Raw genomic sequence first — 71,530 nt, forward strand, 5'->3', positions numbered from 1 at the left:
CTCAAGCCTTTGCAGCGGGAACTCGCACTGCGCTCCAAAGGCTTTGGGTCAGCGAAAGGAACCCGAAGCCTTTGGAGCACAGTGCGGGGTCCCGCTGCGCTCCAAAGGCTTCAGGGATCTTTGAGGCTGGCGGTGGGGGAAAGCAGCGCTTCCCCCCACAGCCAGCCCCACAAGCTCAGGGGGCAGCGGCAAGGCTGCACGCAGCCTTTGCGCTGTTCCCCGACCTGCTCTTGAACGCACCTTGAATGCTCCTTGTTTTAGAGGAGGAGAACAAGAAAGAATTCTCCCCCCGTTCTCCCCCTCCTATGCATCCTATAGAGCGAAAAATACGGTAGTCTTCACAAGATATTCAAGGACATCTGATCATGAATCCATGCGGGCATTCCAACTTTACACAAATGGAAGAGTTCCGTGATCACTTGAGGAAGGCTCATACTTGCATACTTGCATTGTAAGCTAAAACTACACTATCACATGCCAACATGGGCTTAGCCAGATTTTTAGTTGGGGGAGTACTTTTGTTAGCGGGGCAGAACCTCAGTTTGCTGTGTATTTTTATTGAATTTTATTTATTTAGGGGCAGCAGCTGCCCCCCCTGCCTACGTCCATGCATGCCAACATATGCAACAAACACCAGCAACCACTTCTCTGCCAAACAGCCTTGAGTGCAGCATTGCAGTGCAGAAATGGTGGCAGGGAGTGGTTTCTTTTGCAAAAAAATCTCCAGAAACCTGTGAAAGGAGAGTTGTAGAGAGAAAGAGGTTATTAAGGAAAAGCTTAAATCCCCTGCCTGGTTACTAGAAAAGCTAACCAACAGACTAAAATTGACACGGGGAAAAATAGAAGAAGATGCCATCTCCCTGGTATTGCATACACAGCCCAGCAAGTCAATGACAAAAACCCACCCACAGCATGCGAAGCAAGATGGCTCACTTGAGCCAACAATCACCTCCCCATACAAACAAATCTCACTTCCGCCAACTAAAGATAACCAACCATGCACCCCCCTCACTACCAAGGAAATATAATAAACGAATAGAAAGAGAACCTACCCAAGTGACACTGAATTGTAGGACTGATTTCATTGCCTCTCGTTTACTGAATTGTAACCTCCCGTATTCTATTTTATCGAACACTGCTTCAGTGGCTTTTTGTTGCGAAGAGGTTTATAAATCTGCAAATGCGCCTTTCATGGGCTTATTTCAAAACGCTGTCAATGGTTTAGAATCGTAGTTCAGGAGTCCTCTTCTATGCTCATATGCTTGCCCAAGTACCAAACTCCAGAACGCTGCTTTAAAGAAACAAAATCCAATTTCTTCCTGTGTCACACACTGGCCTTTAGAATGCCACTGTGGTCCGCCTTCGAATACGAGGACTTTTGTGCCCCTGTGTGCATCTTCACAGAAAGGTAGTTTTCAAATCTCCATACCGCCATCGCACGGCACCAGTCAAAATCCTCCACTAGGAAATGTCCAGAAGCACAGAAGCCCTAATGAGGTGAAGCTGATCATCCTTGGTACATCTTGACAAGCCCTTTGAAAGCGACTAAGGTGTAGAACAGATCTAAAGGGACATTTCAAATAGGTGAAAGTCACGTGGTACGTTAAAATTGGTATTTGTCACGTGGTACGTTAAAATTGGTATTTATACTTGTAGAATGCTACACACTGTTGCAAGATCAACACACGGGGTAACACCACAGGTGCTTGAGGCATCATCACTCTTTAACCCCTGTGAATATCAAGCCATGTAACATGCTACACAGCTGGAGTTTTCCTTGTACAGTACTGCCATCTGCTGCATTTTGACATTATGACCAGCAGCAGTGGAGAACCCACCTTCCTTATGTGTGTGTGTGTGTACACACACACATGCACTAAAATTAGAAAATAAAAGATAAGTCCACTCAAAAGTATATGCCTTGTGCCATAACTTTCTGTTTCTTTAATTTTGCAAGCAGCACTCTGTGGCCATCATCTGCAGAAATATTTCAACAGATGCAAAAGGGCAGAAACTGCTGTTCAGTAATTTGCTTACATTTCCCATCATGCAAGCTTGTGCATTACAAATCTTTTTTAATTTCCTGATTTTGTGAACAAATGCAAACTAAAACAGTCAATCATTCTAGTTTGCGACACAGCATGAATCCCACTTTCTAGTTATTCTTTGGGCTCACTTGTTAAAAATTAATCATCCTAACGTTAGAAAACCTCCTCTTGAGAGCTATATATAAAAGCTGAGCAAACTCTTTTTCTGGCTGGTCCGAAAGTAGTGGAATACCAGACATTATTACAGTTAGTTTCACTAACCTAAGTTCCATCCCACTACTAACTTTGACTGGTCTTTTCCCCCATCCCTTTTTTGGTTTTTTAAATAACCAGTTTTATAAACAAGGATCATAGGAATAAATGATAAAAATAAATAGACCATGTCTTATGTCATTTGTTTGTCACAAAAATAGCACAATAAATTTACCATAATATCTACAACATATGGTTCAATGTGTAAGTTTTTGAATCATAAACTGGTTTTAATAAAAACAAAAACAAAGGGGAAACAGGATAGAACAGATTTAACAGGTAACATTCAACATTACATAGCTAAACCCTTTGTGGTTGGCTTAGAATAAGTATGAAAGATAGTTATTTTTCCTTTTATGTTACCAATGAAACAATATAAAGTTAGTCTATTGATGAACGTGGAGGGCGGGGCGGGGGGAGTTCAAAGTGAAGAGGTTTTGCGAGACTCTGGAGGTCACCTCCGGGGGTGAAGAAGTCAGCAAGAGAATCACAGCTCCTGCTGAGGCTGCAGAGATGGTAACTCAGAGCTGCTGCCTTCCCTGCTGTTTTGCTGCATAAGCAGCGCTGCCGAGTGACCTGGGCTGCGGGAGTTGCCAGGAGGAAGCCTAGGAGGCGCCGCCCAATAGCCTTCGGGACTCCACTCCACCCTGACTGACTCCTGAGCCTTTCCTTCTCCTGAAGATATCTGGCACGGCAGTGGATTTTTCCTTTCTCGCCAAGGAATCGAGCCACAAGGCAGCGGAGGTTTTCCTTCTCCTGGATGCAAGGCAGGGGTCCGCTAGAGTGCAGAGCAGATCTGGACCGCTGCCGCGGGACGGGGGCGCTGCGGGCAACGCGGCCTCCTGGCGAAGCCGACTTCCGCCCGATGGTGGGCGGGGCCGGGGGAGCCGCAGAGCTACGAAACAGGGAGAGGGGTCCCGGCCCGCCCTGCGCCGGGCACTTCCGGGCTCAGGCTGCCTTCCATCCACGCGGAGACGGGCGCGTCCGCGAGAACAACCGATGCTGCGCGGGGGGTGGGCGGGGGTGTTGAATATTGATGCCGGAGGAAGGGGGGCAGCTCGGAGGCCCGTCTCCCTCCTGGGGGAGGCGCCCCCGCTTGAAAGCAGGGCTGGTCCCGGAGCCCCCCAGGCAAGCCGGCTCGGAGCAGGGCTCTCTCCTGGCAGGGAGGACCACCAACACAACACGGGTGCTGACCCTCCACACGTGCCGAGGAGGAAGCGAGCAGGGGAGATGACAATGCTGTCCTCGTTGTGCGGAGCTGGAGTAGCCTTCACGTCTCGTGTGGACGGAAGGAGAGCCATTCTGAGTCTCCCTCTTCCCCGAGGCTCTTCGCATCCGTCTGTCTCAGGAGACAATGGAGTGCGCCTTCGGGGGTGACTCCGGGCTGTGTGCCTGGAGGTCCTGGGCTGCCCAGAGGACAAGATCTCTCTTGATCCTCTGACCTGGTCCAAAGGGAAGCAGATCAATACATTGGGCATGTTATGTATTGGGTGATCCGTTTTCCTGAGCTTGAGTCTGGACTAAGGATTCGGAGCTGCTGTCGTCTGATTCCATACAGGATGTTCAATCACAGAACTTTTCAGGATTTGGGCCTCTGCCATTGGCCCTTGAACTCTTGAGTTGTGATTCGCAGGTTGGAAGTTAAGGCAGCCAATCACGTTGGAGGTGGGAGTGGCCCAGGCTTTCAGAAATGTATATAAGCAGTTGCTTTGCCCGTTTCCCAGTTATGTAGTTCAATAAAGGTTCTTGCTGTTATCACTGTCTTGCCATGTGGGAACCCACCTACACTTCAGGGCACCAGCTAGGCTGCAGAAGTTGCCAGAAGGAGGCAAACAAGTGGCTTGAGAGACAGGTGGTAAAGTAGCAGATAAAAAGGCAAATGGCCTTGGAAAGGTGAAAACCCCCAGAACAGAGGCCTCATGGACCTTTTTTTCGTACTCTGCAATGGTGTTTTTTTACAGCAAAACCCAATCGTCAAGAGTAATCCAGCATTAAATCCAGAAATCTGAACATGGCCCAGCAGTTTTGCATCCTGGTCCACCAAATATTAAGAATCCCAAGCAAGCAAGGTTTATCCTATTTCTTGTAGTGGCCGGTGCTTCACATGGTGCCTTACAAATAGTGCAAGCTTACTTTATTACGCCATGTCTGCACATTATTTCAGCCTTGCAATAAAAAGCATAAAGCCTGTTAGTGACTGATCTGCCTGTTTGGAGAGTCCACCTTTTCTCTGATGTGCAAAGGTTGAGCACGGAGTCCTCCTCTCTGCTGGTACAACATCCTGTGCCTTGTTATAGGCAGCTTCCCGTCTCCCATATTGGATAAACCTTTCCAAAGTTTCAACAAAATTGTAAGGGACAAAGAGGCAAAATGTGGAAAACCACATAAACATAAGCACATGACTAGAGCACAAGAGCACCATTTCAAATGGCTAGTATGCCTTTATTCTGGTCATTTTTTATTTTTTACTGTTAATGATCCGTTACAGCCTCATAACAGGAACCTCTTTCGGCTGAAGAACAAGGTTTTTTTAAATTCCCTAAATGTAGACCTTTAAGGACTTTCAGACCCGATTCAATAGGCAGCTTCCATTTTAAAATTTCAGTCTGCTAAAAGCTTTCCTATTCGACAAAACTCATGCAGGCAATTGAGATATTTTAAGACCTCATCTCTGATTTTAAATTTTTTTCTTTTTACATGGCTTTTGTGTCACTGGTTTCAGCAGCTATTAATGAGGATATAACCAAAAGGCAAAGAGAAACATCTGCAGCCTGCTCCTGGATCTCTGCTCCTGTGTGGGGAGATATTCCAGGAAGGGCTAGAATCTGCACTCATAATTTATTCACTTATGAGTATATATACCCTGCCTACTAACTGAAAGATGTGAAAGGGTGTGTGTGATTATAGCAAAACCAAACAGGAAAAGAAAAGAGTGCTCTGCAGTTATAAATTGATTTTATTTTGAAAATAATGCTATTATTAATCCTAGAAGGATAGGAGGAAAGCTTCAGAATTAGGCATTCAAGAAGCGTTTGTTAAATCCAAAACTTTTGCTATATAAAAATGTGATAATGGAACTCCCTTGCATTGCTCCTTTAAAGCAAAAGGTTACCAACCTCTCTTCAAAGCCTGACACCTTCCCTGCATCTTCCATATAAATATATCTTTTAAAATTCTTCCAGGCCTTTTAAACCCCTGCAATTTTAACAGATTATGTGATTGTCATGTTTTGAGCTATTGCTTACAAGCTGTGTAACTTTATCTTTGCGTCTCTTTCTGCCAGGAAGGATTTTCTTTAAATGCTGCAAGCTGTAATTTTTATAATAGAGGAACCCCCCCCTCCATTTAAGTGTGTTCAATTCATGCACAACTGTGCATATGCGTAGCACCAAAAACCCAATGGGGGAGAGACCTGAAGAGCCTCTACAAAACCCCAATGCACCTCCAGCCGACAAAGACTCCCTGGAGCCCAGAGGGCATCCTCTTTAGGGTCTGGGAAAGAGCTCCTTGCAAGCTGAAGTCGCAGCACGGTGCCCCCCATTTTTGCACATTTCACTTATGCGCGCAGGGGACCAGAACGTTACCCCCGTGTAAACGGGGAGTCGCCTGTACAGAATTTCTAAAAGGTTTTAGTGTTTTCATGCTGGGTCTTTACCGAGCAGTCATCTCTAACTAGAAGCCAGAAACACATAAGGATGCATTCAGTGACAAAGGCAAGCAGACTGCAGTCACAAGAGAAGCCCACGGGGGGGGGGCAGGGGGGAGGCAAGAGCTGAAAAAGCAGATGCAAAGGTATGAGAGAGGAGCCAGGAGGTGCACCCAGTGAGGAACCGGAGAGTGATGGCAGAGACCAGTGAGGAAGAAGATGTGTCTCAGCATCAAAAACATCTGGAGGTGTTGGGCACAGGTGTGTAGACACACAGGTGGCTTTGCCCCCACCGATGATGATCCTTCACAAGGTCCTGTAGCCCCTGGGCAGGAAAAGGGCTTCCTCCACCCCCCTTTCAAACCCCAATTCCCAATTAAGCCTTTGCTTAAGTCCTGTGCCACAATGTTTAGGAAGACCCTTGTGGTATCTCGGAGATTTTGTCCAGTGACTTCAGCAGTTCAGCCACCACCTGCAGCTCTTTCGCGCCAGAGAGCAGCTGCCTGGAATGAAAGCAGGAGGTTGTTAGAAAGAAAGGGGGGGGGGGATGAATGTGAGAGTGACTGCTTAGGCCAGGAATTACTTATTTATAACAATATTTGTATGACCACTGTATCATAAAGATATATATCAAAGCAGTTTACAGCAATAAAAACATAAAACCATACAATAAAAACCACAAAAAAGTTAAAAACAAACATCCATTAACCATTGTAGAAGGATGCATTCTAAATTGTCCATGGAGGCCTACAGAACAAAAATGTTTTCAGCAGGCGTTTAAAAGTTGGCATTGAAAAAGTTGGCTTGCTGAATCTCCAGTGGCAGAGAGTACCACAGGACTGGACCAAAGACAGTAAAGGCTCAGTTTCTTGTTGCTGTCAAATGAACCTCACCAACTAAGGAACGCCCAACAGCCCTCCTGCAGATGATCTTGGTGATCAAGCTGGGGCATAAAGGTCTGGGATAGAAGAGTTCAGGGGCTCCCTGAGGCACCCTGGGCCTATTGAACCTGGCACAGCAATAAGTGGGCTTACTGGCAACTCCCTTATCCCCAACTGCACCCTTGGCAGGTTTTCAAGGAGGCCATGAAAGCATTTGGCTCAGAATAGAAGCTGGCCTACGCAGACATGGACATCTGAGTGAACTTTGGGGAACCTGGATAAAGTGGAGCAGAGACTGAGCTGCATTCCTAGCACACAATTCAAGAGAAGCCCAAGCTATTACTTCCATCTCTTTCGATTACAGATACAGGTAACTCCCATCCTGAATGGTAAGGGAAGTGCAGGGCTTGGGGGGGGGGGGGCTCTGCCAGGGTCCAAGCCCCCCCCCCCCCCGGCCTCCTCCTCAAAGCTGGGCAAGTACTTACAAGGCTTTGGCATGTCATACCGGTTGCAGACAGATCATTAAAAAAACACAATACTCACCTAGTGACACAAACGGGACTTAAAATGCTGGGCTCCCTGTTTCCACCCAACTCGGACTTGTCCACACTGAACATCCGTGGCTCTGTGGGATTTCACACAGGAGGCCGGAAAATGCCAGAGGCAGAACTTGGGAGAGTCTGCCTGCAAAACTAGCCCTCTGCCCAATGAGCTACAGCCCTTCCCAAGTTTGTCTTGATGGCAAGGGCTGAGGACTGAAACCATGCTTCGTTTTCAGGGGAAGGGTTGTAGCTCCACACGCAGAAGGTCCTGGGTTCCATTTCCAATGGAATCTGCGGGAGACCCCCTGCCTAAAACTCTGGAGAGCTGCTGCCAGTCAGTGTAGACAATACGAAGTTAGATGGACCAATGGTTCTGACTCTGTAGAAGGCAGCTTCCTAAGTTTCTACCCTGTTCACCTTTTTAACACATGGCTGCTGCTTTGAAGTTTCAGGGTCTTCAAGGATGCGGCTTGTTGGGGGCTTGTGGAAGTCGGCTGGAGTTCATCACATCTCTCGCTGTGTGCTGGAGGCCCAGCAGAGTCTTCAGAGATGCCTCGGCTATGGGGAAAACTCCTCTCCCACACAGTTCAGAGGAACCAAGTGTTTCTTGTCTCCACACGCAAGACGAATCTAAACACTACTGACTACTGTATTGGCCCGAATATAAGCCACACTTTTTTTTCCCAAATTCCGACTGTGAAAAGTTAAAGTGTGGCTGAAATTCGTTACCTTACAAAAATTGGCTTTTACAATATTGCTGCTGAAACAGACATACGGTAAAATGGAACAATATTTTTTTTATTGCCGATTTGCAAGCTTGAGACTGTTGTGCAATTAACCCACAGGATTTTATTCTACATTTGCCATTTACAGGTGTGAGTGCCTGCGGAATTGTAGCAACTGAATAGCGATTTCAGTGATTGTTTGGTAACTTTTGCTGGCTTGCAAGATCGAAGGCTTAAATTGGCTCAGAGTTACAATTCTACCAACCACAGCAATTTTCAGCCTGTAACCCAATTTTAAGGGAGCGGCTTATATTCGGGTATTGTCTTTTTTTCCTCCCCCCCCCCCCAAATTTTAAAGGTGCAGCTTATTTATGGGTATGGCTTATATTTGGGCCAGTATGGTACTGTATAGTTCTTTAGGTCTCTGAATTAAAGATACATGTGGACAGAGAGATCTGTTAACACATGGTCTGATAATGCCAAAGTTGCAGGTTCCCTCCCTGCATGGGACAGCTGCATACTCCTGCATTGCAGAGGGTTGGACTAGATGATCCTCAGGGTCCCTTCCAATTCTATGATTCTATGCTAGCTGTATTCTACTGAGAATTCTACTGAGTAAAACCCATCCTCACAGACTCAGTGAAACAGGACCGGACAAGGAGAAGACAGAAGCAATGCCCTAGAGACTGTTATCCTTGTCTTCTCATTCCTGAAACAATGAGGGCGAATGTCTCTGCAAGTCATACCACTGACCGCTGATGTTGTTATGTTGCCTGGCACCTTATCTCAGAGCATGTGTGTGTGTGTGTGTGTGTGTGTGTGTGTGTGTGTGTGATGTGCTAACTCAAGGCCTGGACTGCGTCATTTAACTCATTTGTTTACATCACACAAGATGGCTCATCTATCTCTCGTTGAGTTGCAAGTTGACTGGGGTTCATGTAGATTTTAATCTACAGATGCCGGATGTTGAAATGTACCTGATGGATGGTTGGGACTTTGTGATGACGGCGAGGAGATTCTGCAAGGCAGCACTGGCATTTTGCTGCACTATGGCCAGGTTAGCCGAGTGGCTAGATTTCAAGGCTTCATTTTCTAACCTGTAGTTCTCCACCTGAACCTTTAAGGTAAAAAACAGGAGGGGGGGATACATCAGTGGCTCACCACCCCCAGCTACAGAGACATGTGGATAAAAAGCACAGAGGAGCTAGCTCAAAGGATCCTGGAGATGCCAGCAAGCAAGATTAGTTGAGAACGTTATTGCAAACAATGCAAGTCTGCTAAGCAGGTTAATTATTTTTTTTAAAAAAGCATTTTTCACCCTGCTTTTTCTGCCAAAACGTGTATTTAAAGCCCTTGGCTTCCCCCAAAGCATCCTGGGAACTGTAGTTAACCCCAAAGAACTATAACCCCCAGCACCCTTAAACTACGTTTCCCAGGATTCTTTGGGAGAAGCCAGGTGCTTTGAATTTATGGCGTGTAGCTAGCCACACACACAACACGTGGTCTGGGCAAGTTTCCTGGCAAAGTTCAGCCGTGTCTCGCCTTCAACCTGCAACGTCTCCTCAGCCTCATAAACAGAACAGGAGAAGCGCCTGGGGGCTGGGTCAGGCCAGGGGCCCGTCTGGTTCCTCATCCTGTTCTCACAGGGGCCAGCCAAATGCTCATGATGGGAAACCCGCAAGCAAGAGCCAACTTTCCCCTCTCGCCCTTTCCAGCAACTGGGATTCAGAAGCTGCCTCTGCCATCCTGGCTAGGAGCCAGCTTAGTCCTCCCCTCCTCCCTGAATCGGTCTAATCCTCTTTTGGAGCCCTCCAGGTGGGTGACCCTCATGGCCTCTTGCGGGAGAGTCCCCCAGTTTAACTCTCCACCCTCCTCAGCTTTGCCTTAGCAGGTGCTCAGAAACACAAATGTTTGGCTTTTAAAAGGACTGAGAAGAAAAGGAGACCCAACGGAGGAGGCCCCCAGGCCGTACCTGGAGGAGGCTGTTGTGCTGCTTCAGCTTCACAGTGCTGGTTTCAGCCTTCATGGCCCGTTTCTGGAATAGGGAAGAGCAGGGCTGGTCACTGGAGCCAGAAGAATAAAAGGGGGGGGCGGGGAGATCCTGAGGTCCCGCTATCAGTCAGAGGCAGTAGGCCTCTCACGACCAGCCACCTGGAGCCACATGCCCTCCTTGTGGGCTTTCCACGGGGGGGGGGGGAGCAGCGTCCCACCAGAGTCTAGGAGCAGAATCCCCCCACCTGCTCGCTGTTATGAGTCAGCTTCCATTACACATGGATCACATTCCCGTTTCGCACAGCTTTCCAGGGGCCACACGCAGGACCAGAGGAAAGAGTGCAGAGCAGCTGAGATAAAGTTGACCTTTTGTGCAGTTGGCATCTTTCTCCAGGCCCTCAGAAGGCAGCCTTCTCTCAAGGACACCGTCCAGGCCGGCAGAAGCCCTCAAGGGGGCAGGAAGTAAGGCTGATTTGGGGATGGCCTGTGGAGGGTCTTTGGGGCTGGCAGCCTCTCCACGAGCTGCTGGGAGGAGCTGCCCATTGCCCCACCACCACCAAGAGATGGGTCAAGCGGAGGGGGCAGGTAGAGAGATCTGCTTCCATCTGAGATCTCAGAAACAAATTGAGGATAACAGAGATCACTGTCCCCTAGAAAGCAGGTATATTATTCAGCAGTTGAGACACAGGGAAGAGTGCCCATTACAGAGCCATCCCAGGGCTGGGAGGGCCACGGTCTTCCTCCCCTGGCAGGCCAGACTCACCGCCATCAGCTCAAGGTTCTCCTCCACCTGCTGCACCATCGCCTCCAAGTCCCGCGTCTCCTTCTCCTCTTTCCGCCGACTCTCCTCCAGGGTCCTTTCCAGCTGCTTGATTCTAGTTTACAAAAGGCAACAGCAGGGAATCAAGCATTGCCTTTGGGGGGGGGGTCCCTAGCTCAGCAATTCCCAAACTTTTGGGGGCCACCACCTCCTTGCTTCCATATATTCCTCCCCCCTCGGTGCCCCCTACCCTATAAACAGGATCATTCAGAATAGTGGTTTGCACAGCGCACTAAGGTAACAGCACAAAAAAAGTTCAAAACAGTAACAATTTATTGCACCTTCATTCAAAATCAAATTAAAGCTATTTAAAACAAATTAACAATTGAAGCTTTTAAACAAAACAGATTTGCTGCCTCCTCCTTGCCTCTTAGCGCCCCCCCCCCCCATCTCACTGCCTCCCAGTGGGATTGGCCATTTTAGTAATCACCTTAGCTGATAAAGGACCAATTCAATTAGTATAAATTTGCAAGAGCATAGCAATACTTTGCAAGTGTGAAAGCCATCATCTCAGAAGAGATGACTCTCCCCCCCCCCCCGCAGGCCCATTCAAGGCAAGAGAAAATGACTCTTCAAGAGATTCAAAAAAATTGAAGGTGCAAATATTAAGGACTTATATTAAAAATAATACTATATGTGCTGCTCAATTGATTGGGAACACGTTTTAAGATGACTTAAAGGCATTCTTAATCAATGAATCCAAGTGACTGATTCACTGTTGAAGTCATAACAAAAATACTTTTCGAGGTTTGGGTTTTTGGGGTTTTTTTAAGGGCTTGTTATTTAGCTATGTTGGAGGAATTTTTTTGCAAGAAACACAGTATGTGTACCTCTCTGCCTGACTCTCAGAAACTGCTTGAAGATGGCTGATCTTACTCCTAAACTTGGAATTTTCTTCTTTTAACTGCAAAAGGAAGAGCAAAAGAAATACCTAATTGAACAAATGTTTGCCTCGTATATCAGTAGCAAAGTTGTTTGGATGAAACTGGATTAAGACAATGTGTATTTTGGGATAAAGAAAAACATGAATATCCAAATTTTTGGTCAAGGACCCAGGTTTGACTCTGTTTGCTCTGTCTGCAAAATTAAAGGGATTTTGAATTATTAGGGGGGGAAAGGAACCGAGGAAGAATCCAGAGTTCATGGAGCCCAGAGGGCCAGTATGAAGTCAGGATGTTGAAGGTGCCTTTAGGGTAGCCATATTTCAAACAAACCAAGACATATCAGGAATTTTCCTGATGTATGGCAAGCCTACTTTAAGACACCAAAACCCCATCTCTCCACAACCAGGTTCCTGGCTGGGATACAGGGCCTCAAAGTAGCCTTTGAGCAGTCCCTGGGGCGAGTTTCAAAAGTGTGTGTGATTTGGGGGAAGTGGGGAGTGGAACAACTCTCACTGTTAATTATAATAACCTTCTGATGTTTTTAAATACTAGTCTTATTAATAATTTTAATGTTTATTGTAAGCTACTCATAAGATTTGTTACATTCAAGAGGCATATGAATAAAACAAAAAATTAATGGGAGGGAGATACTGCTCCTCCCGAAAAGCCTGAGGTGAACACAGGCCCCTGGGGGCCCATATGGTCCAGCCTACACAGAGGCCCCAGTGGAAAGCCCACAAGCAGGGCCGGAGTGCAACAGCAACTCTTCAGCTGTGCTCCCACCAGCTGGCATTCCGGGGTAGACTGCCCCTGGGCAGGGAGGCTCCTGCTATCCCACTAAACCAGGCATAGGCAAACTCAGCCCTCCAGATGTTTTGAGACTACAAGTCCCATCATCCCTGACCACTGGTCCTGTTAGCTAGGGGTGATGAGAGTTGTAGTCCCAAAACATCTGGAGGGTCGAGTTTGCCTATGCCTGCACTAAATGTTCATATGGAGAGCTAAGCTGGAATGGCCCAAAGGGAGCCCATCTGGTCCCGCCTCCTGTCCTCACAGTGGCCAACCAAGATGCCGCAACGAGAAGCCCCAAAACAGGACTGGAGCAAGAGCTCAGAAGCATTACTGCCTCCAACAGGGGCAGCGGCAAAAATAAATTGGGTGGCAGGAATTAAGATGGGCTACAGAACACTTCCTTCCTTTGCCCAGCCTGGGACTTGAGAACCTTGAAGCAGACCCATTTGCCAGGGAGCAATCCTGGCCTCCCAGCTCATTCAGGAGACGTGGAAGGAGGAGCATTAGGAAGAGACCCAAGCAGCCTACAATTCAGATTCCCATCTTCCTCACTTCTTCGTAAGTCGGCTGGCAAGGAGGCAGATAAAAGCTGTCCCCCCTGGCAGCTCCATCCACAGGCAAGCTCTGGTCCTCCTTGGCCCCCAGCTTCCACGGAGTAAACCTCTGGAGCTCAGACAGGTCAGAGGGATTGCAGCAGAGAGAGTCACGGGTGCTGTCCAGGGAGGTGCTGGGCATCCTGCCCAGGTGGGCCTCTTCAACGGCTGATGGCTGGTAGGTGCTGCTCCATTCGCTGTCCTCGTCTTCATCCTCCAGCGAGGAGTTAGTTGCCATTGGGTTCGGGGGAAACAGCTTGTGGAAGGCCACATCCAAAGACCCAGGGGACGAGGTGCTGTCGTCCAGGAGTGAGAACCTGGAGGAATCCTAAAATGTCAAAGGGGCGAAATCTGTTCTCAGCCTAAGGAAGAGCCTTGGGATACTTCAAAAATGCAGCCCATCACTCAGGAAAAGAAACCCATGGATACCTGACTGTAGTTGCTTAAGAGCAGCCCAGAGAGAAGCGGCTCCGCTGCAGCTCCCAAACACCGTGTGTGTGTGTGTGTGTGTGTGTGTGTGTCACTCCCCTCTCCCCTGCCTTTGACTCCCAGAGGGGGCTGTAAGGGCCTGCCTGAGCCTGAGGGGGTGCAGGCAGCACAGGCACAGCTTTCCCACCGCTGGAGGAGGAGGGGGAAAGGAGGAGCCATGCAGGACAGCAGCGCCCCCTCTCACCGCGCAGCCCCTTGGCACCTGGGGCAGGTCTCTCCTCCCGCCCCCCCTCTTTCCTCCGCCAGTAGCCTTCTCTCTGCAGAGCCACTACTCTTCCCACCTGTGGCGCAGGAAAGAGGGAGGCCCGTGAGTGCGGGGAGGTGGGGGAGGTTCCTCGGGGGGGGGGGACTCAGCCACTTGCCCCCTTGATTCCTAGTGCCCCCCATCGCCTGCTTTGCCCCCCAGGCCTTACCTTGGGGCTGCTGGTGCTTGACCCCGAGGAGGCCAGAGCAACGCCGCTCAGCCCCTTTGCTTCCTCCAGGACAGGGGCTGCCAAATACTGGTTCTTGCTCCGCACAAACTCCTTGAAGGAGAAGGGGTTGGCCTCTTCCTCCTCAGGTGCAATGGAAGATCCAACTGGAGGAGGAAGCCAAGGAAGGAAGGAAGCCTTACAAACAGGGGAAGGAATAAGAGGGAAGATCTGGGACTGGGGGGGGGGGAATGCCCAGCCCCACCCCAGGGATGCTCATTTTGCTTGCAGCTGCAAACACACACCTGCCTTGACTATGATAAGGGGCGACTTTTATGGCTCCCCCTGGAAAAAACAGGAGAGACGCCTAGCAGTTGGAGCAAGGGTCAGCAAACTTTTTGAGCAGGGGCCAGTCCACTGTCCCTCAGACCTTGTGGGGGACCGGACTATTTTTTGGGGGGAGGGGATGAACGAATAACCCAGAGATGCATTTTAAATAAAAGCACACATTCTACTCATGTAAAAACACACTGATTTCCGGACTGTCTGCGGGCGGATTTAGAAGGCGACTGGGCCGGATCTGGCCCCTGGGCCTTAGGTTGCCTACCCATGAGTCAGAGCTTCAGGCTCGGGCCTGGAGAGAGATTCTGGTGGAGTCCCCAAGGGGCATGGCCTGGGGAGCCTCACCCACCTCACAGGGCTGCTGTTGTGGGGATTCAGTGGGGAGAACCGCCCTGGGGTTTTGGAAGAAGGGTGCTGTACTAATTTAGTTAATAATGAAAATAACGCCCCTTTTAACTCCCTGGGAATACAAAAGCAGTCAAAAGCAAAGGACTAGTCCAGAGGGGACTTCCTCCTCCTCCTCTCTCTCGCAGGAGCCTCGGCTGCCTCTTTCCTTTCAAGCGCTTTTTACAACCAAGACCCTCCTTGGTCTTGCCGAGGCAGCGCTCCAGGCAGCTCCGGCTGAGCCGCTTCCAAGGGAGGCGCTCTGCCCGCGCTCAGGAGCACCGCCCTCCGAGCTCGGCTGCTGACCCTCTTCTCTCCCGGAGTCCCGCCCAAGGCGCTCTGCCCATGCTCAGAGTCCTACCGGCGGGGCCCGCCCGGGGCTGCTGGCGCCCGAAGGAGGCTTCGCCCGCGGCGGGAGGGCGGCCGGGCCCCGCCATGGAGCCGCGCCGAGGGAGCCCCGCCGAGGAGGCGCTTCCGGGCGGGAGGGAGAGCCAAGAAAGGGCAGAGTCGCACGCGCGGCCACAACTTCCGGCACTCCGTCGGCACTTTCTCTCGAGGACGCGCGTCAAGCACGACCCGCCCCCCCCCCCGCTGCTCCTGGGAACTGTAGTTTGTTCCGTGTCGCAGGAAGGACTGCGGAGGCAAGGGGCCCCGCCCGGCAAGCGAGGGGGAGAAGGTGCTGCATCCTCCGGGAAAGGCCAGGTGGAGCTGGAAGGGGCCCCGGGGCCCCTAGTCCGCCCCGGCAAGGAGCAGCGGAAACAGGATCAAATCTCTTTTCTGATGAGAGCAGCTTTTGCATCTCATTTGGAAACCAAGGACCCAGAGTCTGGAGGAAGAATGCTTGAAGTCCAGTGTGAAGTTTCCACAGTCTGTGTTGATCTGGGGAGCCCTGTCATCAGCTGGTGTTGGTCCACTGTGCTTCATTAAGTCCAGAGTCAACGCAGCCGTCTACCAAGAGATTTTGGAGCACTTCATGCTTCCTTCCGCAGACGAGCTTTATGGGGATGCTGACTTCATTTTCCAGCAGGACTTTGGCACCTGCCCACACTGCCATAAGTACCAAAACCTGGTTCAATGCCCATGGGATTACTGTGTTTGATCGGCCAGCAAACTCATCTGACCTGAACCCCGTAGAGAATCTATGGGGCACTGCCAAGAGAAAGATGAGAGACATGAGACCAAGCAATGCAGAAGAGCTGAAGGCTGCTATTGAAGCATCCTGGTGTTCCATAACACCACAGGCTGATAGCATCCATGCCACACTGCATTGAGGCAGTAAATGATGCAAAAGGGGCCCAAACCAAGTACTGAGTACATGTGCATGCTTCTACTTCTCAGAGGTCCAATATTTCTCTATTTGCAGTCCTTGTTTTGCTGATTTCAGTTAATATTCTAATTTTCTGAGATCGTTAATTTGGGGTTTTCATCAGCTGTACGCAATGATCATCACAATAACAAATAAAGATTTGACATATCTCGCTTTGCATGTCATGAGTCTATCTCATATAATAGTTTCACCTTTTAAGTTGAATTACTGAAATAAATGAACTTTTCCACGATATTCTAATTTTCTGAGTTTCACCTGTAACCTCCCGTATTCTATTTTATCGAACACTGCTTCAGTGACTTTTTGTTGCGAAGAGGTTTATAAATCTGCAAATGCGCCTTTACATGGGCTTATTTCAAAACGCTGTCAATGGTTTAGAATCATAGTTCCGGAGTCCTCTTCTATGCTCATATGCTTGCCCAAGTACCAAACTCCAGAACGCAGCTTTAAAGAAACAAAATCCAATTTCTTCCTGTGTCACACACTGGCCTTTAGAATGCCACTGTGGTCCGCCTTCGAATACGAGGACTTTTGTGCCCCTGTGTGCATCTTCACAGAAAGGTAGTTTTCAAATCTCCATACCGCCATCGCACGGCACCAGTCAAAATCCTCCACTAGGAAATGTCCAGAAGCACAGAAGCCCTAATGAGGTGAAGCTGATCATCCTTGGTACATCTTGACAAGCCCTTTGAAAGCGACTAAGGTGTAGAACAGATCTAAAGGGACATTTCAAATAGGTGAAAGTCACGTGGTACGTTAAAATTGGTATTTGTCACGTGGTACGTTAAAATTGGTATTTATACTTGTAGAATGCTACACACTGTTGCAAGATCAACACACGGGGTAACACCACAGGTGCTTGGGGCATCATCACTCTTTAACCCCTGTGAATATCAAGCCATGTAACATGCTACACAGCTGGAGTTTTCCTTGTACAGTACTGCCATCTGCTGCATTTTGACATTATGACCAGCAGCAGTGGAGAACCCACCTTCCTTATGTGTGTGTGTGTGTGTGTGTACACACACACATGCACTAAAATTAGAAGATAATAATTTATTATTTATACCCCACCTATCTGGCTGGGTTTCCCCAGCCACTCTGGGCGGCTTCCAGCAAAATATAAAAATATAATAATTCATCAAATATTAAAAGCTTCCATGTATCATTTTGCTTTGTGGTTTGTGTTATTACGATGGAAAACTTAATAAAATTTATTTTAAAAAAATATAAAATATATATTAAAAGCTTCCCTAAACAGGGCTGCCTTCAGATATTATATAATAATAAATTATTATTATTAAGATAAGTCCATTCAGTGTACAGTGGGATCTCAGGTTACATACGCTTCAGGTTACAGACTCTGCTAACGCAGAAATAGTACCTCGGGTTAAGAACTTTGCTTCAGGATGAGAACAGAAATCGTGCTCCGGCGGCGCAGTGGTAGCGGGAGGCCCCATTAGCTACAGTGGTACCTCAGGTTAAGAACAGTTTCAGGTTAAGAACAGACCTCCAGAATGAATTAATTTATTAACCTGAAGTACCACTTTACTGAAGGGAACCAGGCAGGGGGCCTTCTCGGTGGTGGCGCCCTCCCATCCGATGTCAAGGAGATAAAGAACCACGCGACTTTTAGGAGACATCTGAAGGCAGCCCTGTTCAGGGAAGTTTTTAATGCCTGACATTTTATTATTTTGCTGCAAGCCACCCTGAGTGGTGGTGGAAGCCCAGTCAGATGGGCGAGGTTTAAATAAAAACATTATTCTTATTTCTTATTCATTACTCTGTGCCTGCCTTTCCCCCTCACTGACTGGAAGCAGCTGCAGCGCCACCCTCAGGGAAACCCAAGGCCGCCCCGAGGCTGCAGGTTGGACCCCCGGCGCAGGGGGCGCCGCCTCTGCCGGCCTGGCAGGGGGGTTTGGGACCCTTCTAGGAGCTCCTCTCGCTGCACGAGGCCCCTAGGGAGCACTTCCGGGGCAATCGGGGCCATGACCCCCTCGCCTGGCCGCGCCCTTCCCGGCGACGCTCCGACTCGCCCCAGAGCCCGGGAAGGCGGCAGCCCCCACGCACGGAGGGACGCTGCCCGCGCAGCCACGTCGCGGAAGAGGGCCGCTCGGCTGCCCGGCAACGGATCGAGCGTGCCCCGCCTTCCTCCGCGCCAATGAGCGCCACGTGGCCGGTGCTGCCCAATGACGGCGCGGTCCGCGGAGCTTGAGGTTGGCCGGCGCCGCCGAGGCCCCAAGGTGGCCCCGACCAGGGAAAGAGGGACTCGCAGAGAGAGGGCGGGACTCTCTCAGGAAGGCAGTTCAAAAAGCAGCCGCGCCGGGGTCTGCTTTGTGGTTTCATTCCGTATTTTTATGCTGGGAACCGGCCTGAGATCTTCAGATGAAGCGCAGTATACAAATGCAATAAATAATATAAAATAAATAAATAAACAGGTTAGTAGTGGGCGCACAGATGAGTATCATCCTCATTGGTTATTGCCTTCTCCCTACTTCCGTACAAAAAGAAAAATACAAGTTTTATCTGGCCAATGATTCTGTCCTCAAAGACCTCCAGCCTGGGACAGTCTGCAAAATAACCACGTAGACCAGGGATGGACAGCCATCGCCTCCAACCCACATGGCCAATGGCAAAGGATGAGGACCAGAGTCCAGCAGCATCAGGTTTTTCCCATCCCAGATGTAGACAGAGGTTGCATATGCACCATTTATTTAAAGCACATGGCTGCCAAAGACTCCCTGCAACTGTAGTTTGCTCAAGGGAACTGTAGTTAGCTCTAATAGTCAAACTACAGTTCCCAGGAGTCTTTCACAGAAGCCAGAAGCTTTAAATTTATGCTTTGTCCATGAGCATAAGCGGTCATTCTTCTATAATCAGGATTAAGGACAAATAATTTTGTGGCATAGAAAAGAATATCCGTTTCACAAGCGAAGGAAGATGTCTAGGGTTGCCATATTTTGAAGAGCAAAGAAGAGGATGCTATGACAGCCATTCAAAGCAAATAAGTGCAATTTGTATCAAATTTTACCCCTGAAAAAGAGGGTGTGTCCTGGAAAAAGAGGGCACTCCTAGTTTGGGAGGTGAGCGTGGAAGCCTGACGATAATGTTGCCCTGACTGATGTGGATGCGAGCAGAGCAAACTTGCCCACTTCTCACTAGGGAAGAGTATCCAAATGGGCCCCAGCATGAAAGGCAGCAATGACGCTAGAAGAGGCCATTTTTCCTAGATGGCATTCATGTTTCTTGCATTGGGCACCTGAGAAGGTAGCTGGCTGAGCCTCTCTTTACTGAAGTTACAATCCAAGCAGGAAAGCTTGCACAGCCCCCCCCCCCCCCCCGGGGAGGCCAGGCTTGCATCTCTCAGGGTGTTGTATGAAGACTTGCTGGACACAGAGGAATGGTGGGAGGCACCCTTTGGGGAATTCCCAAGGGAAGAAGGCTTAGAGCTTGCACATTGGTGGTGGGACCATGATGGGCGAAAAGAGGGAGAAGACTGAGAAGAGGAGTTGGCAGAAGCTGAAGAGGTAACAGGTCTTAGTGATCAGGAAGTGTCTGTTGCAGAGAGAAGTCCAGAGTCAGTATCAGAAACTGAAGCAAGAGAGGAGAGAGGCCAAGAGGCAGAGATGAGTAGATGAGTCAGACGGGTGAAGAAGCCAGGGTGTCTCCTGTGACCAGTTCCCCTCCCTGCTGGTCTCCCAAGATGAGAAGAGGGATGAAGAGGGAGGAGCAGAGACAGGTGTGCTGGCGTATTTTCAGATTGCTTGGAAAGGACCTGGTGGCAGAGGGAATTTTGGCAGCTGTGGAAGGTGGGGACCTTCAGCCTCCACAACTGCCTAATAGAGGCAAGACCTATGAGAAGGGTTGCTGTGCTCATTAGGCCTGGCTCCCCTGAGCTGGCCTGGTTTCTGTTAATAAAGAGTTAACTTCACATACTCTGTGGATTTCTGGCTGACTGGCTCCCTGACAGGTAGGACCCATACCAATGGATTCCAGTTACAAGAAAGGAAATTCCAACTCAACATCAGGAAGAACGTTCTGAGGGTAAGAGCTGTTTGACAGTGGGAGGGACTCCCTGGAAGGGTGGTGGACTCTGCTTCTCTGGAAGTTTATAAACAGAACTTGGATGGCCATCTGCTAGGGATTCTTTAGTTGTTATTCCTGCATTACAGATTATTTCAGGGTTGCAAAGATCTGTTAAATATCACTTTTTTGAAAAGCAATTTTGCTTGAGAGGAACAGGCAAAAAACCTAGCAGAGGAGCAGAGGATCTCCCTGCTTAGGCAAATTCTTTGCAGGAAAGCCTGTATTATAGGACTTTTCATTCTGTTTAAGCACACAGTAGAGATGGAATTTAGCCTTGCCATTTCTAAAGAATAAGGCATTACATCCTATCGGCTTTAGCCAACCTTGCAAGAATTCTTATGCCAAGAATTTGTTTGCAGTAACAAGTTCCAAAGGCATCCCTTTTCCTTTGTTATGCATTAGTTACAAGCAACCCTAAGCAGAAATATTTGAGGCCTCCTACAGCACCAAGCTCTTGATCCGACCGTGTCTCCATGCAGCTTTCAAAGTTACAGTGGTGCCTCGCAAGACGAAATTAATCCGTTCCGCGAGTCTCTTCCTTTTGCGTTTTTTTCGTCTTGCGAAGCACGGCTATTAGCGGCTTAGCGGCTATTAACGGCATAGGGGCTTAGCGGCTATTAGCGGCTTTAAGAAAAAGGAAACAAACTCGCAAGAACTCGCAAGACGTTTCGTCTTGCGAAGCAAGCCGATAGGGAAATTCGTCTTGCGGAACGACTCAAAAAACAGAAAACTCTTTCGTCTAGCGAGTTTTTCGTCTTGCGAGGCATTCGTCTTGCGGGGCACCACTGTAGTGCACATTTATGCTCCAGAAGAAGGACATGGCAGTCAGGAACAGGATAAACAGAAGCCACAGGGGTACTGACTGCAAAGGATCCAAGCATTTGGTTTGCCCCTCAGATTTGAGCCTGAGCTGACTCTCATGTATGTGTGGTTGTCCATCCACTCCTTTGGGGTCCAGTCCAAGGAGGACTTACTGCAGCTCTTCCTAGACAAGACCAGAAAGAGAGGAAGCTGCCATATGCACAAAGGTATTTTTGTCAGCCGTGTCAGTGAACAGGACCCTGCTGTCAAGTTAAAATTCAGAGGCCTGTCTTGGTTTGCCTCAGTGTCACGGTGAAATAGGTGGTGAACAATCAATAGGTGAGCGTGGAAGCCTGACGTGAACCAATCTACAGAAACTGGGCTATATCCCTTGAATTGCTGGGGTCCTAAATCAAAATACTGTCAGCTAAATTCAGACATTCCACATACCAATCATACTGTGCATGAACTAGGCCTCCGCAACCAAAATAAAATAGACAAACTAAAGACGACAGCAATGAACCTCAAGCTTAGGATTGAGGAACCAGCTGGTGGAGGTAGAACTTCCACATCTGTGGCCTGGAGGAAAAACAGGAAGGGTCAGAGCTCAAATCTTATCTCATAATGTGGCTTAATAACCTACCCATAGGCATAACGCCAAACCTGTCACACATCAAGAGATCCTACAGGATCCCCACACGGCACTCTTACTCCACACGGTGTCTCACCCAGAGACACCATCGCAAGTTTCAAGAGAACTTACACATTACGTTACGTTATGTTACATTTATATCCCACCTTTCCTTCAAAGAGCTCAAGGTGGGAGACATGGTTCTCCACTGCCCATTTTTTATCCTCACAACAACCTTGGGTGTGGTGGTAGGTCAGGTGGTGAGGCAGTGACTGGCCCAAGGCCACCCAGTGAGCTCTGTGGCCAGTTGAGGATTTGAACCCTAGTCCAACACACTAACCACTGCAACACCCTGGCTCCCATGAGAGACACCATATATAAAGCTCTGCAAAATATCAAAGACCTAACTAGTGGAAATAATATCATCTCAGTCTTCCAAGACATCAGCATGGACCTGCTTCAGAGACATTCCTTGCTTCATCCCTTCACTCCAGTACAGGCGACTCTCAGTGCGCACAGGGGCTACGTTTTGGGGATCGTGTCTGAAGCCAAAATCGTGTGTAGTCAAAACACATTAGGATTGCTAATGTCCCCTCCCCCTTAATTCCCCAACTGCATAAAGCTGAATGCACACAAATTAAAGTTGTGAGTTACTGTACTTCATGACAAAGGCATATCCTACCGCTGGGGATTCCCTTTCAAATTGATTGCTCAGCATAGTAGAAGGACACTGGCTGCAAATAATACCACACAGGCAGAACACCTATTAATAAGATAGCATTTCCCTTACCATCCCTTGCAGCTACAAACTCTGACTCTCAACAAAATGGTGGCACTCATTCCTGGAAAACAAGAAGGAGAAAACAAGCTTGTTTGCTCTTCCATGTGACAGCCCTATCTGAAAATGGCTATCATATCCAGAGCCATAGCTAGGTGATCTTGCACCCCGGCAGAATTGTCCAGATTGTGCCCGCTAGCCACTTACAAATTAGCTCTTCTTTCTGCCTCTTCTCCAAACCCCCCCCCCTTTCAATTCACGCTCTATTAGAAACCTTTTCTTATGAGGCAATCAATATTTTTATTTATGGACATATTTTAAAGCTGATTTTGCACCCACCCTCGCCTGCACCCTTGGCAGGGGCCCACCTCACCACCCCCTAGCTACAGCCCTGATCATATCTCCTCTCAGTCTCCGCTTTTCCAGGCTAAACATACCCATCTCCTTCAACTGTTCCTCATAAGGCTTGGTTTGCTTGATCATCTTGGTTGCCCTCCTCTGCAAACGTTCCACCTTGTCAACACCCTTCTTAAATTGTGGTGCCCAGAATCGGACACAGGACTCCAGGTGTGGTCTGACCAATGCAGAATAGAGTGGAACTATGACTTCCCTTGACTTCTGTTGATGCAGCCTAGAAGAGCATTAGCCTTTTTTGCTGCTGCTTCACATTGTGGACTCATGTTCAGCTTGTGGTCCACTAAGACTCCTAGATCTTTTTCACATGTACTGCTAGTGAGCCCTGTGTCCCCCATCTGGGTCTTAGCTTCCAGAATTCCAGCATTATGTCCATGTCTGGCCATGGTACCAGCAGCAAATGTGGAAAACATGAAGAGTGGTGTGATGGGACGATGAGCTGCTTGTGTGTAAAATCCAAGTCCCTCAGAGTTTGGTCAAGTTTGCAAACCTCTGTCTGTAACGGAGCCCCTTAAACATGGCTCCATCAGTCGCTGGCAGATTCCGACAGTGGTTGCTTTCGGAATCGCTTCCAACATAAAAGCTCCTTAACGGAAACACGTCTTCTGGACTCTCTGCGTGACAGTTTCCGGCGAGGAGTGGGTGTCCCTACAGGAGGTCCTGAAACCTCCCCACTGTTTTCGCTGGAAGTGTCTCTGAGCCATCCCTCCAGCTCACTTTCCCTCAGCTCACCTCCTCTCCCCCTACTGGTTCCCTCTTCAGCTGCTGAGTCTCTCCCAACCTGTGTGAGCCCTTTCACCTCCCTTCCTTCCGATGGCAGTTCCCTGACATCCACCTCCCCTCCAGGGCCCCCTTCACCCCCTCCCGCCCCCTCCTCTACGGGCGGTGAGGAGGCAAAACCCCGGAATGAACTTCCTTCATCTTCCGATGTCTCGAACACTTCTCTCCACCTGTTGCGGTTCCTGGTCTCGAAGTACTCCTCCTCCTCAGAGTCCATCTCCCCTTCCCCTTCCGAGTCCGGGAATCCTTCCAACTCCTCCTCCTCATCGGTGGTCCCAAAGTATTCCCTCCGGAACCTCTCCACAGGCTGAGGTTTCCTTGGGAACCTTTGATGGAACGTTTCTATCAATACCTCGTCATTGATATCTTCTGCCATTACCCAAGTGTTTTCTGACTCCGGTTCTCCTTCCCACGCTACCAAATACTCCACCTGATCCCCCTTCCACCTGGCGTCGAGGATTTCTGCCACATGGCTGCTGCATTCCCTTTCTTCTATGACCGGTCACCGAGTGGCCATCCCTTCTCGTCCCCCCTCATACGGTGACAGTGACGACCTGTGAAATACTGGGTGCAGTTTCATGTGGTTGGGTAACCGGAGCCTGAAAGCCACTGGGTTGACCTGTTGAATGACCTCAAAGGGACCCAATCTCCTGGGTCTTAATTTCTTACAACCTCCTTTGAACGGCAACCCTTGGGTTGACAGCCACACCCTATCTCCCACCCTTATGGTTTCACCTTCCCTTCGGTTCTTGTCTGCCTGCCTCTTGTATTCTTCCTTCGCCCTTTCTAAGTTGAGTTGGAGCTGACGATGGATTGCTTCCATTTCTTCTACAAAATGCTCGGCTGCCGGGACGCTCCATCTCTCCCCTTCTCCCCCTGGGAAAGCCCTGGGATGACACCCATAATTAGCCAAGAAGGGGCTCATCCCTGTGGACACATTCTCGGCATTGTTGTAGGCAAATTCCGCCAGCGCCAACTTTTCTACCCAGTCATTCTCTCTGTCATTGACATAACACCTCAGGTATTGCTGGAGGACACCGTTTGCTCTTTCCGCCTGCCCGTTGGTTTCAGGGTGCCGGGCAGTCGAAAAGTTGACCTCCACCTGCAGTAAGCTCATGAGCTTCCTCCAGAACCTGGAAGTAAATTGTTTTCCTCGGTCTGAGACCACCCTCAATGGCACTCTGTGCAACCTAAAAATGTGTTCTACAAATAACTTCGCTGTCTCTTCTGCCGTGACTGCATGCGAGCAGGCTACAAAGTGGCACATCTTTGTTAGTAGGTCTACCACCACCATGATGGCTGTTTTCCCCTTGGACTTCGGCAGATCAGTCATAAAATCTATCGACACTGCCTCCCAAGGTCGTTCTGGGGTTGGTAAGGGTTCTAATAGCCCCGCCGGCGCCCGCCTCTCCCCTTTGGCTCGCTGGCATTGCTCGCACCCTCTTACATACTCCCGTACATCTTCCCTCACCTTAGGCCACCAAAATTCCCTGGTGACCAACCACATGGTTTTGTGTTGTCCAAAATGCCCCGCCGTGGGGCTGTCGTGCAACTGCTTGAGTACCCTCCCCCTTAAGTCTCCTTCAGGGATATACAGTGCCCCTTTGTAATACAAAGCTCCATTTCTTTCCTCGAAACCCCCTGGTTCCTCTCCCTCACCCCTAAGACCTCTGAGCTTATTCTGGGCGTATTCATCATTCTCTGTTTCCTCTACCAGTTCTCTTTGCCCCACCAATGCCGCCCCACACACCCAGCGGTCCTCTGGGATGACATGTCTCTCTTCGGGTGCCCCCTCCCCTTCCAAATATTCAGGTTTGCGTGAGAGAGCGTCCGCCCTAACATTTTCTGGACCTGGCACATAACAAATTTCAAAGTGGAATTTGGAGAACTCCTGGGCCCATCTCACTTGCCGTTGGTTGAGCACTCGTGCCGTTCTCCAATACTCTAAGTTTTTGTGGTCCGTGCACACTTGCACCTTATGTTGTGCCCCAATTAATAAATGCCTCCATCTCCTGAACGCTTCATGAATGGCTAGTAGTTCTCGGTCATACACCGTGTAGTTCCTCTCAGATTTGTTCAGCTTTCGCGAAAAAAAGGCACACGGTCTCCACTCCGACTCCTCCTTGCCAGGCTGCAGAAGCACCGCCCCCACAGCCCGGTCTGATGCGTCCGTTTCCACTCGCATCGGTTTTTGTAAATCCACATGCAGGAGCTGTTCTTCCGAAGCGAACGCCCTTTTCAGCTCCTCAAAAGCTCGCTCCGCCTCCGCCGTCCAAACGAATTTCCTCTTACTGCTGAGACAGTCCGTAATGGGCGCCGTCAAGTGGGCAAAATTTCTGATGAACTTCCGATAGAAGTTTCCAAATCCAAGGAATCTTTGCACATCCTTCCTTGTTTTCGGTGTTTTCCATTCCAGTACCGCTTGGACCTTGCCAGGATCCATGGCCAATCCCTTGTCCGACAAGCGGTACCCCAGGAATTCCACCTCCTTGGCATAAAACTGACACTTCTCTAGCTTCACCCACAGCTGATTGGCTTGCAGTCTGCCCAACACTTCCCTGACGTCTTTTACATGCTGCTCCTCATTCTCTGAATATACTAACACGTCATCTAAGAAGGCCACACAATTCTTGTAAAGCAAAGGCCCCAGGACGTGGTTCATAAACGATTGAAAGCACGCGGAGCCTGCTTGTAAGCCGAAGGGCATAACTAAATATTCAAATGCCCCCAAAGGGGTGAACATGGTGGTTTTCCATTCATCCCCCTTCCTTATTCGTATCAGGTTGTACGCCCCCCTCAGGTCCAGTTTAGTAAAAATCTTTCCCTTCCTGACCCTTGTCAAAATGTCATCAATTCTGGGCATCGGGAAAGTCACTGGTTCTGACACTGCATTTAAGGCCCTGAAGTCCACTACAAGTCTAGGTTTGTCTGTGTTTTTTTTATCCACAAAAAACACTGGGCTGCCCCCCACCGCCCTGGACTCTCTGATGAACCCTCTCTTCAGGTTCTTGTCAATGAACTCCCTTAGCTCCTGCATCTCTCTGTCTGACATGGCGTACAGCTTGCCTACAGGGAGCTGTGCCCCAGGGAGTAAATTGATTTGACAGTCAAAGGGTCTATGTGGGGGTAGTTTGTCTGCCTCCCTCTCGCTGAAGACGTTGCTCAGGTCGGCGTATTGTTGGGGAACCTTCCCCTTCTCCGTTACTTCCGTCCCTGCTAGAGTGGCTCTGGCCCCTCCTTGAGCCTCCCGCTCTTTGCAGTGTTCTAGACAATGTGCTGACCCAAAGGAGACCACTCTCTGATGCCAGCCCACTAGCGGATCATGTAACGCTAGCCAGCTCATCCCCAAAATAATGGGAGCTCCTCCCAAGGTAGCCACATTAAACGCTATTAGCTCAGTGTGTCTTGCTACCCTCATTATCATTGGGACGGTCTGCTGGCTGACTTCTCCTCCCAGCAGCTCCCTTCCATCGATCGTGGTCACCTGCAAAGGGTTACTTAAAGGGATAGTCTGTATCTGGTGCTCAGCAGCAAACTCCTTACTCATGAAATTGCAGGACCTGCCTGAGTCCAATAGCGCCTTTATCTTTAGTGGGTGTCCGTTAGGCAGCTCTAGTAACACCTCTATCACTAGGGCGGGTTTAGGAGGTTCCGGCGTGGGCACTTTCACTGCTCTTTGGCCTGGCTGCTGTGCCCTGACGGTGGCAGCCAGGCGTTGGCTTTTACTTGCTCCGGTACCTTTTCCTCCCTCTCCCCAACAGCTCCCGCCATTCCTTGCCATTCCTTTCTTTGGGGGCAGACTCTGGCAAAATGACCTGGCTGTTGGCAGAGATAACATTTCTTGGCGCCCTTCCCCTCCTTCTTCCGCTCTTCACTGGGCTTTGAAACTGCGCGCGCGCTATTCCAATTTCCATCGGCTCTCCCGGCGGGAACGGTGGCTCTGGAATCTCTGGAATGCGAAGCTCCCTCCAACGTTCCCCCTTCCCTTCCCGCCTCTCCAAGGCTCTCGCCTCTTGGCGCGCTCCTATGGTCAGCGCTGATTTGGTCAGCTGGTCCATAGACTCCGCCCTGGGCGCCCGGGAAAGTTCGTCTTTCACAGCCGAAGAAAGCCCTTCTTCAAAGAGCATTTGAATGGGTTCCGCCGATAGATCCCACCCCAATTTATGGATCAACATGGTAAACTCAGTCCAGTACTCACGAACAGATCGGCTCCCCTGTTTGCACGCCATTAACTGTCTGCGTACCACTCCCTGCTCAATATCGCTGGAAAACATCAGATCCATGGCACGAAAAAACTTCCTCGTGTCCTTCAGGGTCATTATTCGTTGCCATCAGGGGCCTCACCCAGTCTTTCGCCCCCTTTTCGAGATGCCCAATCACAAAAGCCACCCGCGATTCCTCGTCGGGAAAGTCATCAAACTGCAGATTAAGGGCATATTGCATCTCTGTCCTAAAGGTATGATAGTCCTTGGGCTCCCCCCCAAACTTCTGTACCAATCCTGGCAACTTTCTGGCGAGCGGGGTGGTTTTCCCCTTCTCTGCATCTTGAGCCCTCCTCTCCTCGAGCTCAATAGATTTTATTGCATTAGCCGTGTGGCCATAGCATGATATACATTGAAATAACAACATGAAATGGGGGTGGGGAGGTAAAGGTAGATATCTTCCTGGGCGAATACTTAAAGAAAGAGGGGGGGGAAAGGGGGGGTTACTAAAGCCACAGGGGATTTAAAACATTGAGCGACAGATAGTACAGAAACAAAACAAAACAAAAAAAAACAAAACTGCTGAAGCTGGAGGAGGACCGTTAAAGGGTCCTTCAGCTCCTCAGATTTATCCTAACTCCATTGTCCTTGTACAATAAGACTACTTGGAACTTCGTTCGATTGTGCGGCGTATCGACTGCAGCTGTGGTGTTAAGGAAGAAGTTAGTGCCGCTTTCCTCTTCATCACACTAAGCAGGAAGTTAGCTGTCATCTCGGTAATCCAACAATCAGAATCCTGCAAAAGGAGGGACACTATCCAAGGCTGGATTGGGAGATGAAGCTTATTCACGAGGGGAGTTAAAAACCGAGATCTTTCATCTGTCCAGTTAGGACAGAAGAGCATTACATGTTCCATAGTCTCCAGGGCCGTGTCGTTACAGGTGCATGTTCTATTTGCGATGGGAACTCTGGAATAACGACCCGACAGAACTGCTGTAGGAAAACAGTTGAGACGGGCACAGGTAAAGGCCCTTCGCTTAGCCTCCGAAGAAATTGTGAAGCAGTATAGAGGGATCCCTTCAGGGGGTGGAATAGCTAGGGCTAGGCCTGAACACGGCCCTCTTGCATAGGAAGCTGTGTTAGAGAAGTCAAGTTGCTGTAGTTTCTTTTTAATTGGAGGTAGGGCCGCCGGGCTGATACACTCTAAGTTAAGAACAGTTTTACAATTCAAATTGAGAAGAGAGCGGAATTTGAGGTTAATTGTAGTTTTCCAAGGGGAATTATGAATATCTCTTAGGATCAGATTGGAAAAACCACCTCTAATTCGAGCATCCGATGCTAATAGGTGGAAGCTGTACGAAATGGCTCGACTCCATGCTCGTTTAACAATTGAGGGCTGGGCGAACTCGAGTCGTAGGGCTGCACCTGAGACACATCTTGGGACGCCGGAAAGAGATCTCAGAAACATATGAAGTGGGCGGTCCAAGTTACCTGATATTGCTGTAGTCCATACTTCGCATCCATATAATAATTTAGGGACAACTTTGGCATTAAATATTTGAATTGCTGCTGGAAGGTGTTTGCCGCCCTTCTGGTGGTAAAATCGGACAATGGCGTTAGAGGTCGTGGTTGCAGCGAGAAAGGCAGATTGTAGATGGGTGGTCCAGGAGAGATTATAAGTGAAAATTAAGCCTAGATATTTAAAGGCTTTTACCTTTTCTAAGTAGCCACCTGTGATCTTAAGCGGCTCCAACTTGAGTTTGCGGGAACGAGTGAAGTGGAGGACTTTCGATTTTTTATAATTAATATTAAGAGCTTCCACCTTACAATAGGCGATAAATGCATTAACTGCATTTGCTAGGTCCGCAGCTGTTCTGGATAAGATGACGGCATCATCAGCATAGAAAAGGGAAGCAACGGGGTGGCCTGCTAAGTGAGGAGGATACTTAGATGCTAGCTTCAAAGTGGAAATTGCATCATGAAGATAGAGATTAAACAGTAGAGGGGCCAAGAGACAACCTTGTCGGACGCCCTTGGCCGTTGAAAATGGAGTAGTGAGGGAGCCGTTGGGACCACTTCGGACGCGAGCTGTGGTGTTTGAATAAAGGGAAATAATTAGGGAGAGGAGGTGCGGATCAATTCCCAGATGGGCAAGTTTGGACCATAATCTCTGCCTAGGAATGGAATCAAAGGCGGCCTCCAGGTCCATGAAAGCGGCAAATAGGTGGCCTTGCCTTGGTGCAGTGTATTTACTGGCAAGGTGATAGAGAGTTAGACAGTGGTCCATGGTTGATGCTGACTTTCGGAAACCAATCTGTTCTAGCGGTAGAATGTTCCTCTCCTGGACCCATGAGAGAAGTTCCTCCAGTAAAACAGCGGCAAATATTTTCCCCGGGATGGATAATAAACTGATGGGGCGATAGTTCCTAGGGATGTTTGGCTGGCCGCCTTTGAAGATCGGAACTATTATAGCTTCTCTCCAGGAGTCGGGGATGTCTAGGGCGGAGGAGATGGCGGTGAATACAGGAGTCAGGTGTTCGCTCCACCAAAGAGGATCAGACAGGAAAAGGTCCAACGGGACCATGTCTGGGCCGGGGGCCTTATTCCTTCGCATTGACATTATGATGTTGAAAATGCGAGTTGAAGTAAAGTTTATTGATGAAGTGGGACTAAGAGAGCAGGAACAGAGGTCCGACGGGGATTGAAGGAGATCTGTAAGATGATTTGGAGAAGCGAAACTGGTTGAATAGTAGGCAATCCATTCATCAGCGGAAATCTGGGTAGCTGGATTGAATGGTGCCGAAGGTCTAACTAAGCGCCAGAAGGAGCGGGAGTCATGCCTCTCTACAGCCGAACGAAGAGTGGACCAAGCCTCAAGGATGTGCTGCTGTTTCTTGCAATGAATCATGTTTCTGTATGTCCTTTTAATATCTATGAGCTTTGCACGGGTTTGGGGGTCGTTGGAAAATTTGATGATTCTGACCATTTTCCTAATTCGCCTTCTTAGGGCTTTACATTCCTTGTCAAACCAAGGCGATTCAGAGAAGAGGCGTTGGTGAGTAGGCGAGGCGGTGGTTATGTAAGTTGTTGAGAAAGCATCAAGTAATTTCCGGTATTGATCAGCGGGCAGGATTGGGTCAGAGGGAACTGCAGACATATCAAATGATTTTTGTATGTCCAGGGCAAGAGAGGAGCTGAGGCTTGTCCATTTCTTTGTTTTGTATACAGGGTGGCTTTGTACCGTGGTTCTATAGTTTGAGGGGACTGAAATTGGCTCTATTAGGTTTAACAATAGAGTCAGTGGAAGGTGGTCACCACCAAAATATTCAGCCACTTCCATTTTTGTAGAAATTGAGAATAGCTCCGGCGTCAGTAAAATGTAGTCGACAACACTGGTTCCCCGGGAAGTGATGCACGTTAATTGCTGCGAGGACAAGGGAGTAATGTTACCATTCGCGATGCAGAGATCGTTTTCCATGGCCAATTGGGCCATCAGCCTCCCCGACGCATTTGTTATAGGATCAAGAGAGCATCTGTTTCCCCAGGGGGGCTGCAGGGGATTGTCCAGGAGTGCTGCGGGAGATACTATATCATCGTCGTTGGGACCTATTCTTGCATTAAAGTCGCCTAAGAGGATTTGAGGAAGTCCTGGGTTAGTTGTTTGAAGATCATGGAGCCAAGACGAAAGTTCAGACCACCTTTCATTGCGGTCAAAATCATTAATTGCTGGGGGCAGATATACTGTAGTTATCAACCATGGGCTTTTGGTCTTTGGGAGATGGATCTTTATAGTGAGAAAGTAAGGGGAAGATTTAATTTCCTCGCAAACAGTGAGGGATAAGCTGGTTGAAATAAGACAGGCGAGGCCAACTTGGGGGCGACCCCTGTTGGTTAGTTTACGAGCACAGGAGCTAAAGGAGCAATAGTTTGGGAGAGCGATACTTTGTTGGGACCAGGTCTCTTGGAGGCACACAATGTCGAAAGAAGAGATGAAATTCATTGCTTCAGGATCCATTTGCTTTGTCGCCCAGCCGTTAACATTCCAGGAGACAATTTTAAGGCTCTGGGATGGGTTGGGTGCATCTTTCAAGGAAAGAACTGCTTTTGCTTGATTTGTGAGTGAGGGTTGAGTCTGTTCATATCTAATGATGTCGGATTTCCGCGGAGATAGGGAGCCGGCTGGTGTTTGTCTCTGGTCTAATCTTTGTCAATTATTTCCCAAGGTGCTTTTAGGGATTACTCTTTTATGAGCCGGCCCATTGCTCTCCATACATGGCAGACTAGCCAAGTGTTCTATAGTTTCGGCTGTTAACTGTTTAATACTGACATTAGTGGTCACCGGGCCTTTGAAGTGTGTTATCTCTTTCCGTAGGTATTTTTCCGGTACCTGATTGTGGCCTAACTCTGCCTCATCCAGGTACCTCAGCTTGTCCCAAGAGCCTGGTGAGTTCACCTTAGGGATGGTTCTCCTTATTGGAGGTGGTGTAGTGTTCTCTTCAGTGTGCTGGGCTTCCTTAATTGGGGGTAGGTTAATCTCAGCCATTGTCTGAAGGTAACATGGCCGACAGGCCGCTGGGTTTTGTTCTTGTATAGGGTTCAAATTAAAGGAAGTCTGGTCCTTTTTATGGGCGTCCACATTGATCTCCCCATTTATATCTCTCCCAGCCAGCTTAACTCTTAGCATATCCAATCTTTCTAATATTTCAGTCCGTATTGGGGATGGAAAATGGCAAAATTGCCTAATTAAGGTATTTTCCTCCACGGAGAAAAGATCCTCATCTTCATTCTCTTGAAGTTGCAGGTCTTGCAGGTGGGCATCTTTCCTTTTTAGTTTTTGAAGCTCTTGTTTCTGGAGACCAGGTCGGGTTTTGGGAGGTTGTTTCTCCTTACTAGGGTTTGCGTGCTTAGCTTCCAGAAGGGGATTCAGTGGTGCCTTGTTTTCAAAAAATCTGAGAATTTTTATCTGGGCCTTTAGGAATATATATCTTGATCTGTAGATAAACTTGGCCAGGTTCTGGTCTCTAAATGTGATCATTGCTCTCACTGAACAACCATCATGATGCAAATAATCTACAGAAATAATGTCATATGGCTTTACTGCTCCTGGCAATATATCATTCAGAATGTTCAAAGAGCTCATTCTTCGATCTTTCCCTGTAAGGAAGCCCTTTGATTTTGGGAAGTTTGTAAATACCAATTTTTGGGGATTTAAAATCAGGTTCCAACATCTTGCCTGAGTAAAGGTTTGCCCATCTTGTATAGTGTTGTCATCGCGATTGGGCGTTGCATCGTCCCCCTTTCCCGATTTGCTAAGCGGTTTGCTGCCTTCATTATTAGGGACCACTTCTCCCCCAGAATCTGGCTCACTGAGTGAACTGTTACCAGAGCTCTGGGATGTTGCTTCCATCCTCCCATTTAGTTCTAAACTCTGGTTCAGAGATGCCACCTTAGCCATTAGCTTTGGCGTTGCCTTCTTTTTCCCCTTCCTGCCTTTCTCTTTTTTATCTCGTGCAGCAGATTTATTTGAGTCCAATGGGAGTAGATTAAATAATTTCTGCCATTGTTTATGTCGGCTTATCTTTATTTTCCTTGTTGTTTTAATGTTCTTAGTTTTCTTTTCCCGGGCTTTTGGTCTATTTTTTTGCAGTTTCTTGGTTGTTACTGCTTGTCTCATCTTCACTGGTTCATCTGGGTTATGCACAAGTTCATCTGGTTTATGTACTTGGGGTGCATCAGTTGCTGTTGTCTCTTTTGGTTGGGGAATAAAATTTTCCACAAGGGTCAGCAATAACCCATTTGTTATTGTCAAGTAATTTTTTATGTTGGAGAGGTCTGTATTTATATCTTGGAAGTGGGCCTGAAAATGGCCATCACTCAGTTCGAGTATATTTGGAAGTGGGCGCCTGGTCTTGGTGGCATGTTGTTAATTCTGCCGGGGGCCGCTGATTATAGGTGACAGAAATATTTTCCTCAAGTTTCTCAGCTAGAATTAGCTCTTGCGCCAGGCTTCTTGGGGGATTTATGTTTCCAGAGTTTTGTTGAAGCTCTTTGAAGTAATGTGACCGGTCAAGATAGGTAAGGGGGGGGAGGAGTGACTTCATCAATAATTGGTTCAATTTGTTCACTCATGCATTCCTCCCTCTTGGGGAAGTAATTTATAATTTTACTTTGTCTCTTTCCAGGTCCCGGGGGGCTAAGTGGCGTATCTGGCAAAATACCCAACTCCTTACATATCTTTCTGGTGAGGACCATGTTGGGTAGTTGTCTTCCTATTAGAAAGCCAGTTGTCCCCCAGTGTTTCTGCCTAATTAGCAGGGCCAATGGATGAATAGAGGTGTATCTGCAGCTTTCTCCTGCTTAGCTCATCAGCGAGCACTGATTCTCATTATGTTTCTTTGGTGGAGCTGGAAGAGGGAGGAAGGGAGGAAGGTTTGAGAGCTCTTCCGTCAGCTCCCAGTGTCCTTTTACTGATAAAAGCTGATAGAAGCTGGGGGTTAATTGATATAAGGTGAAGGATGGTAATTATTTTCCAAGCCGAGCCTCTTTATCAGCCTGATTTGCTGAAGACGGTCTTACTCACTCAGATGGAACTCAGACGGGACTCGAAGAGGACTTGCTTCAACCCTTTTTTCGGTGTTTCCGATCACCCACCTTGAGTTTTTCCCTTTCCAGTGACGGGGGTCCCTTCACGGCAGGGGAGTCAGGCCAGACCTCTTCCCTTCCCCACTCACTCGTTTCAGAAGATTACTCAGCTCCACAGCAGTAAATGCACAGCGGGGGTGCGGCAAGGCAGCAAGGCTGAAGCTCGAAGCAGGTGATAAAACAATAAGGCAATAAAAGCCCAGAGGGGTTAAAAAAAAAACTACTTAGAACTACTTAAAACTTAGTCTAAAACAATAAAACAATAAAAGCCCAGCGGGGGTTAAAATAACTACTTAAAACTACTTAAGACTTAATCTAAAAGCAGACGAAGTTAACTAGGCTGCTGCCTTCGCCGCCATCTTGACTTACTTAGGTGAGTAGAAACTCTCCTCGAGCCTCGCCGTCTGCAGCGCTAGCTGGACCTCCAACGCCCGGTACCTTTCTTCCAGGCTTGGACCCGCTCCAGCTCCTGCTTCTCCGGTTCCGGCTGGGTTGCTCATGATGCCTTCTCCTGCACAAGCTGCTCACGGAGACTGTCGGAATGCTGTGATGGGACGATGAGCTGCTTGTGTGTAAAATCCAAGTCCCTCAGAGTTTGGTCAGGTTTGCAAACCTCTGTCTGTAACGGAGCCCCTTAAACATGGCTCCATCAGTCGCTGGCAGATTCCGACAGTGGTTGCTTTCGGAATCGCTTCCAACATAAAAGCTCCTTAACGGAAACACGTCTTCTGGACTCTCTGCGTGACAGTTTCCGGCGAGGAGTGGGTGTCCCTACAGGAGGTCCTGAAACCTCCCCACTGTTTTCGCTGGAAGTGTCTCTGAGCCATCCCTCCAGCTCACTTTCCCTCAGCTCACCTCCTCTCCCCCTACTGGTTCCCTCTTCAGCTGCTGAGTCTCTCCCAACCTGTGTGAGCCCTTTCACCTCCCTTCCTTCCGATGGCAGTTCCCTGACAAGTGGGCACAGTCTTCAAACATGCAGCAGACATTGGAAGTGGCTGATTGAGAGCCCCAGTGTGTGCTCCACATTTTTCAGGGATACAGGTTGTGCTGTGGTCTAAACCACTGAGCCTCTTGCTGATCAGAAGGTCGGTGGTTTGAATCCGTGTGACAGGGTGAGCTCCAGTTGCTCTGCCCCAGCTCCTGTCAACCTAGCAGTTCGAAAGCACACCAGTGCAAGTAGATAAATAGGTACGGCTGCAGCGGGAAGGTCAACGGCATTTCTATGTGCTCTGGTTTCCATCACATCCGTCTGTGTTCCTGTAGCAGTCTAGTCCTGCTGGCCACATGACCTGGAAAGCTGTCTGTGAATGACGCCGGCTCCCTCGACATGAAGGGAGATGAGTGCCACACCACATAGTGAAATTCGACTTTTTACCTTTACCCACATTTTGCCTTCACACTTTGTTTTTATTGAATGAAGCACCAAGTGTAAAACAGCTCTATGCTTCCAATTTAAAATCAATATTTGCCGTCCTTTGATTTTTGTACCTTTGATTTTCTGCAGAGTCTTCAACTTAAGCACTTTACAGTGGAACCTCAGTTGTCAAATGCTTCGGAAGTTGAACACTTCAGCTTTCAAATGCCGACAACCCGTGAGTGAATGCTTCCATTTTCGAACGTGCCTCAGAAGTTGAATGGCTTCCATGTAAGGAAACTGAAGGTACATTCTTTCACCTTTGGTGGACATGCCCAAGGATTAAGGCTTTCTGGGAGATGATCTATAACGAAATGAAAAAGGTATATAAATATACCTTCCTGAAGAAACCAGAGGCCTTTCTCCTGGGCATGGTCGGCCAAATGGTGACAAAGAAGGACAGAACTTTCTTTATGTATGCCACAACAGCAGCAAGAATACTTATTGCAAAGTATTGGAAGACACAAGATTTACCCACTCTGGAAGAATGGCAGATGAAGGTGATGGACTATATGGAACTGGCGGAAATGACTGGCAGAATCCGAGACCAGGGAGAAGAGTTGGTGGAAGAAGATTGGAAGAAATTTAAAGACTATTTACAGAAATATTGCAAAATTAATGAATGTTAGAATGATGTCAGAATGAAGTTAAGTGGTTTTAGCAGCAATGATATAAAGGTGTATGTAAAAATGGATTGTTAACAGGTGAGAATCTAAAGTTATAATATATTAAGTTAAAGGATTAAGACAAAAACAAAGAGGGAAATGAATTGCTGAATTAACCAATTGAACTGGAATACAAAAAAGGGAGGTGTGAGGAGGTCAGGGAAGCAAGGAAATGAAATGTAAGGCATGGAAGATGGATTTGTTTTTAAGTGTTTTTTACCTTTTTTTGTATTTTGTATTTTGTATTTTTTTTATCTCTTTCTTTTCCCCCCTTTTCTTCTTATCTATGTAATCTTTTTTGTTTCGAAACCTTAATAAATATCATTTTTAAAAAAACCCAGAAGTTGAATGGCTTCCGAGGCGCATTTCTCCATTTTTTCAATGGATTTTGCCGACCAGCAATAGCGCCTCGGTTGTCATACGTTTTGGAAGTCAAACAGTCTTTCGGAATGGATTATGTTCGACAACCGAGGTATTCTTTAGGAAGTTAAGCTAGTGACTGGCTTCCCCCTTCCCTCTTCTAACCATTTTCCCAAAGTGGTACTACTATTTTTATCCTCCTTTAGCTGCGTCTTGCATGGCGGAGTTTAGCTGACCGAAGGGCAGATGTCTGGCCTGCCAGGAAGTGCTGAATGAACATGATGATTAGGGGAGGACCATTAGTAAACACTCGTAGCATATTTGTCAATCAACAGGAAATTAATGGCATGATATATAGCAGGAATGAGGCACAAGCTTTCTGGCTTTTGAACTGTAACAGGTTAAGAAAGCAGGGCAAGAGTAATATAAAAAGGACATTGATTTGCAGCCCCGTGTTCTAACAGAGGCTTACCTACTTGCAGCAAAAAAGGGCTCATGCACAACGAATCATAGGAATGCAGCCTCAAGCCTCAAGGCCTGGAGAAGAGCCAGCTATAAAGGTTCCTTCCTTAAGTTGAGCCTATTCACTCAAACACAGAGGCCATTTAATGGATGTTAAATTTCGCAGAGTGACCATGTTGCAAAAGACCCAAAATAAATGTGACTTGCTATTTAAACTCCACAAATGTAGTTCATGTTTGTTTAAAGTGACAGTTCCCAGGCCTCTGAGGCAGGAATGGTTGGGAAATGGATTAATTGCCCTTGCAGGCTTGTGTGTATAATGCATCTGTTGACACATGCAAATAATGGAAACTATAGTATATTTTGGTGTATAAAGCCTATATTAACATTCTCTAAGTGATAAAGGGGTCAACTTTTTTTGAAATGCAGAAAAAGGCTCCAGGTTCATGAACACAGCATTGTTGGCCGCCACCCCAATCTCTGAGTGGTGGGAGATTCCAGAGGTTCCAGGCGTGTCCCCAGGGTTCGTATTTCCTTTCGGGAATGAGGCACAGCCGAGACTGTGATGTCTTTAAACTATATGGCTTATTTACACATATATACAACCTGAGCCTACAATGAAGGGGTTCACAGCATGAACACCCCGAGATGGTCTCGTTTTCCCCATAGCTGTAGCCTTGGATTCAAACACAAATCAAACGTTGGGCTATCTCTCTGCCTTTTCCAGCTTGCAACCTTCTCCCCAGGTCACATCACAGCCAACTCTCTACTCTGGCTTTTGCCTTCTCACTATCTAAGAGATGGAGGAGGTGCCCCTACCATCTGTTGTCTGGAGCTCCCTCACCTTAGCTTCTTAGTGGGCCACCCCCTTTCTTTTGTTTTCTTAGCGGCTCATCACCGTGGGTGATTCCCTCACCAGAAGGTTGGTCCGCCTTAGAGTTTAACACTTACTGGACCCAGGAATTGTAGGTGTCTGGTACCATAGAACTCATGACACTATATTATTTAGGACAGTTTGCTATGACAGATTATGTTTTAGTAACCCAATTACGGGGTTTGCAGGGAGGGTGAGTCAATGAAATAGTATAGTAATAATTAGGTTCAAGAGTGGAAGTTCCTATCCAAGACTTACAAGAGGGTGTAAGTATTCAGACAGCATGTACATAACCTATGGAGATCACTATCACCCAAGATGTGTTAGTAGATGCTAGGAGAGATAGCACTGAAATGGTTTAGATAAGATTTATAGAGGATAGGTCTATGTACAGATATTAAGCACAACACATTCTAGCATTGAATGACAGGTGCTGTAGTGCCAAATAATTAGGGGGAACTATTGCGTCATATTCTGCTGACGAGCTTCTGAGAGGCACCTGGGTTGTCATTCTTCTGTCATTATTTCCCTATTTACTTTATACAATTTCTTACCTGCCCTTCACCATAAGGTCCCAGGGTGGGTTACAGCAATAGAATAAACAATTATAAAAACAGCCCAAACTATTACAATTATAAATCAAGTAATAACGTTCAAACATATTATGAATAATAAGAATCAGCGAAAGAGCTGGTCCGAAAACTATCCCATGACAATGCCTAGTGCACTTCTGAGGGTAGGGAAGCCAACCATTTAGGGCTGCCACTGTGGGTGGGCTATTTCAGAGATTTGTGGCCTAAGTGGTTTAAACATCCCTAGTCTCTGAGGGGTAAAAGACTCCAGGGGTGCCTGCACTAACCCAGGTTTTGGTTTCTCCCCCCCCCCAATTTTTTTATTGATTCTCCAAATTTATAACAATCATGACAACAAACAAGAAAAACATTACAATATCAAAAAGCAAGCAAACAAACATTTATCCTAACTGTTATAGTCCCACTTTTATTATCATTTCTGGGTGACTTCCTCAGATCCCCCTAGCTGAGTTTCCATATAGCTCATTGTAGCAGTTTTCCAACATTATTTTCATATAAGATTTACTTGTTCAATTAACATCTTTCTTTTCATTTTGACTTCTATCCAGAGTAATATGCAATTTCACATATTTAAATCCTAGGCCAATCTGTTACTCACAAGTAATTCTGTTTAAATAATCTTAACATATTTAACTAAATAATCTTTAAATTTCTTCCATTCCTCTTGATACTCCTCGTCCTTCTGGTTGCAGACTCTTCCGATCAGGTCAGCTAGCTCCCAAAAGTTCATCATCTTCATCTGTCATTCCTCCACTGTTGGTACTTCTTGCAGTTTCCAATTTCTGGCCAGCAAAATTCTAGCTGCAGTTGTGGCATACAAAAACAATCTAACATCTTTCTTGGGCAATTTCAAACCTATTATTCCAAGTAGAAAGGCTTCTGGTTTTTTAATAAATGTATATTTCAACAGTTTTACAATTCATTAGAAATCTTTTCCCAGAAGTCTTTCACCTTGGGACATGTCCACCACATATGGTAAAAGGTACCTTCTTTTTCTTTACATTTCCAACATAGATTATCACTCTTGTGGTAGATCTTTGCTAGTTTTACAGGGGTTAAGTACCATCTATACATCATTTTCATAACGTTTTCCTTTAACACCGTACATGCAGTAAACTTAACCCCTTTCTTCCATAACCTTTCCCAATCTTCAGGTTTTGGTTTCTTGGAAAGAAGGTCAATTGATACGGTGATGTTCTTAGGATATATGGCTTTATTTACACATATATACAACCTGAACAGGCTGGAGGGACCCACAGCATAAACACTCTGGCAGTTCCCACTTCCCCATTAGGTTTACTGGGAAGCCCCAAGTCACATCTTTCAGCTTCCAGCGCCAGCCAACTCTCAAACTCCCCTTCCCTCTTTGCCCTCTTGTTCCCTGGCAGCCAGCCAGGTGAGGTGGGAAAAGGCCCACCCATTTGTCTCGAGGGCAACCTCTTTGGATTTGTCAATGGCCAGTCTTACTTAACAAGCCTTCCTGAAGGAACTGGCTTGGCCGGTTCACCAGTCTTTTCTGGAGATGAGTGTATAATCCCTATCCAAGATCGGATATTAGTCTTACAAGAAACATTTTGGTTTCTCTCACTTTCATTTCACTTCTCTTGCTTTCATGCTAAAAATCTGTATTGGATTTAAACCAATGACTTTAGTAATGTCTCACAATGAATCCTGGGAATGGCAGTTTGGTGAGAGTGTTGAGAATTTTGTGAAGGGTTTCCTTGCTCCCAGGCACAGAACTGCATTTGTCCATGTTATTTGAGGAGAAACAATGGCCATGAAACCATTTACAAATGCACCAGAATATACTCTGTGATTAATATTGTGGGTGATTTCTATATACTGCCTCCCTCCCCACCAAGTTTCCCATTTTAAGCAGGGCATCCCGGATCACAGAGGCCAATCCTGGCTTCTGTTTGGATCCCAGAATGTCCCATATTTTTGTCCAGCGCTTTGATGCAAGTCCTTGTTGCAAAGCATCAGACCAAAAGGCGCTCCTTCTGGCAGAAGTCAGCAGGGACCAGAAGGCTCTCTGGCCCAACCCTGTGGATAATTGCCTGGACCAGAAGGCACGCCCTTCCTGACGTCCCAATTTTGGGGACAAAAATGTTGGAGGGTATGCCATAAATATTTCTCCACAAAGTTGAATTCTACTTGTTGATCCCTTTGAGTGAATCCATTTATGAGCCACTTTCCCAATCCAGGCGTGCTCTATGTTATATCTACCCATTGCTAATTATTCCACTTGAAAATTTGCAGGAGACACAAAATTGTTCAGATCCCATTCGCTGTACAATGCCATGTGTTAAATCCCATATCGTCTATAGAATTTCTGAGAACAGAAAAAAGGAATTCAGTTACACCCATGTCATGAGATGGAAACAAGGCAGCTGGAGGGTGTTAAGAAGAAGAAGATTGTCCCATGATCTCTCCTTTCCAGAATGTTCTAGTCTGAAGCTTTAGTGGTGCATTTTCCCTTTCCATGCTGTACAGAAGAATAAAATATACTTCTTCATCAATAGATACTTATATTCCTTGTCAGTGTCAAGTCCTGCCCAGAATAAGAAACAGAACTGGATAGATTGACTAGAATCAGAGTGCATGAACCAGGAGTTAAGATGGGATCTGTTCTGATGTCAGGCTGTGAGCACGTCATGCAGAGGTAGCGAAGTAAAGTTGTGCATTCCCGGGAGATAATCAGAAGCCGCTCCAAACCAAAGCTTTAGAGAAAATGTACTTGCCAGTTATAGCATATGCCTTCAAAGCATTCAGAAGAAAATTCAATGTTTTCAGGGAATTAATGCTGCTGGAATTTAGTAGGATAAATGTGATAAATGTGTATTGTTTGGGGCATATGAGAAAACACTGCAGTAGCTTATTCACTTATAAATGTGGAGAAAATGAATAGGGAGCACTATAAATTTTGGTCATCCATTGAAATTAGTTGTTAGCATATTGAAGACAGACTAAATTCTTTGTCACAGAGTCTGCAATTAACACCTGGAATTTACCATCCACAAAATGCAGGAATCAAACCAAGTGAGGGAGAATAGTTGTTATGTATTTGGTCAAAAGCATCCAGGACTGGACTGTTTTAGATGCAATTTGCTAGTTTTGTTGAACAGCTGCCCTGAGCCAAAATAGCTATTCATTTATTGTTTTGAGGTAAATTTCTAACTATAGCTATAATCAGTGACACAAACATTGCTTTGCCTATTTGCTTCTTTATTGCAATTATTTATATACATCCCTCCAAGTAACATAAGCCACCCTAGGATAGACCTTATAATTTAATAGTTTCACTCAACTACGTGTTAATACTCTTAATGACTCTTCTATCTACTCTAGCATTCAGTACTGTATTAATAGGTACGCAAGGGTGGCATTGTGGTCTAAACCACTGAGCCTCCTGGACTTGCCAATCAGAAGGTCAGTGGTTCGAATCCGTGCAATGGGGTGAGCTCCCGTTGCTCTGTCCCAGATTCCGCCAACCTAGCAGTTCAAAAGCACACTAGTGCAAGTGATAAATAGGTACGGCTGCGGCAGGAAGGTAAATACAGATTTTGGGACAAAGAAGCAATGGCTACTCCCCAGTTTGGAAAACATAAAGCACAACCATTACCCAGATCTAATCCACAACTTAAGTGAAACATAACAGAGAGCAGAAGTAGAAAGTACCATGACAGTATTAATAATACAAGTAAAGACAGATATTAATACAGTAAGGTAAAGGTAAAGGTAAAGGACCCCTGGACGATTAAGTCAGTCAAAGGTGACTATGGGTCTGTGGCGCTCATCTCACTTTCAGGCTGAGGGAGCTGGTGTTTGTCCGCAGACAGCTTTCCTGGTCATGTGGCCAGCATGACTAAACTGCTTCCTGTGCAACGGGACACCGTGATGGAAATCAGAGTGCACAGAAATGCCTTTTGTAGCACCTAGCAGATACTTAGTGAATTGACAGTGTCCATCTTTTAGGTTTGCAGCTGGTTTTGTTCCCATTTCATTTGTGTAATCAACCCTAACAAATACAAATCTTGCTGCTTTCTCTCTGTAAATTCAGGTTTAACTGATACAAAGAGAATCTGATTAGGGGAAATCATGCTCCAAACAACAGCACTTGGTGTCACACACAATATTGTGATGAGTTTGGGGGATTCCTTTATTTGAAGGAGCCAGGGAGGTTTCTTGGTAAGTTAATAGACTTTAGTAGAAGGAAGTTGTTCTGTGCTGGAGGGCAAATGGGTGGGATCTCTACTGTCTGAAAGTGAGAAGGACAATAGCCAGTAGTGTGTGTGTGTGTGTGTGTGTGTGTGTGTGAGAGAGAGAGAGAGAGAGAGAGAGAGAGAGAGAGAGAGAGAGTGCTGGGCTAGAAGCAGGCAGAAACCAGAGAGGGAGAGCTATGCCTGATTTCTGCTGGAATCCAAGGCTATGGCTAGGAGAGAAGCAAGTCCCTCTTGGGGTGTGAATGCTGTGAACCCCTCTATCGTAGGCTCAGGTTGTAGATTTGTGTAAATAAACCATATAGACTAAAGACACCACAGTCTCCACTGTTAATAATAATAATAATAATAATAATAATAATAATATATTATTTATATGCTGCCCATCTGACTGGGTTGCCCTAGCCATGGAAACCAAACTCTGGTTAAACACATGGAACCCCTGAAATCTCACACTATTCAGAGATTGGGGTGGTGTGTAACAATATGTTTCTGTGTTTTGGGGTGCATGAATCAGTTGTCACTTTCTGCTGCTGCCCTTTCTGTGTCCACAATTTCCTCAGTGCTTTCATTTCTTTCCTGGCTGTGCTCATAACTATTGTTGGTGTGCTCCTGAATGAATATATATTTCTCTCTCTTTTGAATTTTAAGACCAAGCCTGTCAGTTAGCTTATTCAGTTAAAGTCAGTTCAACTAGTAATCTGGAACTTCATGCTGGAGGCAACCACATGGCGAGAGGAGTCAAATGCATTGTGTGAAGAAAATATGGGAGGTATTATGGGATATTTGAGGGCTCCATGTCCTTCACTGGTCTCACTTGAGGCAGCTGAGGAATGGAAGAGGGAGTGGGGAGATATACTGAAAGGAAAAAGGTGTCTGTTTTAAACCATGGCTGAAGTTTGTGTAAAGCAGGGAGAGGCCAAAGTCGCTACTCCTGCGGATTCAATGTGCAGGGTTCGACTACGCCAGTCATAGGAGCCAACTCCTAGGGGCTGAGGGGGCTTCGCCCCCCCATAAAATATTGGGGGGGGGGGATTGCCATTCAAATGGTGTGCGCACACCATGGCATGTGATCAATTGTGAAGGGTGGGGCTTACCTGCCCCTCCCATATTTTTTTCAAGTTTGCACCCCTGACTCCAATTTTCATTTGAATGGGGAAAACATGGATTAACAGCTAACTGATGCTCAAATGTGGGCAGCCAGCCCTGGATGTCAACACTGACCTTATCACTACAATATCCACCCTAATTTTTGTATTCTTTTTGTGCTTTATTTTCCTTCAACCCCATGGCTTAGAATCATAGAATCATAGAATCATAGAGTTGGAAGAGACCACAAGGGCCATCGAGTCCAACCCCCTGCCAAGCAGGAAACACCATCAGAGCACTCCTGACATATGGTTGTCAAGCCTCTGCTTAAAGACCTCCAAAGAAGGAGACTCCACCACACTCCTTGGCAGCAAATTCCACTGTCGAACAGCTCTTACTGTCAGGAAGTTCTTCCTAATGTTTAGGTGGCATCTTCTTTCTTGTAGTTTGGATCCATTGCTCCGTGTCCGCTTCTCTGGAGCAGCAGAAAACAACCTTTCTCCCTCCTCTATGTGACATCCTTTTATATATTTGAACATGGCTATCATATCACCCCTTAACCTCCTCTTCTCCAGGCTAAACATGCCCAGCTCCCTTAGCCATTCCTCATAAGGCATCGTTTCCAGGCCTTTGACCATTTTGGTTGCCCTCCTCTGGACACGTTCCAGTTTGTCAGTGTCCTTCTTGAACTGTGGTGCCCAGAACTGGACACAGTACTCCAGGTGAGGTCTGACCAGAGCAGAATACAGTGGCACTATTACTTCCCTTGATCTAGATGCTATACTCCTATTGATGCAGCCCAGAATTGCATTGGCTTTTTTAGCTGCCGCGTGACACTGTTGGCTCATGTCAAGTTTGTGGTCAACCAAGACTCCTAGATCCTTTTCACATGTACTGCTCTCAAGCCAGGTGTCACCCATCTTGTATTTGTGCCTCTCATTTTTTTTTGCCCAAGTGCAATACTTTACATTTCTCCCTGTTAAAATTCATCTTGTTTGTTTTGACCCAGTTCTCTAATCTGTCAAGGTTGTTTTGAAGTGTGATCCTGTCCTCTGGGGTGTTAGCCACCCCTCCCAGTTTGGTGTCATCTGCAAATTTGATCAGGATGCCCTTGAGTCCATCATCCAAGTCGTTGATAAAGATGATAAAGATGTTGAATGTTGAATGTTGATAAAGATAAAGATGATAAAGATGTTGAATGTTAATAAAGATGTTGATAAAGCTTCTTGCTTTGTGTAACACCTTGGCCAATGAAAAATTCTGAAGACCTCAAAAGCTTACAACAGTTTTGTGATGTCTTGGTTGGTCTTAATAAAGTCCATACAGAGATCAAGTTCTGTCCCAGCTAACACACCATGACTCTGTAGTAAAAAAATTTGCCCAACTGTGGCTTTTGGAATAATAACAATAGTCTCACATATGAGATATTGCACAAATCACTATATGCCACTCTCACCCTCTTCACCTTGTTCCCTTAATTCCAGACAAAACCCCAATAGATTACAACCAAAGAAATTTAAATCAGGCTCCATGCAGTGGACTTTTAAACCTGCTTTGAAAATTAGGTTTGCAAATACCTAAAAAGGAAGAAAAATGGTCCAAGTGAAGCTTAACAGGTCTGATTTCAATAATGTCAAACCCTGAATTTTATGTAGCATGTGTGTGGGGGGGATTAAGAAGAAAACAGAACAGAATGAAATGAAATTGAGATGAAGGGAAAGCGAGACTATGAATTCATGACTTTTAAAAATTGTGTCTCTCTTTCCCATCCCCCAGTGCAGGATACTCTATAGCAAAATATAATGAATCAGCATTTGTTCCCCATTCATTTCTCAGGCAAGGGAAAGCAGTGGAGGGCAACATTCAGAATGAGGTCTGGTTAAGTTTCATGTAAGGGAATTCCTGTGTGAATGGCCTTTGTGTTGGCTTCACACCTGCTGAGCTAGGAGAAGCATAAGAGCTCCTTTCATTGCTCCAGTTAAAGCCTGTCACAAGGATGACATCATTGCTCCCACAGACATTTTAATGTGGGACTCTGGAGCCAGCCTTTCAAAATGCTTGACAGATCAGAACCTGAACATCTTCAAAACAAAAAAGCAAACCCAATTGTGTTTGGCTAGCGTGCAAGAGCCAGCACAGTTAAGTTACAGGGCTGGTTCGGGGAATTGTGCTTCGAGAGGGCAGGGGCTAAACAAACTTTCCCATGTTGTTTTTAGACAGCGATGGGGTCCGTGGTGAAAAGTGGCTTTTATGCTCGCCTGAGTCTTGGTTAAATATCTCAGATACCACAAGAGCTTGAGTCTCAATGACAGGGAATGCCTGACTTTGGCTTGTTCTCAAATCCTCAGACAAAGGACACCACAGATGGCCATAGTGGGTGTGAGTAGATAGATAGATTAAGCAAAGAAAGAAAAAAAAATCATTAAGTGAGACTTATGAATACAGCAGAGGGTTTTATTACCGCGTGCCTTGAGAGGTCTTTGTTCACTGTTGTGTCTGCAAATATGAAAATCAGGAGGAAGATTTAGAGGAGGGCACCAAAATATTCACACATTTCTCTTGAATTTCAGGTGAGGCTTCAGCCATGGATTCAATTTTATGCATGCTGGCAATATGAGGTTTTGAAAAAACTAGCACCTTTAAAGTCAATTTGGAAGTGATTTAAGCAACAGCCAGAATGACATGTGGAGAAAGATGAAATTTAGGGGTGGGGGGGGGGTATATGAAACATTTGACCCTACTATCCTTGTAGAGTGGCAAGTTGTGCTACAAATGAAAATCTGCTGTCCCAAATTTGAAAATTATCAAGAGGAGAGAAAATTTCAGAGGAATTCTCATGGTTTTTGTTGCGTTTAACTTTTTGTGAGCATCCTTCCTTTCATCCTCTGAGTCATCTCTCTTGTAGTCTGCATTCTACAGCCTCACCATCTGCTCACAAATCCTGAAAACTCCATGACGTTGGAAGGTAGGAATACTGCCTGCAATGTGCTTGCCAGCTGTTCATTGTTGGTTTTTAAAGTGAAGTATTCTTAGTTTGAAATAAATCAGTGTAGAAAAGTTTTTTTTGTTTGATTTTTTAAAATTCCCTTCAAAACAAAATTGGTGACTGCACGGGTGTCAAGCACTTGATTCCAGCCTCCTTCACTTCCTGAACTTCCACTAAAGTCCAGGCGATGGCATCATGGAAGCATGCACAGCCTGCAGAGCATTGGCAAAAAGTTTAATGGAAAGAAAAATATGCAGTCCACTCTTGGTCATCTCATAACTTTAAGGTGAGCTTATCCCTGGACCCACTGAATTTCTGAATAAATGATAGAGCACCCTACAAGGAAGGCAGAAAAATGGAAGCTTTCTTCATGGGTGAAGACCACTCTCAAGAAATCAGAGGACAGGTTTCAGCACAGCACTATAACATGCAGGAAAAAACCATTGCAGAGTAAGAGTAATGCACACCAATTGTGATTATTAATATCACAGAATTGTAGAGTTGGAAGGGAACCCAAGGGCCCAACCCCCTGCAATGCAGGAATCACAGCTAGATCATCTGTGAGATTCCTTACTGGTCTACAGGGCTTTGCAATCCCATGGTACAGAAATTCAATTCAGAGGCATATATGCATTGGCGAGCCAACTTTTGCCATCTTTCCGTCTCTTCTGAAGGACAAGATTTGCACAAAACAACAACATCATATTTTTTTATATATGCTGCCCATCTGACTAGTTGCCCCAGCTACTCTGGGTGGCTCCCAACAAAATATTAAAAATAATAAAACATCAACCATTAAAAACTTCCCTGTACATGTCTTCTAAAGGTTGTATGGTTAATTATCTCCTTGACATCTGATGAGAGGGTCTTTCACAGGGTGGGCCCACTGCCGAGAAGGCTCCTGCCTGGTTCCCTATAGCTTCACTTCTTGCAATGGGGAAATCACCAGAAGGCCCTCGGAGCTGGACCGCAGTGTCCGGGCTGAACGATGGAGGTGGAGATGCTCCTTCAGGTACACAGGGCATAGGCCATTTGGGGCTTTAAAGGTCACCACCAACACTTTGAATTGCGCTCAGAAACATACTGGAAGCCAATGTAGACCATAGATCCTTTAGGACTAGTGTTATATGGTCCTGGTGGCTGCTCCCAGTCACCAGTCTAGCTTCCACATTGTGGATTAGTTGTAGTTTCCAAGTCACCTTCAAAGGTAGCCCCACGTAGAGCGCACTGCAGTAGTCCAAGTGGGGGATAACTAGAGCATGCACTACTCTGGCGAGACAGTCTGTGGGCAGGTAGAGTCTCAGCCATTATACCCAGTGGAGCTGGTAGACAGCTGCCCTGGACACAGAATTGGCCTGCGCCTCCATTGACAGCTGTGAGTCCAAAATGACGCCCAGGTAGTACACCTGCTCCTTCAGGGGCATGGTTACCCCATTCAGGAACAGAGAGCCCACCCCATACCCTGTCCCCCAGAAACTTCTGTCTTTAGGGATTCAATTCAACCTCAATCCGTTAACCACCCTCCACCCACCTCCAGACACTCACATAGGACACTCACTGTCTTCATTGGTTCTGATTTAAAGGAGAGGTAGAGCTGGGTATCATCCACATACGGGTGAACACATAGCCGAATCCCCCTGATGATCTCTTCTAGTGATTTCACTAGGAGAAACAGCTTAATAACCACTAGCTCAAGGGGGTCTGGGAAGACTCCCTCATAGAGGGAAGCAATCACCACCCCAGAGCCCATTGCCCAGCCTGGCTCACTTTTATGAGCCAGGATGGGCAAGGATAAAGCATCCTTTGTCCAAGCATCCTGTCCATATTCTCGGAGGTAACAGGTTTAAATTGAACCCATGCAACTTGACTAGCAGAGCTCTGGCACTCACCCGCCCAGGCCTTGCTACCTCTTTCTGAATCTGAGCGAAAAAACTTTGTTACAGGAGATCTTGGAGTCTTCTTGGACCCTGATGGCAACAGTGGTTCTGTTAGACTACAAACCACCTGAAATAGTCTCCTGATGCTGTTTTCCTCAGATGCAACAGAGGCAGTGAGGAAGGTCCTCTTCACTTTTGCTATCACCACTTGGTAGGCTTGACACTGAGCTCTAACCCCAATTTGGTCTGATTCAGAATGAGTTTTTCATCACCAGCGCTCTAGCTTTCTCAGTGATTGTTTCATTGCCCTCAGCTCTGGAGAAAATCATAGCACCGTCCAGGTTCCATGCAATTGGAGAGGGCGCTTTGGAGCCAGACAGTTGTTAGCCTTGATTAACTCAGCATTCTAGCGGGCCACCAGTGAATCAGCTGAGAGGCCATCAACATGGGATAAGACATCCCCTATAGAAGCTATTGTGGATCCATTAAGTGGCAAGGGCACACCATTCAAATCAGTCCCACCTCCCCACAGAGGGGAAGGGTTACAGAGAAGTCTGGTTGCACCAGGAAATGATCTCACCATGGCAATTATTTTGTTCCACTGGAACTTAGGGTTAAATCACCCATGTCAACAGAGGTAAACACCAGATCTAAGGCATGTTCATGAATAATGTCAGATTTATTCAGGGACAGCCCCACGGACGCAATGCTTTCCACAAAGTCTTGAGCAGGCCCTTTTAAGGTAATGTTGCCATGTGGAAACAAGAAGAAATACCAACTAAAGAAGAGTGGCAAGAGAAACTGATGAACTATGCTGAGATGGTGAGACTAACAGGGAAAATTTGGAACCAGCAGGACCAGACTTTCCTAAAGGAATGGAATAAGTTTTTGATATATTTGGAAAGCAATTGTAATCAATTGAAATTGTTTGTAGGGTTAAAAGTAGTTTTGTAAGGAGTAATTAATAAATTATTGTGAAAAGAATTAAGAATAGATGTATTGGAAATTTGAGTTTATAACAATAATTATAGTAACAAAATGCATAATTAGAAAGACTTTAGAAAACCACCAGTTGAGGTTGAAGGAAGGCTGTGATAGCCAAAAATTTCAAAATTATGTTTAAAAGGATGTTATGCTGGAAAATATGTGTAAAAATTAATAAAAATTGTTGTTTTTTTAAAAAAGGTAATGTTGCCATGGATGCTAAAATCCTAGATTTCTAGGATGTTGATACGTTCATTCACTATGCTGAGTTTAGATTTCCCTTCCTAAAGTGGTGCCTCCCTTCTACAGATATCTTCTCAAGCGCAAAGAAAGGTTGTCTCCCTTGTCCAGTCTCTGCAGGGTCTGTCTTGTACAACTCTTGTCTTGAAGATCAGGGAGGGACCAGCTGCAGTGGTAATTCTCAAGCTGACCATATATTCATATATTCAATGGATACTTGGCTTGGTGACTTGTCTCCCCGCCCCTCCCGATGGATTCTTAATCTTGTTTGAGTTAATGAGTAGAGTGGGTATGTAAAAAAAAGTTGAGAATCCCACAGAAATCAATGAGCCCGGCAGCACTTCTTACTGAGAAGTGTCTCCAGAAGAACATCTGACATGACCTAAAGTAACTCAGGCAGGGTATCCTTGATGCAGTGGGGAAGTTGGAACACAAGTAGGAATCCTGTACTGCCCCTATTGCCCAACTTCCAGAACATGCACTCAGAAAACTGCGTCTCCCTAATAAGACACCTGGTGAAAACTAAGGACTTTCTAAAAATCACTGCAACCCCCCTCCCCACCCACATGACCTGGATTGCTGTGCACAAAAGAAACCTGGTGGGCAAGCAGCGGCAAGAACAGGCCCATCTGTCTCATCCAACCAAGTCTCTGTTACACATGCCAGGTCAAGTTCTCAATCCATGATCAAGTCATGGATGGCAGCGGTCGTATGAATAATTGACCTGGCATTGCACAGCAGCACCTTCAGGTCATGTGGGTCACTCTTGTTGATTCCAGCATCCTTCTGGTCAGGACCAGCCCCAGAGGCAGGGATAGCCTTCAAACAATGACTAAACCTTCCTCCTTGGTAATGATGTGGGCTGGTCCTAGCATATAAATTTTCATATGGAATGACAGTTTCATAGAAAGACAAACTGAGGACGATTGCAGAAGGTCCAGTAATCTGAAGGATAGTTACATGACTACATGGGGAGCCTATGCACATGCTCAGGAACACCATTTTTGGCCACCTACTATACAGGCGAACTAATATCAGTGGAAGAAGCAAAGATCACCAGTGTTGAAGCAATGATTCTTCGACATCAACTTCGTTGGACTGGTCATGTTGTGCAGATACCTGATCATCATCTTCCAAAGCAACTACTCTATTCCGAACTTAAAAATGGAAAGCGTAATGCTGGTGGTCAACAAAAGAGGTTTAAAGACTCTGTCAAGGCAAATCTTAAAAAATGTAGTATAATCACTGATAACTGGGCAACACTGGGGGGGCCACCGGGGGCGCATTGGAAGATGGCCGACAATAACATCTCTCCGACCCACACAAGGTAATTAAGAGGCTGCTATGGGAAGTATGCAGTCTTCCTCGCCCCCCCAAGGGGATGGGGGGGACTGCCTTGCCAGCAGTGTCCATAATTCACCCCCGGATTCGAAAGAAGTGGGTGCGGACACTTGGCACAAGCCCTTGTGTGAAGTCAGCTCTTCCTGGACGCTGTCTCCAATCAGCGCACTGGTTGCTTTAGCTCGAAACAGATAATTGGAAATATATAATTGGAAAGAAGTGAATATAATACATCAAGCGAAGACTGGGAGTTAAGACTGCTGATTAATGGATCTCTGGGAGCGGAGCGACGGGCGGGACAAATAAATCAAGTGATGAATCACCATTAAAAGACTGGTATGTTTGGTGCGAAACGGAAAGGGGGTGGAAGAAAAAACTTTTCTTTTTCTTTGCCTTATGTGAGTATTAATAACCCTCCACCCCAGAAAGAAGAATCGTTGCAATTTATTAATCACAAGCAGGAATTCAGGAACTGTGTGGAGTGAATTATCGATCAAAGAGAGGATTGGTAAACATCAGAGAATGGAGGAGAACGGAGGAAAGTTTTATGACGCAGTTTCAAATGGCGTCTCGCCGAGACAGGCTTGCCTAAGAAGGATGGGGGAGGAGGACCAGGGTCATTGGAATGTGAATGCTTATAGGAATGCGATCTAGACCTTGGCAGAGCCCTCTGAGACATGTCTGGCAAGCCTGGGAAAATCAACGGACAGACCAAGGGAAAGTCTCTTTACGGAGGTGTGGAAATGGTGGCTGTCCTTATGTGATATGATCTTTGGAGAGTGTAAAACCCACACAGAGGATGTTTGTTTTCAACCTGCTTGTGAAGATTATCAGAGATCGCAAAGAAAGGAATATATGATAACAACAAGAAGAGGAGGAAAGTAACAAAGAGACTATCTGGACAGAACTGGATAGATTTGTTTAATTAAAGCAGCAATATAAGTGATGTTTGGACACCTTTTCGGAGCTTGAAGTATGGATACCCCCAACAAAAATTTAAAAATTTGGCTGTATAATTTGGAACTGATGTGATTTGGAAATGATGTGATTTGATTGGCCTGTTAATAAAAATTATATATATATTTTAAAAAGATAACTGGGCAACACTGGCCTGCGAGTGCTCCAGTTGGAGAACAGCCTTTACCAAAGGCTTTGAAAACACACAAACTCAGGACGAAAGGACATGCTAGGAGGAAGGCACGCTTGGCAAACCCTCATCTTGATCAACCCCTGCCCAGAAACCTATGTCCCCACTGTGGAAGGACGTGTGGATCCAGAATTGGCCTCCACAGTCACTTGCAGATTCACTGTTAAAACCGCGTTCGCGGAAGACAATCTTACTCGGCTACAAGGGATCGCCAAAGAAGAAGTGACAATTTACACACCCTTGGTTTCATGAAGCATTTAGAGCAACCAGCTTCATCTGGTTGCTTTTGGATCTCCACTTCCCAGGTGCAGCTATTTCCGTTAAAAAAACCCAGTTATCTGCTTCACATATAAAAGATTGAAGTATGTTGACATTATTGGAGCCTAACAGAACATTTCAAGTACAATGGACTGTCCAGTGCTCTCTCCTGTAGCTGCAAATTACTATGGATATAAAAGTAAATGGAATATGATGATATACGTGACAGCCAGACAGAAAACATTATGCAATATTCAATACTCAATGCAATTTCATAAATAGAGGGAGATCAATGCACACAAAATGTAATCAAATCATAAAGATGTGTTTGCCTGAATGCATCTATGGATAGTGCATCTATCTCGCTCTATTCAAATATTAAACCAAATATTAAACTGAAGAAAGGTGCATACTTGAGTGGCCTGCTTTAAAGGCCCTTAGCATCTTCAAAGGAATGTGATAACATAAGACCATTGATTTCTCAACAATAACAGCAGCATTCAGTTCCTGGAGATGCTTTGCACCTTCCTTCTTGACATTTGAACCCGCTATTGGTCTTGCCAGCTGAATCCACCAGGGCCTGTCTTCATATGCAGGGGAAGTCCTTAACTCCCCGAGGGTTTGAGACCCATCAGCCACCTTCACCTGGTTACATACAGGCCACCATGAAAATGTTAACCCTTCAGCTGAGGAAACAGAACAAAACAATATTATGCAGGACACCCACCTCATCTCGCAGCAGCAGCATGAGCAATCACTCCCCCCACTCATCTCACAACCAGGGGTTATAAATGCTCTGGGACATCTCAGTCTCTTATACTGGGCACCCCAAAAGCATAACCTCAAGGTTTCCATATGAACCTACTCGGACCCTGAGATCAACTTCATGTGCCCCCTCCTCAAGAGGTCTGGAGGGTGGCAACACAAGAACGGGACTTCTCTGCAGTGGCTCCCCATCTGTGGAATGCTCTCCCCAGGGAAGTCCACCTGGTGCCTTCATTATACATCTTTAGGCACCAGGCAAAAATGTTCCTTTTTAACCAGGCTAGTGGTTGATCCGATTTACATCATATGCCCTTTTTAAATGTGTTTTTGGGGGGGGGGGCTGTTGGGTTGTTGTTTTTATTTTTATTATGTATTTTGTGGTATTGTATCTTGATTTTATTCTGTGAACTGCCCTCAGACCCCTGAGTATAGGGTGGTGTATAAATTCAATAAACAACAACAACCACCACCACCCTAAGTATGGAATACATACATTCAGTCTCTGACACACCTGGAATACTTGCTGCATACAATGAACATTAGTGCGGGGGGGGGGGGCTTGAGTGCTGTGCTTGGGAATGGGGGAGCATTCAAATCTGTGATCCTTCCACCTGGAGCCTGAAGTACAGTCCAGGGAATATTAGCTGTGGTTCAGTTATTCTTTTTTTTTTACAGGAAACCTACCATAGAGGATTCTCGTTTTGGCCACTTCCAGAAACATTTCCAGTCTACGTGAGCTGTAAAAGAATTTGGCAGCTCTGCATTCTAAGCAACAGCAGAATGAGAAGTCCGTTTCCCAATAGGACATTTTGGTTGGACCCAGCCCAAAGACATAGATTCCACTCCAACATCTCTCTTTACATTGGAAAAGTTCATACTCAGACAATGTGGCTGAGACCCATGCCTAATTGAAACTGTCCAAGCTCAGTTGTTTACATTTTCTTTTGAGTAAGGGAGCATGTGTTGCAAGACACCCCCCTCCCCAGAACTTGCGGGGGGGGGGGAGAGAAAAACACTAAAAAGGCACAAAACAAAACTTTCAAGATGCTGATATTTAGTGGAATCCATTTGGTTAGCAATGATCGGTTGCTAAAACATTTGCAAAGAAAAGACATTGTGTGTGGATGTGGATTAATTTTTCTGTATCAACAATCATGCCCTCTTATTCTGAAAGGCACATTATGGAAGGAAATGTAGTCTATGAAGCAGCTGTTTTAAATAAGAGCTATTTCAAGGGTGTACATTCAGGTCATGGTATCACAGCTGTTCAGCTGCAGCTGCAAACAGTTCTGTGACATGGAAAAGGAGGAGAAAACTCACAGAAGGAATGTTAAAAGAAGTACTTTCCTTTCATACCTGAATTAATAGAGCAAAAATAAATTTGAATATTCAGAAATAAAAGCCTGCCCCATTTCTAACATTGGGCTTTGTACTATTAGATTTGCAAACATTTCTTTGATATTAGCAGTTGTATTTGAAATGCAATGCTCTGAGCTTCATCATCTGTTGGGGGAAGAGGAAAGTTTATGTGTGTGTTTTTAAATAGTCTTTTATAAGCACTCAGCAGGCAGAAACCCACCATTAAAATAATTAAAATGAATTAGCATTCATAGCATACAAAGATTAATGCAGACAACCAGCTACAAAGTGGTGACTTGACCGTTGTATTTATGTAATCACATAGCAAGTTGTGGAGTCAGCTGCCCATCTTAGCATAGATCTGGACTTGCCCGGTAAAGCCCTTGTACACCACCTCAGAGTTTTACTACCAGAAATCTGTGTATATGTTTTATAAACTAAGATCAATAAAAGTCCGCCTTACCACTTGCAGGGTAATGGAGCAAAAGCAGCCCTACCAAGTGCTGAAGAGAATTTCTTTACAAATCCACACTGGGTTTGAAATTTAAGGAAGCAGAGTAGCAGCATAATATAATTCTCACTACCTAGCAAGATGCTATAGACGAGCTGAAGAAGTGGTCATAGCCATATGTAGTTACAGAAATTTATGTTTGTTTGTTTGTTTGTTTAAGGAGAGAAGATGGACAGGAGCCTGTCAGTCACTGGAAATGTATTGATATTATTGAGGGTGACAGGACAAACTTTGGAGGCTCTAGTCTAGAGGCTTTGGGACGTTCAAAATCCTGGCACGGAGATGCCACACTTTGCCCACAAGAGGAGCCGCCCCCTGCCCATGGGAGCACCAATGCAGGAGCAGAGTTTGACAGAGCTAGCAGCCAAGTTTACCTGCTTCACCTTGCACAACCATTTTTTTTTAAAAATAGGAATTTCTTGTTTAGTGCTACTCCAATCTCCAAGCAATGCAAGATTCCAGGGGTTCCAGGCACTTACTCAGGGTTCAGTTACCTTGGAAGGAGGGACAACAGAGATGGTGGTGTCTTTAGGATCTGTGGTTTACTTATACAAATATACTACTTTAGCATACCATGGAGGGCCTCACAGGATCTTGCTTCCCCCATAGTCACATCCTTAGCCTATGATGAATAAGCCCTGTGATACTACTTTAAACAGCCATGGCTGCCCCGAAAGAATGACTCTTAACTTTGTTAAGGGAACTCAGTTGTTAAGAGACCTCCTATTTTCTTCACAGAAACAGGTTTCCTCCCGCAGCTGGAACTCACTGGAACTCTTGAGTGTTCTTAAGAAGCCATGACTGCTTCAAGTGGTGTCATACTACTTTAAATGTATGTTTGAATACGTGGATTCAGATTCAGTCATCAACAGGAAAACAGTGCCCAGCCTGGTGATACAATGAATGATGCAAAGAGAAGCTGCAGCCCAAGACAGGAAAAAAGGTGGTAAAGGAACACCTGGGGATTTAAATGATTTCAAATGAATGCACAATTCCAGGGCCCGATGAGCTGCACCCAAGGGTACTTGCAGATGTAATCTCAGAGCCTCTGCCTATAATATTTGTGCTTTTTTTGAGAACAGGGGAGGTCCCTGCAGACTGGAGGTGGGCAAATGTTGTCCCCATCTTCAAAAGGGGGAGGGGAGACCCAGGTAACTTGACCAGTGAGCTTGACATCGAAACCAGGAAAGGTCCTAGAACAGATAATTCAACAGTCACTCTGTTAGCACTTAGAAAAGGATGCTGTGATTACTAAGACCCAGCATGGGTGTCTCAAAAATAAATCATGCCAGACGAACCTCATTTCTTTTTTTAATGGAGTTACAAAATTGGTGGATAACAATGCTGTAGACACAGTGTATATTGACTTCAGCAAGGCTTTTGACAAAGTCCCCTATGATACTCTAGCAGAGAAGCTGGTAAAATGTGGTCTGGACTCTAGACAATGTTACTGTTTCGTGGATTTGTAGCTGTTTGACTGAGGGAACCCAAAGACTGCTCACTCATAGCTTCTCATGTGGGGTGCTGCAGGGTTCTGACACCAAACTGGGAGGGGGAGCTAATACCTCAGAATCAGGACTAAAGATGACCTTAAGAGATTGGAGAATGGGGCCAAAACTTGAAAATAAATCTCAGTAGGGACATATGTAAGATTCTACACTTAGGCAGGAATAACCTGATGCACAAATATAAGATGGGAGACAATTGGCTTGCCAGTAGTACACACTTCAATGCTTCTGAAGAAATTAGAAAAACCACTCATATACCTGCTTTTTCAGTGATGTTGCCAAGACAAATCCCTGAGCCAACAGTATGAGAAAATAATTATCTCCAAGTATATATTGTCTAAGCACAGGGCCTAACAATTTATCCTGTCAACATTTGCATCCACCCAAGTGTTGGCATGCCTACTTTTAAGTACAGCCTTGGGCAATTAATAATAATAATAATAATAATAATAATAATAATAATAATAATTTATTTATACCCTGCCCATCTAGCTGGTCTTCCCCAGCCACTCTGGGTGGCTTCCAAAAAAAATATTAAAATACTGTAATACATCAAACATTAAAAGTTTCCCTAAACAGGACTGTCTTCATATGTCTTCTAAAAGTCTCGTAGTTGTTGTTCTCTTTGACATCTGGTGGGAGGGCGTTCCACAGGGAGGGTGCCACTACCGAGAAGGCCCTCTGCCTGGTCCCCTGTAACTTGGCTTCTCGCAGTGAGGGAACCGCCAGAAGGCCCTCGGAGCTGGACCTCAGTGTCCGGGTAGAATGATGGGGGTGGAGACACTCCTTCAGATATACTGGGTCGAGGCCGTTTAGGGCTTTAAAGGTCAGCACCAACACTTTGAATTGTGCTCGGAAACGTACTGGGAGCCAATGTAGGTCTTTCAAGACTGGTGTTATGTGGTCTCGGTGGCTGTTCCCAGTCACCAGTCTAGCTGCTGAGTTCTGGATTAGTTGTAGTTTCCGGGTCACCTTCAAAGGTAGCCCCACGTAGCGCGCATTGCAGTAGTCCAAGCGGGAGATAACCAGAGCATGCACCACTCTGGCGAGGCAGTCTGCAGATGGATAGGGTCTCAGCCTGCATACCAGATGGAGCTGGTAAACAGCTGCCCTGGACAAAGATTTGACCTGTGCCTCCATGGACAGCTGTGAGTCCAAAAAGACTCCCAGGCTGTGGCAGGGCAAGAAGCCTAGAATAAAATTTAAAATATTAACAGATGCAAAGGAAAGAGGTGGATTTGCCCTGCCAGACTTTAAACTTTACTATGAATCAGCAGCTTTCTGCTGGTTGAAAGAATGGTTGCTTCTTGAAAATACTGACATTTTGGATTTAGAAGGTTTTAACAATGTATTTGGATGGCATGCATATCTGTGGTATGATAAGGTCAAAGCGCATAAAGCATTTAAAAACCATATTGTCAGGAAAGCATTGTTTAATGTTTGGATAAGATATAAGGACTTATTGGAAAACAAAACTTCAAGGTGGCTGTCACCGATGGAAGCAAAAGCTCAGAAAAAGCTCAATATGGAGGCCAAATGGCTGAAATATTGGGAAATTTTGGAACAAGATGGAGATAGACTGAAATTGCAGAGTTTTGAGAAATTAAAAAACAAAGTGCGAGACTGGCTTCATTATTATCAGATAATGGAGGCATATAATTTGGATAAGAAAATTGGTTTCCAGGTGGAAAAATCAAAATTAGAAACAGAACTATTAGAACCCAAAACTAAGATTTTGTCAAAGATGTATAACTTGCTGTTGAAATGGAATACTCAGGATGAAACGGTGAAATCTGTTATGATTAAATGGGCACAAGATGTTGGTCATAACATAATCATGGCTGACTGGGAACAGTTATGGACCACAGGTATGAAGTTTACGGCATGTAATGCCCTAAGAGAGAATATTATGAAAATGATTTACAGGTGGTACATGACCCCAGTCAAGCTTGCAAAAATTTATCATTTGCCCGATAACAAATGTTGGAAATGTAAAGAAACTGAAGGTACATTCTTTCACCTTTGGTGGACATGCCCAAGGATTAAGGCTTTCTGGGAAATGATATATAATGAACTGAAAAAGGTACTTAAATATACCTTCCAGAAGAAACCAGAGGCCTTTCTCCTGAGCATAGTTGGTCAATTGGTGCCAAAGAAGGATAGAACCTTTTTTATGTATGCTACAACAGCAGCAAGAATACTCATTGCAAAGTATTGGAAGACACAAGATCTACCCACTCTGGAAGAATGGCAGATGAAGCTGATGGACTATATGGAACTGGCAGAAATGACTGGCAGAATCCGAGACCAGGGAGAAGAGTCGGTGGAAGAAGATTGGAAGAAGTTCAAAGATTATCTACAGAAATATTGTAAAATTAATGAATGTTAGAACGATGTTGGATAGAAATTAAGTGGTTTCTAGCTGTAATGCTTTAAGGGAATATGAAAAAAGGGTTGTTAAGAGGTAAAAATCTAATGTTACTATTTTAAGACCAAAGATTAGGATAAACAAAGAGGGTAAGGATTTGCTGAACCAACAAACTGAACTGGAATACAAAAAAGGGAGGTATGAGGAGGTCCGGGAAACAAGCTAAAGAAAAATAAGCAATGGAAAATCTGAGTGTTTTTAATCATTTTTATTTTGTATTTTTTTTTCTCTCTCATTTTTTATTGTAATATCTTTAAAAAAATCCTAATAAATATCTTATAAAAAAAAGCAAAAAGACTCCCAGGCTGCGCACCTGGTCCTTTCAGGGGCACAGTTACCCCATTCAGAACCAGGGAGTCCTCCACACTCGCCCGCCTCCTGTCCCCCCAAAACAGTACTTCTGTCTTGTCAAGATTCAACCTCAACCTGTTAGCCGCCATCCATCCTCCAATCACCTCCAGACACTCACACAGGACCTTCACCGTCTTCACTGGTTCTGATTTAAAAGAGGGGTAGAGCTGGGTATCATCCGCTTACTGATGAACACCCAGCCCAAACCCCCATGATCTCTCCCAGTGGCTGCATGTAGATGTTGAAAAGCATGGGGGAGAGGACAGAACCCTGAGGCACCCACAAGTGAGAGCCCAGGGGTCTGAACACTCATCCCCCACCACCACTTTCTGAACACGGCCCAGGAGGAAGGAGCGGAACCACTGTATAACAGTGCCCCCAGCTCCCAGCCCCTCCAGACGGTCCAGAAGGATGTTATGGTTGATGGTATCAAACGCCACTGAGAGATCCAGTAGAACTAGGAAACAGCTCTCACCTTTGTCCCTAGCCTGCCGGAGATCATCGACCAGTGTGACCAAGGCAGTTTCAGTCCCATGATGAGGCATGAATCCCAACTGGAAGGGATCCAAATAGTCCGCTTCTCCCAGGCGTGCCTGGAGTTGTTCAGCAACCACTCGCTCAATCACCTTGCCCAAGAATGGAAGATTTGAGACTGAGGGATAGTTGGCCATCGTGGCCGCATCTAAAGATGGTTTTTTAAGAAGCGGTTTAATAACCGCCTTTTTCAGCGGGTCTGGGAAGGCTCCCTCACAGAGAGAAGCATTCACCATCCCACGAAGCCCATTGCCCAGTCCTTCCCGGCTAGCGTTTATAAGCCAGGATGGGCAAGGATCAAGGAGACAAGTGATTGGTTTCACTCGTCCAAGCAGCCTGTCCACATCCTCGGGGGTAACAGATTGGAATTGATCCCACATAACAGGACAGGACTCTAGCACTCTCCTGCCCTGGCCCTGCTCCCACGGCGGAGTCTACCTCTTCTCGAATCTGAGTGAATTTATCTGCAAAAAACTTTGCAAAATCATTGCAGGAGATCATGTGGCCCGTACTGGGCCCTGATGGAACAGGTGGTTCCGCTAAATTGCGAACCACCTGAAAGAATCTCCTGCTGCTGTTTTCTGTAAATGCAATAGAGGCGGTGAAGAAAGTTTTGGTAGGCTCGACATTGAGTTCTAACCCGTGTCCGGTCAGATTCAGAATGGGTTATCTGCCACCAGCGCTCTAGCCGTCTCAGCGATTGTTTCATTGCCCTCAGATCCATGGAAAACCACGGGGCTGTCTGGGCTCCATGCAATCGGAGAGGGCACTTCAGAGCCAAACAGTCAATAGCCCTGTTTAACTCCACATTCCAGTGGGCCACCAGGGAATCAGCTGAAAGGCCATCAACATGGGATAAAACATGGAATTTGCTGCCAAGGAGTGTGGTGGAGTCTCCTTCTTTGGAGGTCTTTAAGCAGAGGCTTGACAACCATATGTCAGGAGTGCTCTGATGGTGTTTCCTGCTTGGCAGGGGGTTGGACTCGATGGCCCTTGTGCTCTCTTCCAACTCTATGATTCTATGATTCTATGGGTTTGCAGCAGTTGGAAATAGATTTTTGCATGAGTACTTTGGGTTTTCACAATGAAAGAAAACACTCAGATCTAGGCTCACAGAACAAGTTAAAGTCATTGTGACCTTACAGGGAAACAGAAGCAGGACACATAATGTTGGGTGAACTGCGACACATTTGTTTAAACCAGGGGTCAACAACGTTTTTTGAGACCAGGCCGGTCCACTCCCTGGCAGACCTCTCACTGGGCTAGAGCGTGTGCGCCTGTGTAGGCGCACACACTATTTCCAGCACATTTCCGGGATGGAGGAGCGCCTGTGTGCATGCGCACACACTTCCGGAAGTCGGTCCCTGCAGCGAGAAAAAAAAATGGCACCGCGGGAAAAAAGCACGGAATCCCCACGCCGATCCACAGAATGGCCATGGGCCTTAGGTTGCCGACCTCTGGTTTATACATTTAAATGCCAAACTGATCTGCATAGTCTCAGTGGTGCAGAAGAGTACATTTGCTTTGTTAAAATGTTTGGTGTCATATGACTGCACACGAGCAACTTTACTTACTAGGAAACTGAAATATCTGAATTCTGCAGCATACAATGGATGAATGAAAGTACATGAAGCCATTACAGGGATTTCCTAATATTATTGTTATAGATCGGGGGGGGGGGGCTAAATGCTTGGGTTTAATAAATGTTTGTATTTAATTAGAACTGGTGTGTTAGAAAGAACAGGTAATAGAAAGACACATGCATATTTAAGATTTGGACTAAAAGGTAAAGGTAAAGGACCCCTGAGAGATAAGTCCAGTTGCAGGTGACTCTGGGGTTGCGGTGCTCATCTCGCTTTACAGGCTGAAGGAGCCGGCATTTGTCCACAGACAGTTTTCCCGGGTCATGTGGCCAGTATGACTAAGCCGCTTCTGGCGCAATGGAACACTGAAACCAGAGCAGCACACAGAAATGCCGTTTACCTTCCTGCCAAAGCGGTACCTATTTATCTGCTTGCACTTTTGGGCATGCTTTTGAACTGCTAGGTTGGCAGGAGCTGGGACTGAGCAACTGGAGCTCACCCCGTTGCGGGGATTCAAACCGCTAACCTTCTGATTGGCAAGCCCAAGAGGCTCAGTAGTTTAGACCACAACACCACCCGCATCCCTCAAGATGTGGACTAGCCATTGTTAAACCCCTGGAATTAGTATGTGTGTAGAGTTAATTAACCTAGGCACACTTCCTGGGTTGTGTCTTGGACATTGTAATCTTAGCCAAATCAACAAGTGTTAATGAACACAAAGGCTGACTTCCTTGTGAGGTGACTGCCCGAAGGGGATAAACATGGAGTATCAAAGGATTAGGTGTGAACACAACACAGTATCAAAGGAAATATGTGTGAGAATGCAAATGTGAGGCCTCTCCCTGAGGTAGAAACAGTGGCGTAGCGTGGGGGGTGCAGGGGGCACCAGCCGCACCGGGCGCAACATCTGGGGGGGCGCGCTCGCACTCGCAGCTCTCTGCCCCTACCTGGCTCACTCACTCTCTCTCTCTCACTGCAGTGCTGGCTGTGCGAATCCAATCCGATCCGCTGGGTCGCCGCCCACTGTGGAGGGGGTGGGTGCCAGGCGTGCGGTGCGGAGAGAGAGCGAGGGACTATCTGGGGGAGGGACAGTGCAGCGGCCGCCCAGCGCAGCGCTGAGCGCGGGAAAGAACCACACCAGACCAGCCCAGGCAGCAGCAAGAAGAAGCTGGCAGCGGCGGCAGGTTAGGGGTTAGGGGGCGCAAATTACTTGCCTTGCCCCGGGTGCTGACAACCCACGCTACGCCGCTGGGTAGAAAAGGAAAGCAGCGAAGCTATGGGCTTAGAGCTGGAGTCAGGCAACCAGGAAACAAAGAATGAGGCAGTTAGGCTGGGTTATGCTCTGCAGAGCAAGAGAGGCTGCAGAGAAAGGAAGGTGCTGTTGTTATGGAATAAGTTGTTCTATGGGGTGCTGCTGTGAGCCCCCCCCCCATAAGTAGGCTCAGGCTGTATATATGTGTAAATAAGCCATATTTGTAGCTGGTTGATAGACAGAACCCAAGGAACCCTCGAAATCCTCGAAAAAAGTGACAAGTGGGGTGCCATAGGGTTCTGTCCTGGACCCGTTGTTGTTCAACGTCTTTATAAATGACTGAGAGGATGCTCCTTAAATTTGCAGATGACTCCAAACTGGGAGGGGTAGATAATACATGGGAAGATAGAATCAGGATTCAATATGACCTTAACAGATTGGAAAACTGGGCACAAGCTAACAAAATGAATTTCAGCAGGGACAAATGTAAGGTTCTGCCCTTATGCAGGAAGAACCAGATGCACAAATATAAGATGGGATATACTTGGCTTGCCAGCAGCACATGTGAAAAGGATGTAGGGGTCTTAGTAGACCACAAGCTTAGCATGAGTCAACAGTTTGATGCAGCAGCAAGAAAGAGCTAACACTATTCTCGGCTGCATCCACAGACATATAGTGTCCAGATCAAGGGAAGTCATATTCCCACTCTATTCTGCCTTAATCAGACCACACTTGGAATACTGTGTCCAGTTCTGGGCGCCACAATTTGAGGAGGATGTTGACAAGCTGGAGCGTGTGCACAGGAAGGCAACCAAGATGATCAAGGGTCTGGAAACCAAGCCTTATGTGGAAAGGTTGAAGGAGCTGGTATGTTTAGCCTGGATAAGAGAAGACTGAGAGGAGATATGACAGCCCTCTTCAAATATCTCAAGGAGGATGGAAGATGGAGCAAGTTACAAGAAAGGAGGTTCCAAATAAACATCAGGAAGAACTTTCTGACAATGAGAGCTGTTGGATAGTGAAATGGATTCTCTCAGGGAGTTTTGGACTTTTCTTCCTTGGAGGCTTTTAAGCAGAGGCTGGATGGCCACCTGTCCTGAATGCTTTAGTTGAGATTCCTGCATCGCAGGGGTTGGACTACATGACCTATGATTCTATGAAAATGAGGCCTCCCGACTTCTTCTGAGGTTGGCTCAGAACCTCAGGAGGCCTACTCTGTAGACAGCACTTCAACCTCTGCCCAGCCTGCAATGCCTGCACCTTCCCTGAGACCACAAGGCGCTGGCTGGCCTTGGGCTAATGGTTGTATCGCATGTAGCAGAGAAAGCTGACATCATCTGTCCACTTGACCCTGTCGGAGCCTTCTTACGACCGAGCTGTATCCAGGCTCTTCCTCCGGTCGTGTCTTCAGAATCTCCTCCGACGTTGATTAACAACCTAAGCCTTTGAATGAGGCTTCAGGCACGTTCCCCATTACACAGAGTATCTGGACAGCAGAAGGAGTCGAAATATGTGCTACATTGCTATGTTTATTTTTAACTATGCAGAACAGAAAAGAATATGTGTCTGCTCTCTGTGAGAGACAGAAAAAACAACAGAAACAAAGAAACAGGAAACCAGTAACATCAACATCCGTCTCCCATCTCCCGTGAGACTTCCAACAGTCTGGAATGTCAACAGAGTCTTGTGACTCCAAGAACTGCACAGTGGCATAACAGAAACCTAACAGACCCGTCATGGTCTGACCATGCCTTCCTATGGGCTGCGCCTTCATGGCGTGTGCCTGTGTACACATGCATTTGTTCCATTCGCATAGCGGCCTTGAGCAACCTCTGAAGGAAAACGGGCAGCTGGGAGCACCTTTGGCAGCCCCTGCTTGCAGGTTCTCCAGCTGTGCTCCTTTTCTGAGATGGCTATTCATGTCCCTGTGTTACAGTTCCTGCTTTCCCACTGTGGCTTCATTACAGATCAAGGCTCATCCCAGGCAGGCAGAAACACTGGAGGAATGTGTGGAGCCTGGTCAGTGATGGTGGAGGGGCTGGTGAACCCCCCGGGGGTTGGGAAAGTTGGGGGCTGCCCCCCCAGCCAGATATTCCACACTCTGGTACTGAAGGAACAACTCTGGGGAAGCTTGACTCTGTAGTCCTTTTTGGCTCAGGATTGTCCTTTTTCATGATGTATCTTTCTCTTTATGCCTTCCTAAATGGTGCTTGCTCAACAGATGAGAACCCTTTGATGCTTTGGTAAGAGGGCTAAAATGCTAAATTACAGAAATTTGTTATTCTTCACATTTTAATGTACTTTGAGGGACTATAGAATTAGCATATGACCACATAAACTTCCAGCTTGCCTCCTGGGGATTTCTCATTGAAGGTTTGCATGGTTTTTGTAATCTAGCCAAATGTTAAATTACTGCAGCTTCAGGATAAAGTTTCAGGTGGTTTTCGGGGAATAAAGCCACAGAAAAGAGAAGAAGAAGAAAATATGCTGCTTTTATGTAGCTACCAAAATTTTAAAATCTGTTAATATCTAAAGAAATAGGGGGGTGCAGAGGGAGGAGATGGGGAAGAGAAGCTGCTTCCCCCTCTCAAACCAGGATATTGAAATCTGTAATGGTAATAAAACATTGTATTTTTAGAGTGGGCCCCAAGCATTACATTTACTTTCCCTCAAGCTTATACTGTAGGGGTTGCAGACTGGGGGTCAGGGGAAATGGTGCCCCAGGGCTGCTTCTCCTGTGTAACAAACTGAGGTGGGAACAAGGTGGCAAAACAAGCTGTACCAATTAGATTGTTAGAGCTGGAAGGGATCCTGAGGGTCATCTAGTCCAACCCCCTGCAATGCAGGAATCTCAGCTAAAGTCAATGACAGATGGCCATCCAAGCTTTACTTGAAAACCTCCAAGGAAGGAGAGTCCACCCCCTTCTGTGGCAGCTCTTACTGTCAGAAAGTTCTTCCTGAACTTTAGTCGAAATCTCCTTTCTTGTAACTTGAATCCATTGGTTCGGGTTCCATCCTCCAGACCAGGAGAAAACAAGCTCACTCCATATTCATTGTGCACTTTTTTGGGGGGGGGAGGGCTGGGATCACATTTCTAAATGCTCCTTTCTGTATAAAAACTCTTCTGAGGAAGCCAGCTGGAAAATCCTTGGACAGACAACTGTTTTCTGAATTGCTCCTTCCTATAATAGTAAAAGGCACGCGGGTGGCACTGTGGGTAAAACCTCAGCGCCTAGGACTTGCCGATCGCATGGGCGGCGGTTCGAATCCCCGCGGCGGGGTGCGCTCCCGTTGTTCGGTCCCAGCGCCTGCCAACCTAGCAGTTTGAAAGCACCTCCGGGTGCAAGTAGATAAATAGGGACCGCTTACCAGCGGGAAGGTAAACGGCGTTCCGTGTGCTGCGCTGGCTCGCCAGATGCAGCTTGTCACGCTGGCCACGTGACCCGGAAGTGTCTGCGGACAGCGCTGGCTCCCGGCCTATAGAGTGAGATGAGTGCAAAACCCTAGAGTCTGGCAAGACTGGCCTGTACGGGCAGGGGTACCTTTACCTTGAGTAAATAGTAAAGGTAAAGGGACCCCTGACCGTTAGGTCCAGTCGCAGACGACTCTGGGGTTGCGGTGCTCATCTCGCTTTACTGCCCAAGGGAGCCGGTATGCAGCTTCCGGGTCATGTGGCCAGCATGGCTAAGCCGCTTCTGGCAAACCAGAGCAGCGCACGGAAACGCCGTTTACTTTCCCAACAGAACGGTACCTATTTATCTACTTGCACTTTGACGTGCTTTTCAACTGCTAGGTTGGCAGGAGCAGGGACCAAGCAACAAGAGCTCACCCCATTGCGGGGATTTGAACCGCCGACCTTCTGATTGGCAAGCCCTAGGCTCTGTGGTTTAACCCACAGTGCCACCCACATCCCTTTTCCTATAATAGTAGTTGCAGTTAAATACAGATAACAGCAGTTATAGCATGATGTTTTTCTGTTTTTTTCTCTGTAGCATAATAGATGCTGCTGTGAGGTTTTATTTTGTGGGTACCGGTATATCAAATGCAAGTGTGTTATTAGTTATAAGTGTGTGTGTTAGGAAAACCAATGACAGGAAAAAGAAAGGCAGAATATTAAATAATAACTTAATAAGGTACATGGTGTACCCCTCTGTCCCAGCAGCAGAGAGAATTAGCACTTGGGTCACCTAATAAACAACTGCTTTAGCTCTTAATGCGCTGATACAACTTTAATTGAATCACTTCTAGTATACATCTCCTTGGTAAAATAGGAATCAAAATTATATGCCTAGTCTTTAGAATTTTTCTTCTTTGTTTTTGTACTTAAAAAATCACATTATACAGCTAGAAACATGTTATGTACTGAGTTGAATAGGATCCAAACTGCAGCAGTCTGATTGGTCCTAGAACAATAGGATCCAAATTGCAGCAGTCTGATTGGTCCTAGAACAATAGGATTCAGAATGCAGCAGTCTGATTGGTCCTAGAACAATGCAGCAGTATGATTGGTTGGCAGGAACCACCCAATTATGCTCCAGATATAAGTGAATCCACAACCTGATTGGCTTACAGTAGAATTCCAGAATTAGCCAATCATGTGCAGCCCATTGTGTAAATAATGTATATAAAGCAGATACTTTGAGGGGACTTTTATTCATTCCTCCTCACCACTATGAGCTGAATAAAGAGCATGAAATCACTTTGCAACTCTGAGTATATTTCACTGGCGACGAAGGTGGGATCCCGCTGAGCTGACTGCCACACACAGCACCGCAGCACCGCCACCTGCCGCACCGCTGCCTCGTACCGTGTATCCAGGCTTCAGCTCCGGGACACAAGGAACTCAGAATGGCAACCGACAGCAGCTTCTCGCCGTTCAACCCAGCATCTGGAGACTGGGAAGCGTACGCCTCCCGTTTCACCTTCCTCCTAGAAGCCAAAGGGGTCACCGATGAAGAAGACGCCAAGAAGAGGGTGATATTCTTCAGCATCTGCGGAGAGGAGACGTTTGAAATCGCCCGGGCTCTCCTTGCACCTGAAGACATCGCTACTGTTCCATACAAAACAATAATGGAACAGCTGAAGGGGCACTTTTCGCCGCAGGCCTCAGTGGTGGCTCGTCGAAATGCCTTCTACGCAAAGTGGCAAGCCCCTGGGGAAACCATAACTGGGTTTGTGACCTCTCTCCGCCAAGCCGCCCAATTCTGCAACTTTTCAGAGCTCGAGAACATGCTTTGTGACCGCCTCGTCGGTGGCCTGAAGGATGAGAAGCTGCAACGCCGCCTCTACGCTAAGAAGGATCTAACGTTCCAGTTCACTCTGGAGGAGGCCCTGGCAACGGAAGCTGCTGAGAGGTCGACGCAAGAGGCACGGCCGAGCCTGCCGTCCCAACCGAGGGTCCACCACGAAGACCTCACCAACGACTCAGGATCCAACAGGGAGGAGGTGCACCGAGTACAGAAGCACTCAAGCAGCCCACATACCGCAGCTGCCTCGACGAGGAGGGAACTGCGCAAGCTGCGGGGAAAGTCACGAGAGGAGGACCTGCCGTTTCCGCAACGCAGAGTGCAGGCAGTGCAGAAAATCGGGCCACATCGCCCGGGTGTGTCGAGCTCGGCCCACCCGATGCCAGGCATCAGATGACCAATCCAAGAGCCCCAGGTCCCGGGGCCCAACGCACCAAGGCAACTCTACGGAGCTCACGGACTTCCAGGTATACCAGTTGCCCCACCCCACCGTAGAGTAAATTTATGTAGAGGTACAGATAGAGGGGGCCCCATGCCGCATGGAGCTTGACACGGGTTCAACTCTATCCATAATCTCGGCAAGGACCTTAAGGAAACTGTGTCCTAGTGGGGGTCCCAAACTCAGGCCGGCCCCATTCACCCTCTGGGACTTCCAGAAACGTAAGGTCCCCACAATGGGGGTGGGGACCTTCAGGGTGCAATACTGAGGGCGGACGCGGCAACTGGACTTGCTTGTGGTCAAGGGCCCCTACATTAGCTTACTGGGATTGGCATGGTTTGGACCACTGGGGCTAGCCATCACCGGGGTGAACCACACTACCTTACAAGTGGACGTCATATGCAAGGAATTTCCAGGGGTTTTCGATGGGAAATTGGGACAGTGTACGGGACCCCCCATTGCTCTACAGCTTGACCCCGCAGTACAACCGGTCAGGCTCAAGGCCCGCCAGGTCCCGTTCGCCCTGAAACCCCGTATAGACGAGGAATTGGACCGGCTCGTGGAGCAAGGAGTGCTGGAGCCGGTGCCTAATGCCCCCTGGGAAACCCCAATCATCACACCCGTCAAGCCTAATGGTTCGGTCCGCATCTGCGCAGACTACAAATGTACCATAAACAAGGCCCTCACGGCCCATGCATACCCAGTGCCAGTGGTCAGCCATGTCCTTGCCACCCTGGCTGGGTCGAAAATATTTGGCAAGCTGGACTTGGCCCAAGCGTATCAACAGCTGCCAGTAGATGAGGCCACAGCAGAGGCACAGACGATTGTGACGCACAGAAGAGCGTTCAGGGTAAAGCGGCTGAAATTCAGTGTCAGTGTGGCACCAGGCATATTCCAGAATCTAATAGACTCTCTCCTGAAAGGGATTCCTGGCGTCACCCCCTTCTTCGATGATGTGTTGATTGCTGGGCCCACACCAGAGGAGTTTGAGGACCGCCTCCGCACCGTTATGCACTGTTTCCAGACGGCGGGTCTCAAGGTGAAGCGGGAAAAATGTCTACTAGGAGCGCCTCAGGTGGACTTTCTGGGATTTATGGTGGATGCAGAAGGGGTCCACCCGACCGGGGACAAGGTACAGGCCATTTGTGATGCCCCAGCGCCCAAGAGCAAGACTGAACTTCAGGCCTTCTTGGGACTATTGAACTTTTACCATTCCTTCCCCACAAGGCGGCAGTAGCGGAGCCCCTACACAGACTCCTGCACAAGCGGGCCCCTTGGGTGTGGGGCCAGCGCCAGGAGGCTGCATTCCAGGCAGTCAAGGACTTGCTTGTCTCAAACTCGGTCTTGGCACACTTCGACGAGAAGCTGCCGGTGGTGCTAGCATGCGACGCCTCACCCTATGGCATTGGCGCTGTCCTGGGACACCAACTCCCGGAGGGAAGAGAGGTACCAGTAGCATACTTTTCCCAGACACTCAACACAACCGAGCGGAACTACTTGCAAATCGACAAGGAGGGGCTGGCAATCGTGAAGGGAGTAAAAAAATTCCATGATTTCTTGTACGGGTGGCCCTTCACCGTGGTGACTGACCACAAGCCGTTGCTTGGCTTGTTTGCCCCCGAAAAGCAGACCCCCCCAAGTGCTGTCTCCTTGCGTCCTCAGGTGGTCAATTTTCCTTGCCAGCTACCAGTATGCACTGATTCACCGCCCTGGGAAGGCGATGGGCCATGCGGACGCCCTCAGCAGGCTACCACTACCGGAAACAGGCCCCGACCCAGCACCTGCACAAGAGGTTATGAGCCTGGAGCTGCTTCCCGACCACCCCATTCAGGCACAAGAAGTTGCACACCATTCCAAGAAAGATAGGGTCATCTCCCGTCCTGGACTGGGTGTGGAGGGGATGGCCCAGCAGCAGCCCTGGGCCAGAATTCGCTGGCTACACAACCCGCAAACATGAACTGTCGGCCCACAAGGGGTGCCTGTTATGGGGAAGAAGGGTCGTTGTTCCCCAGCCCCTCCCCAAAAGGGTCCTCACAGCCCTACACGAGACACACCCAAGGGTAGTAAGAATGAAGGCCCTTGCCAGGAGTTATGTGTGGTGGCCGGGGATCGACGGAGAGATATAGGACTGGGTCAAACACTGCCAGGCCTGCCAAGAATCCCGCCCAGATTCCCCAAGGGCCCCAGTGCAGTCCTGGGAGTCCGCCTGAGCACCATGGTCACGCCTGCATGTGGACTTCGCTGGCCCCTTTCAGGGGAAAACATTCTTCATAGTGGTGGACTCCTACACCAAATGGCTGGAAGTCGCACTGGTACCATCCACTTCTACATCCGCAGCCATCCGGGTACTACGCAGGCTGTTTGCAACCCACGGGCTCCCTGACACTCTCGTTTCAGACAATGGGACTGCATTTACGTCAGGAGAATTCCAAACATTCACAGCGCAGAACGCCATCTGCCACATCCGTTCGGCGCCGTTCCACCCTGCCACCAATGGCCAAGCAGAACGCATGGTGCGGACCACCAAGGACACCCTTCGCCGCATGACGCAAGGGGATTGGGAGTACCGCCTTGCCACATTCC

The 71,530-nt window shown here is 46.9% G+C and overlaps 1 protein-coding gene and 1 long non-coding RNA gene across 3 annotated transcripts; both read right to left on the reverse strand.

Moving 5' to 3' along the window:
• Window positions 1-307: 307 nt before the first annotated feature.
• LOC308460066 lies at window positions 308-3,100 on the reverse strand. The gene is made up of 3 exons (XR_013978444.1): window positions 2,759-3,100; window positions 1,053-1,563; window positions 308-731 (listed from the first exon to the last, which is right to left on the reverse strand). It is a non-coding gene; the product is annotated as an uncharacterized lncRNA (long non-coding RNA).
• A 2,138-nt stretch (window positions 3,101-5,238) lies between these two features.
• Window positions 5,239-15,293, reverse strand: LOC308459987 (endosome-associated-trafficking regulator 1-like). 2 transcript variants are annotated; one of them, XM_080975969.1, is made up of 8 exons: window positions 15,162-15,293; window positions 14,078-14,241; window positions 13,135-13,503; window positions 11,737-11,810; window positions 10,850-10,961; window positions 10,067-10,129; window positions 9,072-9,211; window positions 5,239-6,449 (listed from the first exon to the last, which is right to left on the reverse strand). In XM_080975969.1, the coding sequence occupies exons 1-8, from the start codon at window positions 15,235-15,237 to the stop codon at window positions 6,356-6,358; spliced, it is 1,092 nt and encodes a 363-aa protein (XP_080832095.1). In that variant the 5' UTR covers window positions 15,238-15,293; the 3' UTR covers window positions 5,239-6,355. The 2 variants fall into 2 exon arrangements, with proteins under 2 accessions (XP_080832095.1, XP_080832096.1); XM_080975970.1 differs by lacking the exon at window positions 9,072-9,211.
• Window positions 15,294-71,530: the final 56,237 nt, after the last annotated feature.

This window comes from Podarcis pityusensis, assembly GCF_964106645.2.
Source record: "Podarcis pityusensis genome assembly, chromosome: 12".
Taxonomy (NCBI): domain Eukaryota; kingdom Metazoa; phylum Chordata; class Lepidosauria; order Squamata; family Lacertidae; genus Podarcis; species Podarcis pityusensis.

Coding starts and splice junctions, on each gene's coding strand:
- LOC308459987 (XM_080975969.1), bottom strand. CDS start 15,237: ATGGCGGGGCCCGGCCGCCCTCCCGCCGCGGGCGAAGCCTCCTTCGGG. Junction 13,504..14,077: donor CAAGCACCAGCAGCCCCAAG/GTAAGGCCTGGG, acceptor TTGACATTTTAG/GATTCCTCCAGGTTCTCACT. Junction 6,450..9,071: donor AAGTCCCAACCATCCATCAG/GTACATTTCAAC, acceptor CTTTCATTCCAG/GCAGCTGCTCTCTGGCGCGA.